Source organism: Mirounga angustirostris, unplaced genomic scaffold (assembly GCF_029215605.1).
Source record: "Mirounga angustirostris isolate CCGP_5_RB_7025 unplaced genomic scaffold, mMirAng1.0.hap1 SCAF_15, whole genome shotgun sequence".
Lineage (NCBI taxonomy): Eukaryota > Metazoa > Chordata > Mammalia > Carnivora > Phocidae > Mirounga > Mirounga angustirostris.
Genome location: NW_026991723.1, coordinates 55878099 through 55936430, shown reverse-complemented (window position 1 = coordinate 55936430; position 58332 = coordinate 55878099). Strand labels below are relative to the sequence as shown.

Below are 58332 nucleotides of genomic sequence, written 5' to 3'. Positions count from 1 at the left end.
CTCAGTGCCAGAAATGGGGACGAAAGTCAAATATGTATTTATTATATAAATCACAATCTCACAAGTGTCTCTTTTTATCTATGATTGCCTTTTTTGGATGCTGTTGTTTCAGAACTCTAATAGGATGTTTAAAACACCTACTGGAGATTCGAGAAAAGTTCTTTCAAGTATCTAAATGGTGTCCAATTTGGATGAAGGTGAATAGTCCTCTCTTCAGCCAACAGAAGGCAGACTGAAGGTGAAACAAAAATATCTTAGAATTTCCTTATTGGATTTTTTGCCCCAAGTCAAGCCACTGCCAGGCATAGAGCCTGGAACAGAGTTAGGCACTCGGTTACTATTTACTGAATGAAAAAACCTGGTAGGTAGCATTTTAAGAATGGCAAACTCTTGACTGATGCCTAAATGCTGGTCATTGGATTTCTCGGCCAAAAGCTGTATGTCGGAACCAAGTGGGGAGTCTTTTTCATGGGCACATGCCCCACCCCATTAGGACATCCTGGCAGGGTGTCCAGCCATGGGTACTTTGTGAGGTTTCTCAGGTGGTTTAGATACAACCAATCACACACCCGCAGGACCTTGTTTCTCTATGGTTCCTGCCAGTGCTGACATGGTGATGGGTTTTTGACTGGAAATGAGAAGCTGCCTTCGGTCAAATGCCTGATTGTGTAATAAGGGCTGTAAACTCTGATTCCTGTCCTTACAACTGATATTACTACTTGAATTTCTTTAAAAAAATTAAAAAAAAATTTTTTTTAATTTAAATTCAATTTGGTTAACCTGTAGTGTATTATTAGTTTCAGAGGGTAAAACTGATATTATTACTTTAAAAGACAAACCATCAGGTCAGCATTTTCTCAAGCAAGTCCTGTGGAACACACACGCTGTGAGATGCTCTAACGAAAACATTCTGTGGTCAAGACAGGCTCCTGAACCAAATGCTGCCAGCCCGCCCCTCAAATGAGTGAGTCATTCACACTTTAACTGTCATTGTGTGGCACTGTGTCAGTTCTGTGCTAACAAGACCCCTTGAACTCAGTGGTTCCCAAACACGCTGACCCTGGAACCCTGTTATTCACGGGACACCGCTCCCATCCTGTGGAAGCACCACAGCAGGTATGCAGCCCTGACGTGGACAGCCAGCCAGCCAGCCAGAGCCAAACCGGAACGATGTTAACTTCAGGACCATACCAGGTACTCTCGTATCATACCACGTAATAGAAGTACGCATTTCACGTAGCAAATCTGCACTTAATATGCAGGCCTCCGTTCTTGGGGTGCAAATTATTAAAACTATTAAAACTCTCAGCTATAATTATATAATCTTTGTGATAATTAGGCTGTCTGGGTGAACAAAAACTACTTGGGTGTTAAATTCTGTTTGTGGTCATGACATTTGACAGCTTCCTCAGAAAGTAGCCAGGGAACCTTACTGTTTTTCCGGAAGTAAGTCTACCTTGCTTCTACGTAACCCTGCTGGGTGCTCCGCTGTCCTCACATAGCCTTGAAAGGGAAACTGGGCCCAAAATATGGTTCTTCATTTTGGTGATTGGAAACTCCCAACTTTAGCTTAGAGAATACTGGGAGATAAATCTCTTAAGATCACAACTACTAACTCTTACCCCAGAGCTGCTGGTGGCCATATCCCCGGGCACATGGAGCAGCCCTAAAGAATGAGGTAAGACGAGAGGAGAAATGATAGGGAGGGAACCTGAGTTTGAGCCACTAGATCCAGTCAAGCCTACGGCTGTGGCCACCTCTGTTCTTCAAGTTCTATGAGCCAGTTATTATTAACATTTTTGCTTAACCAGTTTGAGTTGTGCTTCTAATAACACTATGAATCATGACTGCTACACCCTTACACTCTCACTCTCACCTACTAATGTCTGTCCCAGAGCCGAAGACACATGTGCTAAAATAAGTCTGTGGGTTAACAGTGTGCACACCAAAGAATGCTTGGTTTCTTAGGAGGCGTAATGGATTTAGAAAACTGTTAACAAAGGAGATGAGACTCCCACGGAGAGGAAGGGGACTGACAGGCACCTTGAGCAAGAAGCAAACATTTCGTTTGGAGTGAAAGGACTAGTGCCTTCTTGAGAAACTAGGCCTAAGGAGTTTATTTATTCAGTCTTGTTATGGGCCAGGGTGTGACACTGGGCAAGACATTTTATTAATGAACAGGATGGAGGGTGCATTTGGAGGTAGAGGAGTCCGGAAGCGTACTAGAAGTTATGGCCACAAGAATCTCTGTCTCCACATAACCACTGAGTGTGAAGAGCTAGACAGCTCCCCAGAAGTGTAGTAATGAAGAGCTAAGGTGGTAGAGGTCTGTTTTCTCAGCCCTTCTTTGTGTTTCTGTGTTAGGACTGATCCTTATTTGAAGGTCATAGGCTTTTTTATACAACAAGGTTCTGTTTGTAATCTTTTTTTATGAACACAAGCTGGGTCCCAGGAACCTCAGGGGCAGGGATGCTCACTAACCTGTCTTGTCCCTCATCTTGGAAGAGGTAGAAACAGGACTCAGTCCTGGGTGTTCTGATGTCCAGGCCATACTCTCTGAGCGTTAAATTTGAGATTTTTAAAATTCATTACAAGGAGATCAACCTGTGAGCTCTAAGGTACCCTGTTATGAACTGCATGTTTTTTGTGTTCCCCCAAAATTCGTGTTGAAGCCCTAACCCCCAGTGCGTCTCTTTGGAGATAGGGCTTCTAAGGAAGTGTTTCAGGTTAAATAAGGTCATAAGAGTGGGGCCCTGATCTGATAAAATCAGTGTCCTTACATGGCTCCAGAGAGCCAGCGCCTCATCTCCTCACACACGCATTAAGGAAAGACAGGTAAGGGCACAGCAAGGGGGTGCTGGCTGCAAGCCAGGAAAAAAGTTCTCACCAGGAAAGGAATTGCCTAGACACTGGATCTTGGACTTCTAGCCTCCAGAACTGGGAGAAAATATATTTTTGATGTTTGAGCTACCCAGTCTATGGTATTTTGTTACGGTAGCCGGAGCAGACTAAGACATGCGCCCCCAATATGATGTCAGTGATGAACATAAGCAGATTAACTATAGGGCACAAAAATAGAAAATGGTGACCTGCTCACCATACTTACATACTGCTACTGCTACCTTCTTGTCTGCTCCCAACCGGGGCAGAGGAATCCTGTTCCTCAGCTCTTCCACGTCCCCCCGTATGGTACAGCTGTGGTTGTAAAAGCGGAACCTGAAGGTCACCCGATGCTGCAGTCTGAGACTCGCTCTGCTCGAAATATCCCCAGACTAGAGCCTCACACACATTACACAATTCAATTCCAAAGTCAACAAGCTTTCCTTGAAAATAGATTTAATCTTCCTCAAATTACAAATGTTCTAAGTCTCGCTCCAAAACCACCTCCAAAGTTCTCCTCTTGACAAATGAATTTTCTGGGGGAAAGTTTTGAGGAGAGTAAAAGAAAACATCACATTTTTTTTTAGTGTTGATCCATCTAAAGGTACATAATCAAAAAATGTCAGTGTCTGACCTGTCCACAAGGTGTCTGGATCATTCCTTCCGAAGGAAAAAGGCAGAGGGGAGAATCACAATCACCGCTGTGATTTGAGAACATTTTTATCTACCATGTCAGTTAACACTGGTAATAATATGCAAAGACCAGTGGCCCTCAAGGGAGGGTTTCATGGAGCAGAGGATAACAGAGAGGAACAGAAACGAGGACAGGGGATGCCTTCTGAGAAGACTTATTTGTGTCCAGCTGTTCATAACAGGCCAAGAGTGAAAAATCGACATTCTGTGATCAGTGACTTTACAGACAAGCTCAAGTTCTCGCTTTCTGGCACTACTGACATTCCCACCATTCTAGCTTCCAAATTCTAGAAAAAGAGAAAAAGATCCACAAAAATAGAGGATGTCGGAACTGCGCATTCTGTGCCCAGAGGAATGGCACCAGTTACGTCAATGCAGGGAGGCCGGCACGCGCAGGGGATGCTCTGCGCCAAGGGCCCTGCGGGCTAGTGGCGCTTCGCTTCCCCCGGTGCAGCTCCAAGCACAGGGCTCCGAGCACAGCTGACCTACTTGGCCATCTTGCGGATCATGTAGTTGAGGATGCCCCCGTTGTGGAAATAAGTGAGCTCCACGTCCGTGTCGAACCTCATGATGGCCTGGAAGGTCTTCCCGGTATCCAGCTGTGATGACAAAGAAGCAGAGGAGAACCAGTGGGGGAGGAGGCCAGGCAGCTGTGTGAGGAGGGATTCCCCCCCCCTGCCCTCAGGGCTGCCCCTCAAAGCGTGGTCCGCACACCAGCGGAGCCAGCAGCACTGGAGGGGCGTGCCGTCCCTCGCTCCAGCCCAGCCCAGTGAATCCGGGGCTGCATTTGGACAAGATCCCCAGCCGACTCCTCTGCACAGTAAAGCACCATGGGTACAAATGATGGAGGTGACGGACACCTGAGGACCAGGTCTCTCGGGGCAGCAGCTACTAGTGAGGCTAGGGATGGTATTTTCTAGACCCTCTCTGGGAGCTGCGGGTTGGCAGAAGTCTCATTAAGGTTGTCCCCTAGGCAGCTGGTCCAGCTGCTGACCCTGGGGCCTCGGCACTGGGTACCTGCCTCGCCGCACCTCACCTCGGGAGCTGTCGCTTTTACCTTTTGGCTAATCAAAACCTGGAGCCTGGGGTGAGGCTCAGGAATGCGGTGTGTCTGTTCACATTTTGATAATAAAAAAGGTGTTTTTTTTAGATCATGTGAAAATGTCCTGTCTCCGAGCTTCTAACACTCTTTTCTGGGCTAAAGAGAGATTGGGAGTCAGAGGAGACAGTGGGGCTGGTTGGGGAGAAGAAAGGAACTGATGGTAACTCCATGAGTAAACAGAAATAAGTAATCCATCAACAGGTGCCCCCCCCCACTGTGTTGTGAAGGCAGAGCAGGCGCCAGCAGAACTCATAGGTCTAACGCACTCCTACTCACTGCCTGTTTTCCTTCCCAAGTCCACTCATTTCCTTCTCGCGGGTTTGATGATGAACACACGGTCCCGTTTACTTGGGCCTGGCATGGGGAAGCTCCGGCTTACCTTGACCTGCACTTTCATTCGTGGTGTGAGGTTTTCTGGAATGATGATAGAGTATCGTTCCCGCCCTGTGAGTCCCAGGGTGTCTGCGGTCTCCCCAGGGAGATATTCGAGGGGAATCACCCCCATTCCCACCAAGTTACTACGGTGAATGCGCTCGTAACTTTCAGCCAGGACAGCTTTGATTCCCTGAGGAGCCAAGACAGTACTTTGGACACAGTTCCAATTTTCTTTAGATATACAGAAACTTTACAAAAGGCTTCTTCAGTCAAAACTCCTCTCACACCTAACTTCTTTGTAAGTACCAATGACTTGTTTACATAAACAGTTACTCTAGTTACAAGTAACACAGCAGCTGGTCTGAACTGACTGCCTACAATGCACAGGCAGCATAATAAAGTGGCTTCTCCCATCCCACCCTCCACCAGCCCTCGGAGGGAGATGCTACCATTGTGCCCTCTTCACCCACACGGTCAGTGGTGTCTGGTAATTGAACTCATGCAGTTTGACCACACACTTAGCTGTTTGTGATACAACACCTCTCAGCGCACTTCCATTATATCTGGAATCCACACCGCAAAACAACATAAATTTTTCTTTTATTTCCCTTGAAGAGGTGCAGACACAAAAGACAACCGAAAAAGCAACTTTCAGAACATACTACAGAGAAAGGAAATGATGTGCTGCTTTTGCAATTCCTGTTCAAAAACAGGAGATACTCTGTATGGATCTGTGTGCACATGTGTTCACTCTGAGGGGGAGTGGCAGCTTTGTAAACACCTCCGATGCACGTCCCTACGCTGGGCAAGGGCCGCGCGGGGCTGAGAACCAGTCGTCCAGCCCCCTCTGCTGTGAGGAGAGCCCAGCACTGCTGAGCGGCCCAGCCCGGGGCAGCCGGAACTCGGGGCCATTCTGTACGGAAGCCTAGGGCCTAGGGGGCCCCTCGCGTGCCAGTTCTCTTGGCGTCCTTCAGCTCTTACGGTCCCCACCGGCTGCATTTCTCCGGCCAGCTCCCAGCCCCATCCCTAAAACCCTTTCCTCCTCTGTAATTTCTCTGGTTCTTCTCCGCAGCTTCTAGAAAAGGCAGACTTTTGATATATTACCAAGTAATCAAAGAACATCTTTTGTTCCCCCCACAAAGCAATATGCTTGATAAAAAACAAAACAAAGCAATAGGTGTGATGTTCAAAGAGATTTACAGCTGCCCGCCAGACCCCGCCTTCTTTACTGGACGTGTGGTAATCACCGTATGCGGTGTTTCCCAAGGTTTAATTTGCTCGAGCCATAAATCCCTGGGATTGGCACCAGCTAAGTCATCTTCCCCTACCCTGAGAATGCAGGCTGAGTAGCAGGACTCTTCCCTGCTTCTGGGGCCAGGAGATGCTCCAGAGGTAAGAACCATCTGCTCCCTGCACGGCGCCTCCATGGGGACGCCTCAAGCGGCTCAGGCCCTGAAATGGCCGCAGGTTCTCAAGAGCTGTCTGTCTACATCCAGAGAGCGCGTCCTTTACTCTTGAGAGTCTATAAGCCGACTCAGAGGCAGTGAAAGGCCACTTGAAGTGCACTCCCCAAGTCTGTCCAAAGCACCAGCTCCTTACTTTTACCCTTCCCTGAACCTCCTGAGGGACAACACGGGAGCAGCGTCCGGACTTATGGCTCGCCTGGGACTACGGCCTGAAATACATGTCCCATCCTCAACCTGAATATTAGGAAAACCATGCCATTTTTCCCCACAAAAAGAAGACCTACATACACACATTGAAAATAATTTCAGAGACTTCACAGACCCTCCTCCCAACTGCTCCACAGACACGTCCAAAGATCCATGGTTCCCAGAATAGGAGTATCTGATCTAAGGAACCGGTTCAACTCTGGATTCCCCTTCACTGAGTGGGGTAAAGGCAGATCCGCCAAGAAGCAGGAGCTGAACAAACATCACATGCTTTGCTGAGCTTGCCTGCTGGGGTCCCTCCACGTCACACTCACCAGGAGGAAAGGGCCCTTGGCCGCCCAGTCTCGGGAGCTGCCTGAGCCATACTCTTTCCCGGCCAGAACGATCAGGGGAAGGCCTGCCTGCTGGTACTGCTCCGCGGCATCGAACACGTCAAGCTGAGGAAGAGAAAAGCAAGGTTTACAGATGCAGCAGAGTGTGGACACAGGCCAGGGGGACCTGGTGAGAAGCACAGGGTCTTCAGTGGCCCAAGTCAATACAAAGCCAACAGAAAACTCAACCAATCAGTGGCCTGTGTTACAAATCTCCAATTCACCCCTACCAATGAATTTTATGTTCTTTTAACTAAAATGCCTAGTTTTTGTCCTGGTTTTAGAAAAACATTCAAATCCTAAGGCATCAAGGGAAAAAAAAGAAAGAAGATCAGATTTTTCCCCCTCTTCCATTGATTAAACTATTTTAAAGCTTAGGAAACAGAGAATCCCACCTAAACCTGGGTTTTGACTCAGTCTAGAGACTCAGTGATGGTCACTTGTGAAGGGTAGCAACCACAAAGAAGGTGACATGTTCTGAAATTATATAAAATGCAAACATACATACACTTGTTTATTTTAGATAGCGAGTGCGGGGAGAGGCAGAGGGAGAGAGAGAAGCCTCATGCAGACTCCCCGCTGAGTGCAGAGCCTGGGGAGGCCTCGATTCCAGGACCCTGAGATCATGACCTGAGCCAAAATTAAGAGTCAGCTGCTTAACACTCTGGGTCACCCAGGCGCCCCAAAATGCAAACTTGTATCAGTCACCCTTCTACAAGGAGGTCAAGGCAGAGACAGTAGAAACACGGGTGGAAGCACAGATCAATACTGAACAGGAGAGGATTAACTAGTATTTTGGTATATATGAGAAACATCTTCCACAAACAGCTTCATTTGTTTCTCACAAGAATTCTGAATATTCTCTGTGCCAAGACTTCACAAAGACATTTGATATCATTGCTGGTGATATGAAACAATTGTTCTTCCTGGCTACTTAAGTAAAAAAAGAAAAAATCCCTCAAGAAAGGGTTTCCTTCAAAAGAAGCTCTAAAAAGGTGTGTAATCAACCTCTCAAGTAAGCTTTCCCAAATTACTATTTCGGTGGGCTGATGGAGCCTGTGGTTAGCGCCACATGGTGTTACCCAAATCTGGGGAGCTTATAAAGCAACGGCTCCCTACACATTTCCTCTCTTCTAAAGATGACGATGGGGCACCTGGGTGGCTCAGTTGGTTAAGCAACTGCCTTCAGCTCAGGTCATGATCCCAGGGTCTTGGGATTGAGTCCCTTGCTCACCAGGGAGCCTGCTTCTCCCTTTCCCTCTGCCTCTCTCCCCTGCTTGTGCTCTCCTGCTCTTTCTCTGTCAAATAAATAAAAAAAATCTTAAAAAAAAAAAAAAAAAGAGGACATAAAATCTGGTTGTTTCTTCCGTTATTGTTCCTCTGTATCTCCAGTATTATATTTAAACTACCAGTTCTCTATTTCTCCATTTTTGTTATCTATCAATTTCCTGCTTTAGTAGGGATTTAGTTCTCCCTCTCTTTTTAAAAAGATTTTATTTATTTAATTGAGAGAGAGAGAGTGCATACGTGAGTGGAAGGAAGGACAGAAGGAGAGGGAGAGAATCCTGAAGCAGATTCCCCACTGAGCGCAAAGCCCAATGCAGGGCTCGATCCCAGGACCCCGAGATCATGATCTGAGCTGAAATCAAGAGTCAGATGCTTAACTGACTGGGCCACCCAGGCGCCCCGGGGATTTAGTTCTCTCCCCAGCCTCCCAATATAATTATGTCATACGTTTTGGGTAAGTCAGTATTTGGTGTTTGCACTACATTGACTATGTGAATGTTATTTATAGCTGAGACAGGTAATGTACTCTGAATTCCTTTTCTTGGTAATCAAAAAAATTTCCATTGGAATTAATTATTTTCTTTTTGTGTGTGTACCCACCTGTTTCTATGTCACTACCCATCAATTAATCCCCAAACACTCTGCCTAAAGTATACATCTTCTCTAAACACATTCAAATGTATCAGGCAGTCTGTCATTTAAAAATCTTTTCCATAGAGATCTCTCTCCAGGAGCTTCAGTCCTATTCTAATTTGGACTGATTCTTCTCTAGAGATGGTGCATTCCTGTAATGGAAGAATCTTCCTTCACCAACATCCTGGGAATTCCCTGCATTTCCTTTTCCTGGATCCTACAACTTCCCCTTTTTTGGCTTATTCTCTCATTTTGGTAAAATGCATTCACCAAGTAGCTTCCTGAGACAGGGACTGAGGAATATTTTTAAAGTTTTTGAATCTGAATGTGTTATTACTTTAACATGGGACATGGTATTTGGGGGTGCAAGCCAGTCTAAGTTTCCAGTGTTGGTTTGAGCACTTCTGATCTCCAGCACATTGCACAGAAGCTGTTTTTCCCCCTTTGGAAGTTTCTAGATCTTCTTATCTCTGCTGTTCGTAACTTCATACTGATGCGATTTGGAGCTGGTCTTCCGTAATCATGTGGGTATTCAGTGGATGTCATGTGGAGTCGGATCTTGAAGTCGGGGAATTTTCCTTGTGTTACTTCCCGGATAATTTCCTTTCTTCTCTTCTTAGCATCTCTGTTTAGTCAGATGCTGAGCCCCCTCATTTCAGTCTTTAATTTTCTTATATTTTCTCTCTAATTTTTCCTTTGTCTTTCTGGTCTATATTCTGAGAGATTTTCTCAACTAATCAACTTTTTCTGTGAAAATTTTTTAGGGGCTTTTTTTGTTGTTGTTAACAGCCTTTTCTTTCTTTTTTAATTACTATTTTTTATCAAGAGCCCTTTCTCGTCCTTTGATTACTTCATGCCAACAGAAAATCATTTCATCACTCTGAGAAGATAATCTTTTCTTCGTTTTCTTCTACTCTTTGCATTATCTCTGTTTTCTTTCCCTCCCCCACCGTTCTTTGTCTAGGTCTATCTTTCAAGTTCAAGGCTTGGCTCAAATGTCTGTGCATCTCTGATTCTGTCTCCTTATTTAAGATGAGGCTCTGACCATCTGACCAGAAGTTCTATGTCATGGCAGGGCTTGTAAATTCGTGAAGTTCACTGTGACAGCCAATACACAGGAGTCCCCCCAAGTGTCTATACTGCACATCTTTCCCCTTGTCTCTTGGGCATTCTACCAGCTAACTATCTTTAATAGTTTGTTTATCATCCCTGCTCTTCACTGAACACCTACCTACTGGGTGCTGACTTTGTGTTGGGTCCTGGTGATCAGTGATTACCTATAAAGAGTTTGCTTTACCAAAATATAATCTGTTACAAGTGAGGTGGTATGGGTGGTGATAAACCGCACTGATGTTGGAGCCAGACTCCCTGGGTTTTGTTTTGAAGATTGATTGATTGATTGGGGGGGGGGGAGGCAGAGGAAGAGAGAGAAACTTATGCAGACTCCAGGCCTAGTGCAGAGACTGTTGGCGGGGCTCGATCTCACAACTCCAAGATCTCGACCTAAGCTGAAACCAAGAGTCGGATGCTCCACCGACTGAGCCACCCAGGTGTCCCCAGACTCCCTGGGTTTTAATCTCCATTTTTATTATCTTAAAAGATGGACAATTATGGTACCTCCCTCAAAGGGTTGTTATGAGGATTAAATAAGTCAATATAGGCAAAGAGCTTAGAACAGTACATGGGATGTAATAAATTCCATATAAATACTAGCTGTTATTATTTTTAAGTAAGTCAGGAGGGTGATTTCTCAAGTAACAAACAGTTCTCAAGCAGTTTTGCAGCATCTGCTGGGAAAGGAAGCAACACCGAGGACCCATGACATGCGCCAGATACTCTGCTCTGTGTTGTATACACGTCTTTCCATTTAAGCTTAAGCCTCAGAACCTTACAGGGTGGATATCCTACTTCGCAGGTCAGAAAAATCAGGCTCAGAGAGGGCAATAACTTGCTGAAGGCTCCACAGCCAGTATGTCGGACTCAAAGCACAAGCCCTCCCTCCAAGGCATCTGGGAATGAAGAGTTCGCTGTAACAGGCCAACTGCAAAGAGCTCCCGTCAGGACCCAGGCAGGCCTCCGCGGGCCTCTATGTTCCTCCTTCTTGTGGGATGGGGACTTAAATGTTAATAAAGTCATACAATAGCACCTGTTGATAAATATCCTCTATCTTAACCTGGAAGTTCCCCCTTAAATACTCTGAACTGACCACATTTCACTCAGAGCCTTCGTAAATTCAACTCCCAGGAAACCACGAAGCAGAACCTCTAAGCAGGAAGAGAAAGTTGTAAAACTTAAAAGGGCATCTCTATCCGTGATGAACTCTCTCGAAACAAGAGGTAGCATGGGGCTATGAAGAAAAAATGAGACCCAAAGGAAGGTGACTGTGTAAATATCCAACTGCCCAGAGCCTGACAAAGACACAGTACTCACAATTTCTCCAGAAGGCAGATGGATAGTCTGTGGTGCCTGCTTGTTCAAAAGTTTGTTTAATAAGCGAATGTTGGCAAACGTCCCCCGTGCCATGATGGCATCATTACCTCGGCGGGAGCCATAGGAGTTGAATTCTCGTGGAGTCAAGCTAATAATGCAAGCAGGAGAGGAGCTAGGTTAGTGAATGGAGAAAAGATTAAACTTAGCTTCCATTAAGAAAAGAGAAAACCATAGACCTAGATATCCCTCTAAGTCTACTAAGCATCGCTCTCCAAGGCAGAAAAGCTGTTTCTGTATCTTCTGCTGAGGGTAGAGTCAGAGGTCAGAGGTGGGGCAGTGAAAGGGGGAAATCAGCATTCTCCCAGGATCAACTTCTAGTCTTATAAATCTGGGTAGAAAAACCAGGAGGAACTCTAATGAGTATTTATTTTACTGATTCAGTAGGGTAGCCTAGAAAACTTCACAAAAGATAAAATATTCAAAATGGGTAAGAAAAAGGAAACCAAAAGAGTAATCAGTGTGGGCCAGTCAGGTGGAGCCAAGAATGAGGGAAACACAAAATACATTCTGTAAACTACCTGGAAGGAGGTATAAATTTGTCCGCAAGTCATCAAGAACTCAATGTATTGGGCAGACACATGACTGGCAACATGATTTACATTTTTCATAAGATAAAAATCAGAGTAGTGCTGAAGAGACGGAACAGCTCTTCCTGGTCCTGAAATCAAGGAAAAATCTTGTCTGTGGGCTCCAGTTAAAGGATACTTTGTGATAGCAGGAACATCTTACAATTAACACAGCTGTCAGCTCACTGAGCTGTTTCTTAAAATGGTAGGATGTGTGTGTGAGTGGTAATCTGATCTCACGGTAAGATGTGATCTGAAGACTGAGAGAGTTTAGGCTTTAGGAGCAGGTGAGCGTGTCTACAAACTCCTGAAATTATATCCAGAATGTTGGGGATACGTGCACTTTTCTGGGAAGGTATATTTCTTTTCATTCCATTCCCTATACAGTCCATGTCTCAAAAGTGTCAACAATCAGCAATCAAAAAAATCACTGCTTGTTTTCTTAGTTTCTTTCTCCAGCCTCAACCGCTTTGTTTCGCTGTTTGTTGGTGAATCCTTTTCTCCCATTCATTCGTTCATTCATTCAACAACTCTTTATTGAGCCCCAGCTATGTGCCAAGAACTGTTCTCAGGGCTTGAGGTAGATCAAGGAACAACACAGATGAAGATCCCTGCCTTTGCAGGGCTTACATTCTAAAAGGTGGAGACAAAGAAATAATCATAATAAGAAAATAAGTATCTTACACAAGTGTTACTAGATTGTGGTTAATAACTGAGGGGAAAAAAAAGTAGATCAAGGCGAGGAGAACAGGAGTCCAGTGTGGGTGACCTCATGGAGGAAGACTTGAACTGGCAAGGGAGTTAGCCAGACAGCTATTTTGGGGAAGAGCATCCAAGAGGAAAAAATAGCCAGCTCAACCAAAGGCTCTCAGGCAGAAGGGTATTTGCCCTTGCCTGGAACATTCAACAAGCGAGGCAGCCACCGATATAGCCAGAGCGGCTTGGGGGAGGGGAAGAGCAGGGATTCGCCGACCCCTCTCAAATATCACCTGCCCTTCTCCGCTCGATGACTCCCACTCGAAGTACAATCATATCCCTTTAGACTCTTACCATATGTGTCTGTGTGTAAGAAGTCCCTGTACATTTAATACAGTAGTTGCCCCGTGTTAAAAAAATCTTGAGATAGACTCCTGTGCATCCCCTGTTCCAGAGGTGGGCTAGCTTCTGAAACTTACAGCACTCCTATCTCTGGGGAACGTGGAATACTTTTGCTCTGAACATGACTGTCCCATAGGATGCACCAGGAGGAGGCAGAGACTGAGTGGGGCTCAGTAGGACAGGGAGGCGTGAAGAAAACACCTTAGCCACCAGGAAAGCGAGATGGGGCCAAGGCCGTTTTCCTCTCCCACTGACAAAAAAAAAGGAAAGAAGGCAAGAAAGAACGAAAAAGGTGTTGGATTTTGTTCTTAGATTAGCTCTGGGCCCATCACTTTAGACGCTGATTCGGGAGGTGCGGACGGGAGACAGGAATGTTTATCTCCCCAGATGATTCTCATGGAAAGTCAGATCTGGGACGGCTCCGATCACTCTCGGCGTGTTAGAGGACAGTAGATAATACTGGTATAGTACCCGTTAAAGTCAGTTTGTGACTGAAGGATTGGTCGACGGACGCGTCAGCGGCAAATCCGTCGTCACTACGTGTCTCAGGCAGGACGCGGTATCGCAGGGCAAGGGACACCCCTGCCAAGTGCGCCACAGGCTGAGAGCAGAGCCTGGACTCTAATGGGGACACACGCAGAAGGAAGATCCCCTCTGCTGGGGTTTCCTTGCTGACAGAATCTCCCAAGGAAGCTGGAAAGCAGCAAACAGATAGGGTGACTGGTTTTCAAGCCTCAGGGTTCACTGAAAAATCAGTCTGATTGAAAAGAGAACATGTGAAAAGAAATACTAGCCTCATTCACTCCATTTTTGCCTTTTAGTCTTTCTTCCCCTCACTCACACTTACCCTCTGTTAGTTAAGTAGCGAGCAGCAGGGCTGTTTCTTGCGATATTTCCAGCCGGAGAGATGTGGTCTGTTGTTACGGAATCCCCCAAATTTAACAGCACGTAGGCATCCACTATAGATTTAGGGTGCTGGATATCCAAACTCTAGCAAAGAATATAGCAAGTTAGTGACGACTCAGGTTTTCTCCAGCAAGTCACCAGGGAGTCTGAACAGTTTCCACAGTGCACTGTGGACCCAAACCGGATGACAGCTGTACATCACTGCACAGAAAATTCTAGTTTTTTTGGTTTTATCAGGGGTGCTTAGAAAAGTAAGGTGAATTTACTCAAAACATTCACATCCCACCCCTGCAGGGAGGCAAAGTATTGGGATGATTCCCTCAAAAGCAATAGCGATAGAGCTGCAAATGACCTTCTGTCTCCACATCCAGGGAACTCAGATGCTGAGGACAGCTAGAATCCTAACTTCCACTCCCCTCCTCGTCCCACCCAGGAGAGCATGGACTCTTTGATCGTCAGTTATAGGTAAGATTTCCCTTGTTTTTTTGAGTATAAGGTTTAAATATAGCAGGCCCGGGGATGTTTTGCTTGGACAGTCGATCCCTCAGACTTTTCTATGTCCAGGTGGTACGGGATGGCCAGGGCGTCTCCGCACAGCCACACAGAACCCCTGGACAGACACTGTAGGCCCACTAGAACCAAATACCCCAGCTTCTTAGAACTCTCCCCAGTATTGTCTGCTTGGGTTTGTAAAGGTTTCAGTGGAATGCGTAGTCAAAGCAAGGGCAGAGGGTAATCAAGTAGATTCTATAAGGAAAGAAACATTTTGAAAAACTTATTTTGTTAAAAATAAAAAAGTCATACCAGGTTTTCAAAGAATGGTGGTGACTTAATGTATGTAGATTTGGGATTCCAGCAATACAGCTTGTCCGATGGGGCTGCTAAGGCATTCCACCTTTCATTCACGGTCTTACAAACAAAAAGATAAAAGAAAAGCAAATCTAATCACATTCCACTCTAAGGGAAGTTTGACATGCAAGAAGAAACTATATATTCTAAGAGTACAATAAAAACCATTCTTAACATAATACCCTCCAGGTACGCCAAGTGAATAGTCAGACAAAGACAGATACCATGACTTCCTTGATATGTGGAATCTCAAAAACAAAATGAACAAACAAAGCAGGAACAGATCCATAATCACAGAGAACTGATGGTTGCCAGAGGGGAGGGGAGGTGCGAGGATGGGCAAAAAGAGGGAGAGGGGAGGGGGAGGTACAGACTTCCAGTTACGGAATGAGTAAGTCACGGGGATGAAAGGTACAGCGTAGGGAATTCAGTCAATGCTATCGTAATAGTGTTGAATGGTGACAGATGGTAGCTAAACCTGGGTGATGCACAGAGTTGTCCGATCACTATGCTGTACACCTGATACCAATGTAATGTTGTGTGTCAACTATACTTCAATAAAACCAAAACCAAAACAGTTCTTATTCTAGTCACACACAAGAGCTCCTTTACACTAAGACAATGTCATGCCCAATGACTTAAAAATACATATACACTGTGATAAGCAGCCTCAAAGATGGACCCAAGGACCTGCCCCCCACCTCCCTGGCATGCACACCCTTAAGCAGTCGCCTTCTGCTGAGTGTGGGCTGAACCTAGTGACTCATTTCCAAGATCAGGTTATAAAGAGACTGCCTTCTGTCTCTCTCACCCTTTCCTGCTTGCTCTGATGGAAGGCAGGACCATGCTGTGAGATGTGAAGAGATCCCCAAGCAAGGCAATGAGGGAGGCCTCTGGCGAACTGTCAGCAGGGAACTGAGGCCCTCGGTCCGACAGCCTGTGAGGCGTGTTATCCTGCCAACAACCATGCAAATGGCCTTGGAAGTGGATCCTCCCCCAGCTGAGCCTTCAGATGAGCTGCAGCACCAAAGGACACCTTGGTTGGAGCCTGAAGGCAGAGGCACCCAGGTAAGCCACACATGGATTTCTGAACCACAGGAATCATGAGATAATAAATGGTGTTTCTAAGTTTTGGGATAATTTGTTGTACAGCAATAGATAACTAATCCATATACATAATATAACTTAGGAAACAGTAATTCAGATTGTACCAAAGGGGAAATCATTTACTCTCTGAAGATTGGTGGAAGTAGACGTCCAGGTCATGTGGACACTGGATAGCAAATGACCACTGCTATGCATTAAAGTCAGCTTGGACTGTCTCCACGGGGCCATGATCTCAGCCTTTGGAGAAATGCATTTAACCCAATGCCCAACAAGCTTGCTCATACCACTTCCTGATGAGCAACTTGTGGGAGGGCATGGTGCATGAATATGATCCCCATTTGACCCTCTTCCCCAGAGAGTCTGCTCTCTTATTTCAAACCCAAGCCCCAGTCAGCATTCCTTGGGTCAGCCTAACACAGAGGGCAGAGAAAGGAATAACATCTAAGGGTCTCAGAAAACGATACTGAGCCCCCACACATTTTCTCCCTATTTGTCAAATGCACAGAAAGGTTTATTTATTTTAATAGTTTGGTGCTTTTTCCTCAGTGGTTTTTTAAATTTTTTGTAAGCATCCAAATAGTTCTGAGAGGTGTATCCAACCAATGAACTCCGCCTCAGTGACACTCGGGGTGGGGGGCGGGGCTGGTGGTTACGGTGAGCTGGCTAGGAATCACACACAACCTAAGGCCTCTCTTTTTGAGGCTGCTGACAAATCTGGGACCTTGTCCAGATCTGGGAACATCTGGGGAGTGTAGAGTGTGTAAAAATGTAAGTCACAGGAGAAAATGACTGAGAACCACTTCCTTGGTTATCTGAAGAAAGAAATGTGACTTTCTCTAGTTTCCACCGCCATCAGCCTCGGGGTCTGCAGACATGCCACAAAGGAACGGCTGTCCCCTGGACGCATGAGGGCAGAGTGGGTGGGGACCTCACCTCTATCTTCTGGTAGACCTCCTTAAACATGCCAGGGATCACGTACTGACGCTCCACCGCCTGGATCTCGTCTCTGGTTGGCCAGATGTCTTTCAGAAATACCTGTTGTCCCTTTGCATTGACCCCTGGGGAAAACAAGTTTATTAAGGAGAAAAACTGCATTTAATCCCCCATTTTCATGATCCCATCCAGTCAAATCCCATTCTCCGTAGAAATGTTCTGTGAGGTCCATGCAAACACTGTGTAGTGAAGCGTGAATCGCTGGCGCTGGGGGATGTGGGTTAGGCTCCTGACAGCCTCTCGTCACAACGTTTTCGGCACCCCATCAATACGTAATCTTGCTTCACGTGTGCTTCGGCTTAAAGACACTTTCCCTAGGACATCCTGCTGATGCGTTAATGCCGAAGTCCCAGCCAACAGCACTACAACTCATGCCTGAACGAAGTCTGCCTCCCACAGGGCACCCCACAGCCTTCGTGGGCATCCGTGCGCTAGGTGGTACTTCAGCACTACGCTTGGGGGCTATTTTAAAAAGTGAAATCACCAAAACCACAAAAATGTGGAAAGACGTGGCACTACATGGAGCACGAACAGGATACGTATTTACAGCATGAGAGCTGAGGGGAGAAGCAGAGCCCTGCCTCGTCCGGCTGCAGCTGAGAACGTGCACGTTGAGTGCACGAAGCCTGCATCCCTCTGTGTGTGTCTGCAAATGACCACGGAGGCAAGGCAAGACGAGTCTTGATTTGGGGGTTAAGCTACCTTTTAGTGAAGAGGCAAATCTGCAAATATCGAATCCACACATGAGGGTCAACTACAACTCTAGTGGGGCTTTCCTAAAAGTGAACTGAAGGGGCGCTGTTGTCATAGTATTGAATCTACTGAGAACGACTGAGGAGGACACAGCAAGACCTCTAGAGGGAAGGACACAAAGCATCATTTCTCCAGATTAGGATACGTTAAAACAGTGTGTCGCATTAGATAAAAGCAGAAGCTAGAAAGAACTGGGGAAGAAGCCAGAATAGCACGCTCTCTCTGACTTTGCAGATTAATTTCCTTTTGTCGTCCCTTGTCCTTAGTTGATTCTCATCTGTTCCAGTTCTGTCTTTGCCGTGTATGGGGGAGAAAAGACAAGACTCTCCTCATCTTTGTTAGTTCTACGTATCGTTATTTATTAACAAAAGTGGTTACTTTTCCTCCAGTAATATTTTCAAATTCACTGGAAACAGTGAAGGGCAGCCACACAAACGACATCTTACCCAGTGGCTCTTTCTCAAAGTTGATCCTGATGGTCCCAGCAATCGCATAGGCTATCACCAAGGGTGGAGAGGCTAAATAGTTGGCCCGGGTATTGGGGTGGACTCGACCTTCAAAATTCCTGTTCCCAGACAGTACTCCGACAGCGACCAGATCTCCCTGAGCCCAGCAAGAGAAAGAAGCGGTCACACGGAGAAGGGGCCCAGGCTTTTTGTCATAGACCACCTGCTGAACTCTCCCATCACGGGGGCAGTTCTTTAACCTCCCTTTCACCTGGTCCTCTGCCTGCAGGGAGAAAAGCACACATGGGTGTCCCTGGGGAGACACTCTGGGTCAGAGGACACCGAGAGACATGGTTTCTGCTCCCGAGGAAATCCCAGGTGCGTCAGAAGGCAGCATCCTGGTGACTTCGCTGCCTGGGGCCTGAGAACAGTCCAACAGTTGAAAGCTAAAGGAAGCCACACTGACCTCCATCGGTTCTGTAATTCAGGCAAACCAAATCGTGCTTCTCAATGCTACAGAATTTACAGGCCAAAAATCAAGCCCATGCAATGTAGTTTCGATTGCACTGTTTGCGTGGAGACGTGTCTAACTTGGAGCCAGGTTTCAGGTGACCAGGCACACAGAGTCCTGGAGCCGTCTGTGGTGCAAGAGCCCGTGTGTGCCAGGCACTGCTCCAAGTCCTTCACGTCCATCTCCGTGCTCACCACTCTGTGAAACAGGTCCTATCATCATCCCCAATTTACAGCTGGGAAAACTGAGGCACAAGGTAGACTGCTAGTCAGGTTAGCTTGACTCCAAAGACTGTATGTCTAAACACATTGCCTGCTGCCCTGGGCCTTCCTGAGACGACCAGCATTCCGGGCACACATCATATGAAAAGAGCCAACTGCTCCGAAGCCCCACAGGCTCCTCGGCCATTACCTGCGTGATGGCTTCGACCACAGGTTCAGGTAAGGGCCCGCTGTTGCCAATACAGGTCATGCAACCGTAGCCCACCACGTCAAACCTAGGCGCAGGAAGAGAAGCAAGGCGGAGAGTGAGTCTCAGTGAGCCGCTCTGCCAAGGACAGTTCTAGAGACCGCTAACCTAAAGAGGCCAGCAGCACGTGGAATAAGCATAGTACTGTTCCAAATACGTTTTATTTGGACGAAAATTATAATTGGTAGGGCCCTTTCTTAAAGGATATGAACTGTGTACTGGTTGGTGAGGAGTGCAGTCAGTCTAGAGTAAAATTCTAGTCCCCAGGTATTCTTTTAAAGTAGAAAATCAAGAGCTCTAGGCCACTGGAATTTTGGCAGATACAGAGACTATTACAGAAACACTGGGTGCTCTCTTAACAACATAGAATTTGGAAAGAAATGAGGAGTGGGGGTAAAAAGGCACAAAAAGCTAGAGACAAGCTGGTGACTTGTCTTGAGGAAACCTGTTTGCTCCAGACAAGAAAAGCTTAGGGATCAACAGATGAATTCTTGGACAAAGAAGGTTTTCCTTATGTACTTGTGCACTTTATAAAGAAAGAACTCTTCGATGAGTTCCTATAAAGTTTTCATTCTCAGGAGCGTTGTAAAAAAAAAAAAAAATCCTTCTCATCCAAATTAGGAATAGTGGGGAAACTGGAGAAATTGTTATTTGGTAGCAAATGATTCATTTATGCCAAGGAATTTAAACATTTTTAGCCATTTTAGCTCAGCCTCTCAGTGGCTGAGCCAACGCTAGCCCATTGCGTAACCTCTGTTGATTGAGAAAAGGCACCCCGTCCATTCTGAAGGGTGCAGAGCAACACCATAGCACAGGCTTGATTTCAGCCCTGCTTTGCCCTTCAAGGGTGCCCTTGTCTGATGAACAACCAGCACAACTGTCCACAGGAGGGCCCGATTCTGTGGGAACGGAAGGGCTGAAGTCTCCTCACTGGCTGACAAGACTCATTAGATACCATCAGATGAGCTGATGTGTGTTACACGGTGACACGGCGAGACACATGTGGAACAACCCGAGCGATGGTGTAAAAGAAAATTCCTCCTCACCCAAGCTGGGACAGATACGGCATGACCCCGCTCTCTCGCAGGTAGTAGGTGACCACACCGCTTCCAGGAGACAGGCTGGTTTTGATGTAAGGCTTCACGTTCAGGCCAGCATTCACAGCTTTCTTGGCTAACAGGCCTGTGAAATGGTCAACACCGACACAGTGTGGGGTGGCTGCCCGCTCTAGGTGCCAGGGCGGGTTCAGGAAAGAGACCGACCCCTCGGTCTGCGTCGCCTGCCACCACCTGACAAAGCTCCGTTCGTGGTGTTTTCTGCTCTTTCTGCTGCCGAGCACAAATCAACGGCTCACTGGCCCACAGTCATTTACACGGACGCAGTAAACTCAAAATTAGTCAAGGAAATGAAGAGATAGGCTTCTTTTTTTTTTTTTTTCAAAAGATAAACTTAAAAAACATTTAGGAATATACTATAGAATAAATTTTAACTTTGGGAGGAAAAGCAGTCTTTCTAATTACGTTTTATTTGGATGAAAATTATAATTGGTAGGGCCCTTTCTTAAAGGATATGAACTGTGTACTGGTTGGTGAGGAGTGCAGTCAGTCTAGAGTAAAATTCTAGTCCCCAGGTATTCTTTTAAAGTAGAAAATCAAGAGCTCTAGGCCACTGGAATTTTGGCAGATACAGAGACTATTACAGAAACACTGGGTGCTCTCTTAACAACATAGAATTTGGAAAGAAATGAGGAGTGGGGGTAAAAAGGCACAAAAAGCTAGAGACAAGCTGGTGACTTGTCTTGAGGAAACCTGTTTGCTCCAGACAAGAAAAGCTTAGGGATCAACAGATGAATTCTTGGACAAAGAAGGTTTTCCTTATGTACTTGTGCACTTTATAAAGAAAGAACTCTTCGATGATATCTGGTCAGTGGACACAACAGGAACTCTTGGCAATGATAAAAAAAAATCTGGACACTAAAGAGACTTCTATTAATAAAACTTGGTATGTAAATATTAACTACTTGACCTGAATTGCGTAACAGCCAAGTAAGTTTTATGAGCCAGTGCCCTGTGCCCTAATTCAGATGCACTTACAATACTTCTAAGAGACTGAAGTCCAGTGTACAAAAAGGCCTATCAGGGGTTTTAAAGAGACTAATCTGTGATATGAAAACAGTTTTTTTTTCTCCTACAGTCTGACATAAGATTCTAAGCTTTACCAGAAATTCATCTTTTTTTTTTTGCTTTCTTCTACTTATTTTCCACGTTAATTCTAAAGACTAGTATGTATTACATATTCTACTTTACATACTTTGCTTTGAACACTCATTACTGTGTAAACACTTCTGGACCAACAAATCTCTGCATCTGGAAAAAACAAGGTTCAGGGAACTACATGTAGATTCAGGTAAGCCCCAGGGTCGTGTCTTGAAAGATTTCCACCCACATGTCCACATGACCACGGGGAGGAATTCAGATGCACTCACCTGCTCCTAACATCACAGATGGATTACTGGTGTTTGTGCAGCTGGTAATGGCAGCGATGACCACCGAACCATGAGTGAGGGTGAATTCGCTATTATTATAGATAAACGTCTTATGGTCATTATGATGGTCCAGAGCAACCTGGAATCCTTTAAACCCTTGCTATGGGAAGAAAAAAAAAAATGCAAGAAAAGAAACACAGTGAAATAGTGTCACTTTAGAAGGAAAAAAAATACCTTGGTAACTATAATTTTAAAAGCCAATTTTTAGCAAAATATAAACATCTCATCTGAAATGGTACAGAAAACTGAAAGTCCTCTTTATTGTTTTTAAACCTTTATAAAAGGCAGTCATAAGTTCTGACTCTCCCTCTGCTTTGAAGTCCTATTAATGCTGACTTGCTTCTCATCTCAAAAATGGAAATGCTATAACTACAAATTTAGTTCCAAGTTAGTCTAATTAAACCCAATGACATTATTGTAGAGTTTCATGGATATGAACCAAGGCCACTGATTCTAAAATGATGGAAATTTAGAAAAAGGTGTCCTTTTGGCCAGATTCAACTAATCATGGTCAATAAGGCAAATCAAGTACAGCTGAACATTTGGTGTCATGCTGGTGGCCCCAGGATAAAACTTATCAAATATCTTAATCATCATTTGGGGAGATGTTCATCGAAAATCTGCATACAAGATGCTAGGTACTTTGTGGAGTATAAAGGTGATTCTGACACACATCCTCTACTCAAACATACAGTCCAATAAGGGAAATCAGACCTGCAAATAATATAAAGGACCAGCAATGTAAGTTCAAGAACATGGATGCCATCCAAGGGTTTCAGACCAAGTGTCATGAAGGTTCAAACGAGGGACGGATGACGTTCTGCTATGAGATGTGAGGCCATGCTGTGGAGGCTGAGAGACACTGACATGCAGGGAGGGGGAGGAGCCATCCAGGTGGGGGGAGGCGGGGCATGAACGAAAGTACAATGGCCAGAAAAGCTGGGGCAAGTCGAGTGCATAGTGTGATGAGAGTTACAGGAAAAGCAGATGTGTGGCTGAGTTGTGTTCACAGATGGTAAAGGGCTCTAAGGAAGCTGTGTGGCCCTCGGCTAATGGGAGAGGCACTGAGGACTTCCGGATGGAGAAGAAACGCCCTCAGCGTCAGGCTTCGGGAAGCTTCATCATGGGGGGTGGTGGTGGAAAGCAGCGTGGGCTCTAAGACACAGGGCACAGGGCTGGGTTGGGAGGGGGGACTTCCACCTGCCTCTCCCCGGCCCCTACCTTGGCTCCGAGGCAGTTCTCAAAGTCCTTTTTCATGTCGGTCACGGCGACTTTGTCTTGAGGCCTTTTTGGTCCACTGCAGCAAGGCACGACCGTTCTCAAATTTAATTCCACAACCTGTCCACCCAAAAGAGAAGGAACTCAAGAAGTGACATCGTACCTTCGGAGAAAAAAAACGCAAGCTGGGCCACAGAACCGAAAACACCACAACCACAAAAACAAACTAAACCATCACATTCATAAACAAGGACTCTATGTTCTTTCTAATGCTTAAGGAATGAATTTCCAAAGATCAGGATGGGCACATAAGTGGCGTGGGACAAGCAGGAAGCCTTGTCACCTCCCAGAAAGACCAGGGTGTGTGCCCAGCTGCTGGCCAGCGTCTTCTATGCATCCGTCTTTGCAAAGCAGCTGATGCATCCTTTTTAATGGTGAGCTTCGTTTGAGATGGGCTTTCTACTAAAATGATACATAAACCATTGTACTTTTTTCTAAAATGATTTGGTAGGATGCCGCCATTCAGGCATCAATGCCAGGCAATGGGCCTGAATGCGTATCACCATCCCTCAAGTATACTGTGAAACGAAACCAGGCTCCCACATCTAGGTGACCCTCTGGGCTTGCCTGTCCAGAAAAATGTGGAATCAGTTTGCCCCCTAGAAAATGAATGAAGGTAAATCACTGGATAAACCAGAACTAACTGCTATGCTCTACCCCCATTTCTTTTTCATCTGCAGTGATGAGATGAGCCTTTAAACAGCCCTACTCCCTCTGGCGAAGCCATCTTCAAAGGTCTTCCACATTAGGGGAGTCAGTCAGTAGGTCAGAAATGGGGCACCCACTCAACTTATTGGCCAGGAGAAAAGGAAGAAGTTATTTTATGTTTATAATTCCTTATCCTCTTAATTGTTTCAGTCTTTTAAAACCTTGTTCTTCTGTGATGACTTGGCAGTGACTAATTTCCTACAAGTACGCCCCCTCAGAAAAAAACATACACAACTAAAATCACAGCCTCGAGGAAAAGGAAACACACTCTCTCATACCTGGGCAAAGTCTGGGTCTTGAGAGGGGTCACTGAAATCCCGAAACATTCCTACAGCTTGAAGATACTTTTTCATCTGCTTTACTTTTTCTTCATCACGACCTAAATGGGTGTTTTAAGAAATAACAAGTAACAGAGGTTAAGATGTCCTGGTCAGACGAATACCTCCACCAGCAGTCACACAAGGAAGGCACATTTCGCTTGCACACACACCTAAATTTCGGCTGCTATTTCACCTTTCTGTCGAATATTCTGATTCTCTGGCTGATGCTGCTATTTACTGGGGGTCATTCACTGATCTGGTCTATTTTCTGAAGCAGATTCTGGTCCTACCTGTAAAAACTCCCCCTCTCTTTGGTCCTTGTCCTCCATTCAGAGGACCTCAGGCTTAGTACCTCGTCAGAGCACACCTTCATTGCCAAGATCACTTGCTTCCCGTCAAATAACCAGTAGTAGAAAACCAGTGCAAACATCTAGGTTTCCAGAATACCTGAGCTCTTTCTACTGGCTGCACTGTGTCTGTGTCTTATTTCTGAAATCCCGACAACCATTTTGATTCCGCAGAGACAAGGAAAAAGAAAAAAACCAACCCAATAAATGTGACCGTGTGCACTCCAAGGGGCGGAGGCAGAAAGCAGTGCTCCGATCCTCAGAGTTCCAGGAAGGCTGACCCAGGGCCTTCGGCTCTCATGGGTCTGCACTTACCCGTCTGCACCAGGTACTTGATGCTCACGTCATCAACCGGGAAGAAGGCAGCAGTCGCTCCGTACTCTGGACACATGTTCGCAATTGTAGCTCGGTCAGCAATGGACAACTGGGGTACTCCTGGCCCGAAGAACTCCACAAATTTGCCCACGACCCCCACCTGGCGCAGATGCTGAGCAGCAGAACAGGAGAAAAGCTTGAGACTCGACAGCCCATCTTTAAAATGCAGGGCTAGCACTTTGTAATTCTTATAAACTAGCCTGGTGAGTAAACATAAAAAATAAACTGGCCCAACATATTTTTGATTACTTTAAAAAATAAAATTTAAAAAGTAATGTTAACTAAATATGGGGAATCTTGGATTGGATTCTGGAACAGAAAACAGTCATTACTGAAAAAACTGGAGAAGTTTCTAGTTTAGTTAATAGTGTTGTACCAATGTTCTTCATTTTGATTAATATACATACCATGGTTATGTGGGATGTAAACGTTTGGGGAAGTTGGGAGAAAGGTAACAGGAACTCTCTGTTTTACCTGTATTTACATCAACTCTCCTGTAAATCTAAAATTATGTCAAAACAATTATTACAAAAAAAAAAAAAGGAAAGAAAAAGTAATGCCCAAAACACAGATAACATTAATAGAAGTTTTCCAAAGTGAGGACTTTTTCTCTCTAATGAGATCACTGGAAGCGCCTAGAAGTGCTAAAAATTAAATAAATTCTTTCACCCTAAACAGTCTTGCACTAGTAGAATTAATAAGGAAGAGGCTTGTTTTCAAGGGTGTAATGAACAAATTTCCTGAACACAAGTACGAGTTCATTGTAACAGAAAGGTCTAGCCAGTCTGACTCCCATCTCCTTTCCAGACATGCCATCAGCCAGGGCTGGGGCCTCCATGGCTCACTTGGCCCTGCCTGAGGCCAGTCTCACCAGCGGCGTGGACAGCCACACCGACAAGCTCTTCAGGTTACGTGGGCTTCTGCTAAATTCTGTGGGCAAGTCCTACATTATTCTACATTGGAAGAACAATGCACAGACCTCTATGATAAGCTATAGTATTCAAATAAATACCATTCCAAATTCCATAGGGATTAAATCAAAGAGAAACATTTTTTGGACTTTAACAGAATAGTAGCTATCCCTAACACTCCAAGCCTCCTAACAACCAGAAAAAACTATGGTTGTGATAATAAAAAAATACACTTTTCTAATAATCTTGCAAAATGAAACTGCTCTCCTTTTGCAAAGCAAGCAAATCACACACACACAAAGAAAAGATTATTTCTTGCAAAAGCTAAAGAAAAAGGAAAAAAAAAAGTACTATTTCCAGCTTGGAGAAACATCTGTTACAATAATGTAACTTCGAATACAGAGAAGGGAATTTAAAAAGTCAGACATTAAATTCATAGAAACAGTTTGTTATTTACATAAAGAAGAACCATGTGGAAAAATGTAGTCAAAGTATAAACACGCTTGGGAATGAGTCTTACAACCTTGGGATAGCGGTTATTTCTAGGACTGCGGAGGATGGCTTTAGCCATAAATATTTCATTTTATTTCTTAAAAACTATACCCACAGGGAGAGCTCTGAAGCAAATGTGGCAAAATGTTACCATCTGTTAAGTCTAGGTGGTGGCGCATATGAATGCCATTTTAACTTCTGTGTATTTGAACTCTTTCACACTTTCAAAATATTTTTTTGAAGAAAAGGAGCCATGCAGCCGAGGAAGAGTAAAATGAACATTAACTGTCTAAAACTTAACCACAGAACTCTCCCCTTACCTCATCTCTTTTTAAAAATCATCAACATCCTGTTTCCTAGAGTACATGGAAACCAAGAGGGACTCCGTCATGCATTTGCTCCCTGTCCTCTGTCCCCGAGACCGTCCAAGACCACGGAAGAGGCAGCATATCATTACCTTGGTAATGGTGAGCACGATGTCAGTGGATGTCACCAGAGGGTGGGGACTTCCCACCAGCTTGTAGCCAATCACCTGTGGAAGCACCATGCTGATGGGCTGGCCCAGCATGACCGCTTCTGCTTCGATTCCGCCCACTCCTGCAAGGAAGGCATGACGGAAGAACGCTTTCAGCGTGCTTCACTATGTCCCTCAAGCATAATCCAACCCGCTACAGTGCTGTGCTAGTGTAGATCTGGGGTCTATAAAGAACAGCTATCTTTTCTGGATTTCCCTCTACAGAATTTTTAACAAGTATTTCTCAGAATGTGGTCCCCAGAACACCTGTATCAAAATCCCCTTGATTCTACACCAAGTGGAGAATGGGGTTCGGGAGTCTCCACTTTTTAACAAACAGCTCAGGTGATTTGCATTTATTCTAAATGTCCCTAACCTTTATTCCGGTTCATTCTTCCAAACATTATTATTGAGTGCCTACTAGGTAGGCATCAGGTACTTTTCTAGGCACTGGAAATCCAGCAGTAAACAAAGTCATGCTCCTGGGATGTCATGGGATCAGTGGAAATCAAGCTACGCACTACAGAACAGCATATATGGAATAGGAACCCGGAACGATACTCACCCCAGCCAAGGACACCCAAGCCATCAATCATGGTAGTGTGTGAGTCCGTGCCCACGAGGCTGTCTGGGTAATAAGAGCCCTCGTGCTCGAATACCACTCTTGCCAAATACTCCAGATTTACCTGGTGGATGATTCCGGAGCCGGGGGGGATAATCCGCATGTTGCGAAAAGCCTGAGAACCCCACTAGAATCGAGAACAGAAAGCACACCATGAATACCCGCTGCGTTTCTCCGCAGCCCATCTCCTTGGCACCTCTCCTTGTACCCACGTATATAAAGAAACAACCAATGGAGCCAAACTCCGCCCGTACCTTTAAAAATTCAAATCGTTCTCTATTTCTTTCAAATTCCAGGTCTTGATTCTTCTGTAAACTGTCTGTCCTGTTCAGAGAGAAAAGCTAAATGTATAAATTTTAAGGCTTAAAATGTTACCAGTCGAACTGATAGGTGATAAACACACTGGCAATTTCGTCCACAGGCTTGCTGGGTGGTACTGATGCATTCATTCACACGGGACATGAGAGGGAATCGGCAAAAGTAAAAAGAATAATCATTATTTGCTTCAAGTGATCCCTACCACACCTTTAAACATGGTGAGTAGCAAACATTAAGTGAATTTAAGTTGAAACTAATCTAATCACAAAGCCTGACTTTTAGGAACAGATTCTAGACATTTGACTTGTGGAGTCGGCCAGATAAAGACAGGTAGGTGCTCCTTGGGCAAAAAAGGACTGGAAGCACTTAGCATTTACTCGACAAAGACCACATTCATTTACCACACTGATTGTTTTCTCTAGGTGTGAACAGTCTCCGAGGTAAGTGTCAGTTGCTTTAATGGAATCAATTCCTGAGGGTGCCTTAGAGCAGGTGGCCACAGATTCTACCTCCACAGGCCAATTCCAGCCCAGTATCTATACATGTTTGGCCCTGAAGCAAGCCAATAGTTTCACATTTTTAAAGGTTGTAAAAAAAAAAAAAAAAAAAAGGATACGTGGGCAGAGACAGTATGTAGGCAGCAAAACCTAAAATATTTACTATTGGTCCTTAAAAAAATGTGCCGATCCCTGATGTAGAGTATGGATGTCTGTGAGTGTGTGTATGTGTTAGCGAAAAGCAAAAGGTAAAGAGAAAGGAGAGATGCCAACATAGGGGAACAAGGTAGGATAAGAATGCTGCCCCCAGAACAGCAGAGCCTCTGGACCCTCTGGACCAGGTGTGGCTACTCCTCAAGGTATTCATCTCCTTCTCACTAGTACACTGAGGGCTCCATCCACATCCCCATTTCCAGTGTCTTTGAGGCACCTGCATCGGGAATACCTCAGACACCACACAGTCAACTGGTCAAACCCTAATGCGTGAGCTTCCTTCCCGAATCTCATCCCCATCCCCATCTGTCCATATCATCTAATGACCTCCCCTCCCACCACTTAGTTTTTTACAACTATCAAAGCATTTATTCCAGAAATAGCCTAACTGGCTCCTGTCAGTCTATTCAGCCTATCTTTGTACCATCACCAGAATCCATTCTCTAAAACACAGATCATGACCCATCTGGAACCTGCCAATGGCTTCCCATTTTCTATATGAAGTATGAATCCCTTGCTTTAAAAAACAAAGTCCTTCCATGTGACCTCAAGCTTCCTTTATAAGTCCTCTGCTATCTCCTGGTCCAAACTTTCTTTAGTTTCAGCCACACTGAAGCCCTCAAACTCTCCCAAATCTCACTTCCCTCACACTCCATTCTCTCCGTGTAGAGTGCCTTTTCCAGCGCTTCCCTCTTTGTAAACCCCCTTCAGGATGTGGAGCAAGTGATGCTCTTCGCAGAACCCTCTGGACTCCCCGGGTCAGGATGATTTGCTCCCTTTTCCATGGTTACTACATTTACCAACCATACTGAAGTCTTATGTTCTTTAATTTCTCTCTTTTAAACTAACCTGTTTCTTCAACAAATACTCGCACACAGTAGGTCTGTTACATGGATTTAATTTTTAAAAAGGAAGGAAGGCATCTTGGGACACTGCTCTTAATCATATGCAGCCTCCCCTAGCTCTTCTACTTGGAACACTTGTGGACGACCAGTCAGGGTCCCTTTCCCTCTTGCCTCCAGCACTAGAAGGACATCAGAGCTTCTCCCAGCAGAAAAGCAGGGTTGGAAGGGCGACATTCACCCCGGAGAATGCTGGCAAAGTCAGTCTGACGTAAACAACGTATCCACAGGACAAGCAGAAGCCAGAAATGCTTAGGCTGTTTTAAGACAGGTTAATTCCGAGTAAAAACCCATTTACTCATTAAAACAAAACATCTTTTTTGGCTCAAATTAACAGTTCTAGTTCCTGGAATGAATAAATGGACCTAGAATTTGGATTTTTCTACCACTCAGAACTTCCCTAAATTCACCACTCGAGGGAGCTTTTAATAAGTTCTCTGAATATGAATGGCCTCACGGACTAAAGAGGAAATTTCTCCTTAGTTACATAATTTGAATTCAGATTTGGACGTATGCCAAATTCTGAGTATTACATTTAATGGTACTCCAGAAATTCACAAACGGTGTTTACAGAGGAGACAGTTTCCATACCCATGAACTCTAGTCAGAAATTGTTATGATATTCTTGTTGGGATTTTTTTTTAAGATTTTTATTTATTTAAATAAAATAAAGAGAGAGACAGCGAGAGAGGGAACACAAGCAGGGGTAGTGGGAGAGGGAGAAGCAGGCTTCCCGCTGAGCGGGGAGCCCAACGCGGGGCTCGATCCCAGGACCCTGGGATCATGACCCGAGCCGAAGGCAGACGCTTAACCGACTGAGCCACCCAGGCGCCCCTTGTTGGGATTACTTTTAAAAAAAGGTTATTTTTAAGAAAACTTTGAAAAACTTTAATGAGTTAGGTAGACCTTCCATTCCTCAAAATGGTGAAGCCAATTATTATTATTCAAATCAGGCAAAGAGCTCAGAAATACTTAAATGAGAATATTTATCATCCAAGCACCCCTTCACAGTTTTTCTAGTTCATTTCTGGAAATAGCTGGAAATCAGCCCAAAGCACACAGTTCCACAGAAGTTGAGACATATCACATTTAATTCCTTACAAAAACGAAGAAAGAGACTGGGAGGTCAAATTGCAAAACCAAACTCGAGCAATAAAAACAAAACACCACCAGTGAAAACACTTCTAACAGAAATGTTGTCTTTAATTAAAAAAAAAGTGTTTGCTAGATTTAGATATCAGTTTGGATCAAAGTCCTCCTCCCCTCCCCCCACCCCCAGACTTTGCTGTTTTCATAATAATGTTTTCAGTAGTGCAGTAAATGAAAAGGGTCCATAAAAAATTGAAACCGGAGTTGATGGATTTCAAGGTTTAAAGAGGAAAAACAAATTACAGTGAACTTCGTGATGACCCAGATTCCTGCTGCTTAATAAACTGTCAGGAGCTCTTTGAATTTTGAGTCAAAAGACTTCAGACTTTAAAACAATTCAATTCTGTCCCCACCAGTCCTTTCACCTTCCAGGCAGTGCAATAAAGGTAAATCATCAACACCAGTGAGAATCTCCAAAAAACATAAAGTTGCCCCTGATTTTGTGAGGCTACTTTTATAACTTCTGAAGTGGGGTGTTAGGAAATATCCTTATTCTCAAATAGAATAACATTTTGTGTATGAATTTTTAATTCTTCCCTTTTGACACCAAACCATTAAATTGAGCTCATGTGATTTAAGGGAAAAAAAAAACAAAAAAAAAAACGACAAGTTGCCTAAGGATGAGGTTAGAGTCCAAAGGAAAGGGAACAGCTGCTGAGGATCTGTTTGTTCCAAGAACCATCAATTCCGGGGACAAAGCAGCTTTCTCTTTATCCTGAGTTTATCTGGTTTGGATATTGGCAACATCCATCTGAGAACAGCCAGTTACCACTGTTCTCTTGAGGCTGTATGGAGCCCACTTAAATCCACAAGGAAAGCAAGTATTTTTTTTTTCTTTGAATGGTTTGTTTCATACTCTTAAATGACTATTTATTATAAAAAACATAGCTTCTTATCGTCAAAATAAAGAACAGTTACAATCCCACAGATAAATCGTTTAGCAGTTTGTCACCTCTTTTCCAATCTTTTAATCTCTGTATAACTTTTCATCTAGCTGAGATCATGCTATACACACAATTTATATCTGGCTCATTGAGCTATGACACGAGCATGCGCCAAGTGTTATTAAACACTTTATAATGGTAAACCTAATAATTCACTTTAAGGACAGACCATAATTTAATAAATCATTCTCCTTTGTTGGACATTAAGAACGCTTCTAGGTTTCCATTATTATAAATAATACTTTAATGAATACTATTTAGTCATTAAGCTACTCCTGAATTTCCAGATTATCTATGAAGGGGTAATGCTCAGAAGTGGAAATTCTAGGACAAAGGATATGACAATTTCTAATAATCTTCACACATACTGCTTTCATCATTCCTAATTTATAATATTATTAGCAGTGTATAAAAGTGTCTCCCTCATGACACCTTTATAATTAATAATGTTTATTTTCTAATCTTAACTATATTGATAAGAGAAAATGGTATCTCAAGAATTTAATCTACTTTTTTATTACTTCTGAAGTTGAAAAGGATTTATATAGTGTTTACTGTTGCTTTTCTTTTTATTGTGGAATCTCCACTTTCCTCTGCCCATTTCTCTGCTGGGTTTTACCATTTTTTAATGGATTATACACACTTTATATATTAAGGATATTAACCCTTTGTCATATTTGTGGCAAATTTTTTTTAAGATATTTACTGTTAACTTTGAAGTCATTAAAACTATAGTTCTTTGTTCTTTTTTTGCTTCATCATTGCTTTTAAATTTAGAAAGGTCTTTCTCTTCAAGACATTTGATACATACATACTTAAATTCTAAATTTTTTGATGATTTAATTTAAAAAATAGTAATGCTTTAATTCTCTAGCAAATAATTAATTTCCCCAGCACTGAATGTGGTATAGTTCTTTCTTTCCCCACTCATAGTTGATAATAACTATTTAGTTATTCTTCTAGCAGTACCTGGTTGCCCTCCCTGTGTAATCCTACAGTTGCTTCTGCAACAGATGGAGTGTATTCCCCACCCCTAACTTGGGGCTGGACTGTGAGACTTGCTTTGATTAATGTCACTATGAGGAGAAGTGATTCTATGCCTGCCCTGATCTAAGCCTCATGAGATATTGTGGGTTCCCACTGTGATCACCAGATAGCTGCTTTCTCCTTCAACCTGGGCCCCAGAAGAAGTAAAAAGAAAAAACCCCATACATTTAAAAAAACAAACAAACAAACAACCTACCCGTCCCCCCCGCCAAATCTTCACTGGAAAATCTATAGTAAGTTTGAGTTTTTCTGAATACATCTTTTAAAGATTTTCTTCTTTTGTTTACCTACATACACACAAAGAAGACTTGAACTGCAAGATTTTGCACAAAACAGAAAACCCAAGTATTTATCCTAATCTCTCACCTTCTGTTGAAATCCACCTGGATGGAATGATCAATTACAAGATCGGCAGGACAGATGGGGTTTATTTTCTCTGGATCTCCTCCTAACTTCTTCACAGCATCGCGCATGGCCGCAAAATCAACCACGGCTGGCACGCCCCTAAGAAAAGAAAGCATTAAGCAGAAGACAAAATCGTTGAACGAGCATCCTTGGATTTGTCAGCTTTGGCCTCCACTAACAACACTGGCCATGAGACAGTTTCATCAGTGGGGTGAACAATGGATGACTCAGAATAGTGGAAGCTTCTAAACACCTTTACTTGAGCAGACATTGGTTGTAAGTGCCAAGACTGAGTGGTACCTCTACATGCAGTTTTGTCATTGCATTAAAGTTAACAACAAATAGGGTCTAAACAGAGACCATGGCAAAGCAGGCACTTAAAAACTCGGGAACTGTTACTGCCATGGCTGATTCCCGTTCACGTGGTGGGGTGACAAAGGCCTAGAGAAGATGCATGGATCAGACCTCCATCTTCAGACCAAATTTAAAGAAATGGATGTAATTCAGAGAAGTATGCTATGAATCAAATTTAGACTAGGTGAATCTTTCCTTTTTATTATTTTCGAGTATAAAATTTGTCCTCTAGAAAAATGAAATTTGGTCTCTAGAAGGAATAAAATAACATCATTTAAAAATGGAAAGGTAGTGTCTAAAAAAACCAGACCATGATGGGGAGTAAAGACTCCTGGGAATAGCAGCATGTGAACTGGGGTTTGTGACCTACAAGTCTCCCCTAAGGGGACAGCACATCACTGTTCTAAGGACAGCTGTTTTGAAACTGGCTATGTGGGTGATAGGATGAGAGGGACAGAAGATTCCAAGAACGCTCTACTCCATGCTATTTCTTTCGCCTTCTGCTAGAATACTCAACACTGGGATCTCCAAGACCAAAGATGATGACCTTTGCCATTGGAAAAGGCGGAGTGACTACACATCCCAATGTGTCCAAGACAATGTCTTGCTGTCCAGGATAACAGACCCCTTACATTTTCAAAAGTGTCTGGATATTGGGTGATAAATTATACAGGCACTGTGTGTGTGCACGTGTGTGTGTGTGTGAGAAGCTTTCTTTAAAGGCTGACAAAGGAGGCAGTGAAGAGCAGAATGAAGTGACATCAGGCTCACGTGAAGTCCTGCAGGATGACGCGGGCAGGCTTAAATGGCACTTCTATGTTCTTATGCTGCATGACATTCCAATTTAGGATATTTTCAATGTCATTTTTCTTCACCAAAAATTGATCACAGTTCCGAATGGCTGCCTCCAGGAGAACTCTGATAGAAAATGGTAAGCGTTCTAGGGAAAAAAGGAGAAAGCATAACAAAACCAACAAAAGCCATGAGATACCTTCTCATAAGAGCTATTTAAAGCCAATCTCTATATAAACTTGATACAAGGCCTCAGACTACTCTTCCAATAGGGAAAGAGGGGAAGTTTAAACTGATTTCCACAGCTTAAAATGTAAGCAGATCGAATGGGTTTAAGAGACATTTGGTACTAGAAAATATCCACAGACTAGGCAAAAATAAATATTACAGTTAATTCTTTCATAATAAATTGTTGCCTTACCTTGGATTCCAAAAACAGAGTTTCCCTTAAGTTATCATCAAAGAAGTCAATCTAGATATTTACTGTATTATGTGTTGGCAAGTAACACAAAGTAATATTTCTTACGAAAACTAGTGTTTAAGAAATGAGAAAGTAACTCCTTTACAACTATTGGAATTAAGACCAAAGACAGCCCCATGCACCTTTCAAAGGAAACACAAGCCTAAACACCATGTAGGATGGCCCCTGGTGATGGGTCTGAGGATAAGACAATGATAATTCATAAGAAAAACTATTTATTTATAAAAGAAATGTTTTATCCTGATCTATGAAAATTATTCACCAATACTTTTTGGAAAAGATCAGAGTGCCAAGGTAGAAAAGCAGAGGGTTTGGAATAAAAAAGACCTGTTTTTGTCCAATTCTACTACACACATAGTTGTTTTTTGATCATGTCACTGACCCTCTCTGGGCCTCAGCTTCCTCAGGACTTCTTACATTCTATAAACATGACCTTATAGGTCATGTTATACAGATTAAATAATATAATATATATGTACAAACACTCTATACTATAAATGTTACATAAATGTCACATGTACATAATCATTATTACTTAAAAATGGGCAATGTAAGAAAGATGTGTGTGTGTGTGTGTGTGTGATTTTGTGTGCTTAACTTAAGACCATTCGGCCATTTCTGCTACTCCCTCTCTCAACTCTCCTAAAGGCTAATTAATTACATAGCAAAGAAGATTCTTAACTGCTGTGAGAACATTTACATCAGAGAGCCATGTACCTACCATATCTTGAATCCTTCAATTTATTCAAATTGAAGAATTTCTTTCCTGGTTGTGCAGGATCCAAAGGCTCAACAAGGTGTGCAAATGGGTTGCTCATGATTCTTGATGGCCACGTGTCCCTGAAAAAAAAAAAAAAAGAGAGAATGTTTAATGTCTACTCTCAAAGCTGGATTTCACTTATTCTGAGGCGTGTTTGCCTTCTTTAACAATTATGGTACATGTTCACTTTAAGACATCACTTATCTTTTCAAAGTAGAAGGGCAGGACATACATGACGACAAGAATGATATCTCAGCAAATAAAATGGGCTTCTGTGAAGCTATTGCGAAAGCTAGCATTTGCCTCTCAAGAGAGCATAAAATCCCGAAGGTCTTTTGTCTTATGCCTACAACTTTCCAGCCTTATCCACTGATAAGATATGCTGTGTCTCAGGATAAATCCTGAATACATGAGCAGACTTCTGAGCTGGACTCCTGTCTTTCTTGACAGGAGGTAAAAGGTCCATAGCAGACGACATGCAATTGTCTAAAACTTGAACTTTGGAAGTGAGGGCTCGGAAGCAGCTATCTTCTGTTGTAACAGTCTCTGCAGCATTTGAAATAAATGTGTTAATACAAAGTCTTCCTGGTTCACTTTTGCACATGGTGGCAACAGAGTGTTGACATCAGGGAATCAGTTACTGCAGTGGGCATAAAGGCCCAAACTTCCCAGATATGTTTGGAGGAGACCCTCTACCCCAGCTTCAGGCAGGACTTAGGTATCTTTGTATAAATTATAAGCAGCAAACAAGGGAGGACACTGTTCCTGGCCTCCACCACAGATAAACAGCAATTTCAAATAACTGTACAACTCAAAGCAAAACACACTGGAGTAGGAGGTGGAAGACTTGCTTTCCAGTTCTATCCATTGGGCAAAAATCCTCCAACCAATACATTCCCCAATAGTCTTAATTTTGAGTTAAGAATATAATGTTTCTGGGTGCCTGGCTGGCTCGGTTGGTGGAGTGTGCAGCTCTTGATCTTGGAGTTGTGGGTTCAAGCCCCACACTGGATGTAGAGATTACTTAAAAAAAAAATCTTAAAAAAAAAATAGTAACATTTCCCCAATTAACCCAGGGGTTTTATGAATACTTAAATATTCAACATATTTTGGGGATGACTGATATGGAATGATCAACATATTACCGTAAAATGAAAAAACACATGCGGGCATAAGTCGAGTGATATCACAGGTTCTGTTCTGGACCACCACAATACAGCAAATACCACAATAAAGTGAGTCCTCTGAAATTTTTGGCTTCCCAGTGCATATAAAAGTTTATACTGTATTCTATCAAGTGTTCAACAGTATTATGTCTAAAAAATAATGTATGGACTTTAATTAAAAAAAACCTTTATTGCTAAAAAAGCTAACCATCATCTGAGCTTTCAGCGAGTCATCATCTCTGACCATAGATCAGCATACCAAATGCAATAATGAATAAGTTGGACGTATTATGAACATTATCACAATGTGACACAGAGACACGACGTGAACAAATGCTGTTGGGAAAATGGTGCCAAGAGACTTGCTCAATGCAGGGTTGCCGCAAACTCTCAATCTGTCAAAACCGCAGTGTTTGCAAAGCACAGTAAGATGAGGTCTGCCTGTACAGGAAATGACTGTTTTGGGGGGGATGAAAAGTGACAAGTGGTTCTTGTCTCCACAGACAGGCCCCTTTCTTCATTAAAACACAGAAGGGACTGGCTGCTGGGACAGGGGCCGGGAAGTCAAGACTGGGAGTAAGACTCAGTTTCCACTGTACATCCTTTCATATTGTGTGCCTTTTTACCCATGTGCACATATAACTTTCTGAAAACTAGTTACAGGTTTTAGAGAATTAGCTATTTATGCATGTACTAAGTCCAGTGCTAGGTGATTCTGGGGAGAGGCGCTGATCGAGAAGCAGCCCCTGCCTGCCTGGAGCCCGTGGTGCTGGAGGCCAGAGGACAAGCCAGACGTCTGTCATGGGCACCAGAGAACTCAGGGGGGAGTGTCTTTCTGCAAGTGTCTGTGCTAGGAATTACTTCTTGCTCCTAGTTCCATGTGGCTTTTGTCATTTTGTCAAGGAGAGGGAAGCTACATGCCTTAATCTGGGGCAGTCGATTTCCTTCTCTAGGAATTCCTTCTCTAGGAACTGAAACTATAGAAAGACCAGTAAGGGAAACTGGATATGCCCTAGGCCATCTGAGTTAGAATTACCCACGGATAGCTCTTGTTAAAAATACGGAGATTCCTGAACCTCACCCCGACAGCTACTGAATCCGAACTGATGGGGGGTGGAGCGTGGGAAAGCAGGAGTCACAGTGTTTAATCTCCAGGTGTTGGTGACACACATTCAATTTGAAAATCATGGCTGGAGCCTGGAGGGCCAGGGGATGAACCGCCACTTAATGCAGGAGGCAGTGAAGTACCACGGAAGGTGTATGTTTGCCAGGGGAAGGGGATCACAGCCAAAATGCTTCCACGGAGAGGGAGGGGACCGTACAGCAGCGAAGCTGCCTGGGGACCAGGAGGCCTGGGGACGGCGGCCACTCGGTTCCAGCCCCGAGCGCATGCAGGAATGCCTAGACCCGTGTCGACAGATCATCCAATCTTTCAAGCAAGTCTGGCAGTCTGGATTTCTACATGAATTCTCTTGATTTAGAAATGCTGGTAATTTCTAGGGGCGCCTGGGTGGCTCAGTCGTTAAGCGTCTGCCTTCGGCTCAGGTCACAGTCCCAGGGTCCTGGGATCCAGCCCCACATCGGGCTCCCTGCTCGCGGGAAGCCTGCTTCTCCCTCTCCCACTCCCCCTGCTTGTGTTCCCTCTCTTGCTGTGTCTCTCTCTGTCAAATAAATGAATAAAATCTTTAAAAAAAAAAAAAAAAGAAATGCTGGTAATTTCTAAACGACTATGTGGGCTTGCCGCGTGACGGCCAAACCGAACAGGCCTGTGGGCGCTGTGTGACCCGTGGACCGACCTCGGCGGGCAGAGGTTTTGGACTGGAGGACAGCAGGGTCACCAGAGACAGAAAACTCGGGTAGAGAACTACGGGAAGGGAGGAGGCGAGAGGTTACCTGTGTGGGCCACCGGGAGGTGGCTGCTGAGTCACCGAATTGCCCCCTTTGAGGGGAGAGCGCACTCAATGCCACATAGATTCGGGAGATTTCTTACTCGTAGCCACTAAATGAGGAGCCAGTCAGGAGGAAGAAAACCTGCAAATTCGCAGTTTAGTAAGAAATGCGTTGGCCTGTCTGCAGAAGTTTACCAATCTGTGGGCTCAGAAAACAAGACTAAGAATTCCACTGCCTGGAATTTTGAAGGTGTAAACTGAAAAAGGCAATCATCCTATTCTCCCTTTGATTTCTTACCGATGCCACTGCCCCCAGACTTAACTTTTCCACCCCAAACAGTAGCAACTGCCGGAGTAAAACTGCTCTTTTGCCTGCCCGGGAAATGGATCAAGAGAAGAGTGTCTCCACTGAGGCTGGGGGCCAGGTGAGAATCTCCACAGCCACAGGAAGTGGCGGGAGACCCTCGCAGACCCGGGCAAGGTGGGTCACTCACATCTTTCAAAAGCCTCGAGGCTCTGAATCATCCCTCTCTGTCAAACCCTTCCCTCTGCTTTGTTCCTGCCTTTTTTCTATTTTACCTAATCCCCATTCAGTACTCCTAAAAGGGAGGCCTGAACAAACAGAGACAGTCATTGTGGATTTTTTGGGAGAGGGTGGAGTGTTATCCTAGTTTTTTTTTTTTCTTTTTTGGGGGAAGGGTTAGTGTGCATGGAAATCTGCTTGGGTGCTATCTGTTTTGTTCCACAGAGTAAGATAGGATTGGGGCGCCTGGGTGGCTCAGTTGGTTAAGCGACTGCCTTCGGCTCAGGTCATGACCCTGGGGTCCTGGGATCAAGCCCCGTATCGGGCTCCCTGCTCCGAGGGGAGCCTGCTTCTCCCTCTCCTTCCCACTTGTGCTCTCTTGCTGTCTCTCTCTCAAATAAATAAATAAAATCTTTTAAAAAGAGAGAGAGAGGGCGCCTGGGTGGCTCAGTTGGTTAAGCGTCTGCCTTCGGCTCAGGTCATGATCCCAGGGTCCTGGGATCGAGCCCCGTATCGGGCTCCCTGCTCAGCCGGAAGCCTGCTTCTCCCTCTCCCACTTCCCCTACTTGTGTTCCCTCTCTCGCTGTCTCTCTCTCTCTCTGTCAATTAAATAAATAAATAAAATCTTTAAAAAAAAAAAGAAGATAGGATTGCATGGAGGCAAAGGAAAAAAAAAGAGGAAAAGACAAAAGAAATTAAAAAAAAAGTTAAGAAGGGGAAATGCTATCTTTTAAGCAGTGATGTTGGAGAACATTTGGAGCTTGTGATTCACGAACACTTGTGTTCAGAACCATCGGACGGCTGAGCATTATTCGCCCTGGCCTGTGAATCAAGTAGGACACGCAATCAGTGCTTATATAAAAGGAATTTAAAAAAAGACACTGCACTGTATTTGAAACCCTTCACTACACCTAGCTCACACTCTTTAAAATCAGGAGAATTATTTGGTTGAGAAACAGTGTCTTTTGAAGCTAACCCATCCTGAAATACAAGCTGGGTGACTTGTCCAGGGTCATGATACCCTCAGGTACATCTTGTGCACGGATGCAAGGAAGAGTGGGCATGAGGAGAGAGTACTGAACGCCAGAGTTTTAAAGTAAATTACTAAAAATACTAAACATTAGGCACAGGCGGACAGATCTGAGACATTTAACAAATGAACCATGCTGTCGGTAAAAAAGGTACAGGGAGTTCAGAGCCATGGCTCCTCCCCAACCACAGTCTTGCTGCCAACCAGCCTTTGGTCTCAATTCTGGACACCTGCAAGTGACTCGGAGAGGCATCATCATTTGTGCTTATGTTGCATAGCATTAACACCCACCCCCAATGCCCTCGGGACACCTTGTCCTAGGTGCTATGTAGGTGATGAGACAGAATCAGGGAATGTTGAGCCTTCTGGAAAGAACCCTAGAGATGCCATGGCATTTTCCTGACCAGGAAACAGAGGCCCCCAGAAAGAAAGGGGACACTGGATTGATGAGTGGTAGACCTAGGAAGAAAATACAGCTGATTTTTCTCTCCAGTGAAATGCAAATTTCTGGCAGGGGGGAAAAAAGAATGTTACAATCCTTCAAAAGTAAAGCTGAAAAAAGTACCACTTAGGCACTTTCACATATCACAATCTTCTGGCGCTTCTGTGAGCTGGTTCTCTAAGCACTGACTGAGCCTTCCATGTGGCTCAAAATTCCAGAGAACTGACTGACAGCTACACTTTGGGGAAGCAACGTAGGGCTAAGTTTTTAACAATCTGCCCTGGGTGACTTAGTTTATTCTGAGAGGCAGAAGAGTAAGGGCAAATAAATTTTACTGATATAAATATCAAACATATAATTCCTTACTCAGATTCAACATAAGAAATGTGAACAAAGACTCACATTAATATAGGTGGAATAGAAAAAGTTGCAGAATAACATATATTACTAGAATCTAATTTAAGTTAAAAACGTCAAGACTATTAGTATATATTCATTCATGTACACACATACCATCATACATGTAAATGAATACGGAAAGAAAGATCTAAAATAAAGTTAACGTTGATTATCCCTAGATAGAAGAAAGAATACATTGTGTAAAGGGCGGAGTGGGGTGGGGTGGGGAGGACTTTTAACCTCTGAATAGAATCCAAGTTTTGTTTTCCATAAGCATGCTTTCGTTTGTCACTTACTTTAAAAAAGCTGGAGCAGTCGTTTTCAATTTTCACATAAATACCTATAGAGGATATTTCATACAGGAAGAAACAGTGTCTCTATAAAATGAAAACTTGACATCCTGGGCAGTATCTTTCTGAAAGGAAGATAGAACAGTTCCTAAAGTTCCTGGAACCACAGTACACAGTTCTTTCTTTAATAATGTCTGATGAGGATTTATTTAAAAGTAGATATGTGACTACTACTCTTTAGAGAAACCTGTTCTGTTCCCCAAACTATGTCCTTCATCACCACTGACGCAGTGCAATGGTTCTGAGAGAATCCAGGAATGGTTCATATTTAACTTCAGATGGACCAGTTGCATACTACATACAGGTCAGACGTGATCAATCCAAGCGGGATCCCTTCCTACTCGCCACCCTCTCCAGCCCCCTCCCCCAACAATCCCAGCAGGAGACCGAACCTGCTGCAGTTATCAAAAATATTATAGTAAGAAATAGATGATCATTGCAGAAACATTAGAAACATAAACAAAAAGAAGAAAATAAAAGTCACCATTGGAGTTTGGAGTTTGACTTAACATGACTTTTAAAAGGATTTGGATTTCTTTAAAAAATGGATTAGCCATCACACTGTTTTGTGATGTTTTGCTTTTTTTTTTCACTCAATACATCTTTATCAGGCCATCATGTGATATTTTATATCACTTTTAACTGCACTATAAAAATCTTTCAGATATACAACAATTTACTTAAATCTCTTATTATTAAAATACTTAGTTTGTTTCCAAGTATTAACATTCAAACAATGCTGCAACCTTTGGACCCTCTTCTTTGAGTAGGTCCTCAATCCATTTCCTCAATATAAATTCCTAGCTTTTGGTTCCTGGAAGTAGGACAGCTGGGAGAAAGGATTTGCATGTCTCCATTCTGTTAAACATCACCACGTGGCCCGGGAAAGGCTGTGCCTATTCAGGACCCTTCTCTGAGGGCAGCGAATGCAAGTGCCTCAACCAGGCAATGTAATTCTGTGTTACTTTTTGCCAAATTGAGAGATTAAAAAGCTAATCTTGGGCATTTCTTTAATTGCTAGTGAGGGTGGATACTTTTTCATCTGTCTCTTCGCCATGTGAATTTCTTCTTTTGTGAACTGTCTGCCCAAGTTGGCCTCTGGTGACCAAATGTTCTTATCTCTGAGAAGGACTTGACTGAGCTATTAATGTGGCTAAGACATGTAACCCTGGAGAGGCAAGACAGCCATGCAGGGAGCCCGAAACTCTGATGGGGCCCTAAATTTTACTCCACGCTGAGATACATCATGAAGCAGGTTGGTTATAGCAAGGTAAGCGGCCCCTTTAGCTTAAATCATGGGCAAAATCCCCATTTGGTTCAGCGAGCTCTGCTATCTTGTTACTCAGACTGAACTTCCAAGCCCAGACAGCAATTGTACAGATGGGTTTTGATGTGGGAAATAAAGGCAGAAGAAAAATTATTAGATTTCCTTACTGTCTGCAGCCCATTGACAAGTCTTTGAAACAGGCAGAGTGACATTCTTCCAGGGACTCAGCTCCCTTGATGTTGACACTTTGCTAAGGGCAAGAGGCAATCTTAGCCGAACCCGCAGGATCCTGTAAGTCTACTTTAACATATAAAAATTCCTTTGGGAACTTCCTTTATCTCTACCCCCTCCCCCCAGATACATGTTGGAAATCATCCTCCAAGCATATGACCCACCGATATACATCTGAAAGGTCTCATGACTGAGTTTTTACTAAACAATATTAAATGACCTTTCTCAGCAATAGATAAGCCCCCTCAGGATCCCGGGAAGTTGTTTCCAAAATACCTGGGAGGCTTACACTATCCCTACCCCCCTCCCAACTTGCAAGTTTATAATGGGCGGCTCCTCATGGCCCCAGTGTAGCTCTTTCTGCCCACGGGCCCTGCTCCCCGTGCTTTAATAAAACCACCTTTTTGCAAGGTGCAAAGCCATCTCAAGAATTCTTTCTTGGATGTCAGCTTCGAACCCTAACGTCTTTCCTACATCAGGTTGTGTGTGGGAGACTGAGTTCCGAGTCTGGGCAGCGCACCGCTAACCCATCACTCTTGCTAGAACATCTCGGACCGCACACCTGGCTGGCAGTGAATGCTACACCATGATGCTCTTCCGGCACAGCCAGATTTGTAGAAATGCATGGAAAAATCAACTAACTTCAGCTAAATGCCAGTGATCAGATACAGTAAGATTCATCTCTTTGAGTCACTTTCCAGCCTTTGGAGTATATCAATCCAAGGTTTAGCTGCTTCTGTTGTCAGAGTTGAATCCTCTTAGGTTATCTTATGATAGAGAAAGAGGCACAGATATGAATGGGCTCCGCAACCAACCTCAGGATGTCCAGGCACGAGCAGGAAGGAGCGGAGGAGAAGGGTAATCCTGAGCAGCAAGACTCCTGCCAGTGGTGGGGTGTGGAGGACAGAGGATTTGTGTATTTGGGGGAGGGGTGGAGAGTGTGTGTATCAGTTTCCAGGAGAGCTTGTACAGTTTGAAAGAGTTTGTAGGTGATTAGTCGAGAATGGTCTAAAGTACAATCAATACATCCTCCGAATAGTTTATTTATTTGGGATATCCAAAGACACACGAGAGTGGATTTTTAAAATCTATACCAACAACAGAAAGAGGTTTTCTTTTCTATTTCGTGTGGCTACCCATCTCTCTTCCTCTCACATTTTCCTAAGTATACCCATCCTGAATTTTCATGGCTTCCAACTCTAAAGTTAAGGTCACTGCATCTCTAGAGTTCACTTCAGTTCACTATAAGGAGTAGCTGTGCTTCATTTCTTTTCTATTTAAAGAGAAATTAATTGGTCCCACTTCCCAAACTGACTGTTGTGTATCTAAACATCATGCTACTTATAAACAATTTTTTGTCAAAAGTGAGATTCCAAGGATGTCTGTGTAAGCGTAAGGAAGACTGAGGTCAGAACCATGCAGGCCGGCAAACCACCATGGCTTGTCAACTGGATTTTTTACACAAAGTGGAGAACTAGAAAGATTAGTTCTTTGCTTTATTTGATGTAGCTGCATCTGGAAACCTGGAATAACTAAATATCTCTGGATTTTCCCAGAGACCAGGTCACCTCTTTGATCCTGCTAGCTATTTGTAGATTAAACACACACACACATACACAGAGAGAGAGAGAGAGAGAAATCTCTTAAATGGGACACTTGTAACCAAAAGAATTTTGAATGAGAAACCCTAAGAACAATTGTCTATTTGGGGAGAGAATAAAAAAAGAAAAAAAGTAGTACATAAGGAGGGTCTTGCAGAAAGGAATAGCTTTATAACTAACCAAATCTATTAACACGTCTCTCTTGAGCACTAATTATATACAAGGTGCACTCTACGCTGTAGAACATGAATAAGACTCTGCCTTCTATATCAGAAAGTTTTGCCATTATACAATGACTTGTCTTATTTTTGCTAAATTTTTAAATTATCAGTTTATTTTCACTTATTCTTCTTCTCATCCTGGACAACTGCCCAGAAGGCTCCACATATATTCCTAGATTTTTAAAAAGAGCTGTTAACAGTTTTGAAATGATTGAGCTCCATTCTGAATGAACCATATAACCTTTCTGTGCCTCAGTTTCCCAATCTGTAATATAAGTTTAGCCAATGATCCTAAAAAAAGTCCCTTCTTTATTTTATTTTATTATGTTATGTTAATCATCATATATTACATCATTAGTTTTCGATGTAGTGTTCCATGATTCATTGTTTGCATATAACACCTAGTGCTCCATGCAGAACATGCCCTCCTTAATACCCATCACCGGACTAACCCATCCCCCCACCCCCCTCCCCTCTAGAACCCTCAGTTTGTTTCTCAGAGTCCATAGTCTCTCATGGTTCGTCTCCCCCTCTGATGTCCACCCCTTCATTTTTCCCTTCCTACGATCTTTTTTTTTTTAACATACAATGTATTATTTGTTTCAGAGGTACAGGTCTGTGATTCATCAGTCTTACACAATTCACAGCGCTCACCATAGCACATACCCTCCCCAATGTCTATCACCCAGCCACCCCATCCCTCCCAACTCCCACCACTCTACCAACCCTGTTTGTTTCCTGAGATTATGAATTCCTCATATCAGTGAGGTCATGTGATACAGGTCTTCCTCTGATTGACTTACTTCACTTAGCATAATACCCTCTAGTTCCCACCCACATTACAAATGGCAAGATTTCGTTGGTTTTTTTTTTGATGGCTGCATAATATTCCATTATATATATATATATATATATATATATATATATATATATACCACATTTTCTTTATCCATTCATCTGTTGATGGACAACTTGGCTCTTTCCATAGTTGGGCTATTGTGGACATTGCTGCTATAAACATTGGGGTGCACGTACCCCTTCGGATCCCTACATTTGTATCTTTGGGGTAAATACCCGGTAGTGCAATTGTTGGGTTGTATGGTAGCTCTATTTTCAACTAAAAAAGTCCCTTCTAAGTGAAAAAAATTCTATGATTCATTCACTCATATTCAACACATATTGATATTAACCATCCAATATGTGCCAGGAACGGTTTTAGGCACTGGGGATATACCCAGGAACCAAAGTGACAAAGTCCCTGCTCTTGTGATGCTTCCATGAGGAGGGAGGGGAGTAGGGGAGGGAGAAAGACTATACAACTAAAAAGATACACAAACAGAATGTCAGAGCGTGACCAGCTCTGTGGATAAGCAGGATGAGGCCAGTTATGGAGTGTTGGGCCGCAAAGGATACTGGGAGATCAAAGGAGGTCTCACTGATACGGAGCCACTTGAGCAGAGCCTTGAAGGAAATGAGGGGACAAGCTATCGACGATCTGGAGGAGGGGTGAGATCATGTGCAAAGGCCCTGAGGTGGGTCTGAGGGAAGGCACGAAACCAGAGTAGGGTGAGTGAGGGCAGAAAAGGAGAGAAGGTGTAGAGGCAGCAGAATTGGCCACTGTAGGAACTGTGACTAAAGACAAACTGAAGACAGCAGCAGGACTGTTCTAGCTTTACACTTGGTTTAAACTGTAGATTTCCAAAATCAGAATTTGTTAAAGTTTGATACAAAATTAAGTCATAACATGAAAATACGAGATGGCATTGAAAAATTCCTGAAATCTAACCCTTCTGTTTCCTTGAACTTCATTATTAAGTAACACTGGAAATTTTTAACGATGTCCCATAAAAGTGATCATGACTCACTCAGCAGATGTATACAGCAACCACTGCCAAGGCAGCAGTGAGGATGTGGGGACACGGGCCGTGGCCACTGCACTGCCTGATCCAACAGCCCCTGTCTCATTGAGACTCCCGGTTCTAGGCTTGCTGGCTAAGCCAGCACATCATGTCTGATTCCCAAAGGAGAAAGGCTTCCCCGACACATCCTTTAAGCTTATTTTAAACTAACTGCAGTAGCACAAACTCGAAAGAACAGAAATAATTTTAATTTCTGATACCACCGTGGGCCAAAACAAGCCGTTTCACAAAAAGTCTTGTGAACTTCAGAATTTATAATTCCAGAGATGCACTGAGAAGAGAAAGTCATCATGAGGTCATAAAACATTTGGCCAGAAAGGAAAGGAAGAAGCAGGGCAGCCTCCCCGCCGCCCCCCGCCCCAGGCGTCCTGACCCAGGCCTCTGCCTCTGACCTCATCCTGTCCTCATTAAGGTCAGTCCTCAGCCCCTTCTTGGAATGAGGGTCCCCTACCCTGTATCAACCCACAGTGATCAGTGGGGCTTCAAAAATGACACCTGCAGACACCCCAAAAATGACATTTGCAGAACCACGTCCTATTGCATCTGACTTCTGAGAGCTGGACAAGTGGGGTAGGGCAGACAACTGTGTTTTTAAAAGCATTATGAAGCAGGTCTGGTTGATAGCCATTCTTTAAGAAAGCTGCCTGATTTCCTCGAGCTCCTGAGCTAATTTTGTAGATGCTTGGTAATGAACTTTTCTAACCCAAATTTTAGGAAACAGAAACAGTGTCAGCGCAAAAGGCAGGGTGTCAGGCTGCCAGGGTCTCACAGGGCGGCCTTGATCTCCATGAATTCACCGGGCTCCTGAGGTCATCTACCCCCACCCACCTCAGAATTGCTTGGACTCAAGAAGGAGGACTCACGCTAGTGGAGTTCCCAGAAGCTTGAGTTATAAACCCATTATTTGCTGATTTTTCAGAAGAAAGGCAATTGCCAGGGGGACCCGATGCTCCTGTTTTTGGACCATCACGTTCTTCCCCCATTGGCAGATGTGGTCAGGAGCTGGAACTCTGAAGCTCGACTGCAGGCTTGTTGAGGGGCGGAACTGGAACTCAAAATCAAGTGCACCAGACTCTAGAGCCCACCTGTTAGGCAGCTCTGCCCTAGTTCCATCAGTGGCCCACGCAGCGACATGGCATCTGTATGCAATTGCCACTTCACTGCGTCAAATATGCGACAAGTAATAAGACAGCATCAGACGTGGCTGGTACCTGAGCCTCTCTGGGTTGAAGGGATGTAAGTTCACTCATACACGCGACTTTTACAGACCACTGGGATAAAGGGATAAAAGTCCCCACTGCTCTCGAGTCACACAGAGACTGGTGAGGAGTTAAATGGCAGCTACAGCAGGGATGAATGGTGATACAGAAGCCTCTAGGGAGAGCAGCCAATCCAGCCTGGGAACAGGGGCACAGGAAGGCCTGCAGGGACAAGCAACACCATCCACACGCCTCCCAGAACTACACGGAGGGAGGGAGTCACTGAAAGAATATTCTGGGCAAAGAAAACAGGACTTGTGAAGGCATGGAAGTGTGACCCTGTGGGAGTCAGGAAGTCGCAGGTGGAGGAGGTACAGGGTGCGTGCGGGCGGAGCTAAGACAGGTGGGAAAGAGAAGGGCAGGGTCTACATCTTGAGGAGCCTCACCAAAAGGCTCAGATTCATCCTGAAGACAGGAGGCACCATTAAAGGATTCTAGGCTGGACTCTTGAAGACCTGATTTGATTGTCCAAGATCACTCGGTAGTCACAGGACTGCCTCAGGGGAAGGATGCTGACTGGTGTTGGGGAGGCAGGTTACAGCGCTGTGACAGTCACCAAGTCAGAAAATGAAGTCAGAGGCAACAGATCCCAGCGAGAGTTAAGCAAGCAGAATGGACTGAGGATGAGAGATGAAGAAGAGGTCTAGGACAGCTCCCATGTGCCTCATTTGGGCAAACTGGCAGAGCCAGTGACCAAGACCAGAGCCAACATATCAGTTTTAGCTATGGCGACTTGGGGATGAAGACATCCAGCAGGAAGCTGCCTAGGTGGGTCTGGAGCTCAGGAGCTCTGGGCTGGGACAAAAGTGCAGAAGAACGGCAGCAGGTGCAGGCGTTATGTCACCAGTGCTCCATCGATCCATACGCACTGCAGCTGGGGACACGTGCTGGGCGTCTGTGGGGTGCCAGGCACCTCGGCCACGTTGTCTAATGTGGTCCTTTAGCGACCCTGTGAGAAAGGCATCACCATCCTGTGGTACCAGCGGGAAGACTGAGGATTAGAGGGGTTAAGTAAGCTGCCAAGGCCTTGTGGCTGGTAAGTGGCCAAGCCTGGAGTCAAGCCAGGCCCCGGGATGCCGGGCTGACTCTCGCACCATGTTGCCTCAAGTCAGCAGCACAAGTGATAGAACTTCTGGTCACTCCTCATACAAAACCCCAAATTAACCAAATGGATTTAAAAAATGAAATCTCATATTAAAACAATCTTCACACTCCAAGGTACATTTGTCAAGACTAGAAAGTCAACCTCTCTTTCCCCTAAAATATACTTGATTTTGACAAAATCGGCATGACAGGTAGCTTTGAAAGGATGAGTTGATGTCAGTAATACAGACAACACCAGCATTTAAAATGCAACTGATGGGGCGCCTGGGTGGCTTAGTCGGTTAAGCGTCCGACTCTAGATCTTAGCTCAGATCTTGATCTCAGGGTCGTGGGTTCAAGCCCCACATTGGGTTCCACGCTGGGTGTGGAGCTTACTTAAAAAAAAATGCAACTGATTCCTTCACTGAGCAAATAAAGCTTTTATGCAACATACCACCCTTAAAACCAATCCTGAGACTCATCCTTCTGCCACCACTATTACCTTCTGTATGCCTCTCCTAGTCTAGCTCTTGCATATAACAGACCGTCAGCAATGATTTATTCACCTCTCCTCTTCTCAACCAAAAATTCAAACCTGGTGATCATGTAGGAGGATACTCTTAGACACACACCTTCTTCATGAACTACACTACAGTGTATACTTTGCTTTGTAATTTTATAATAACGGTCATAAAAGGATGATGAGGATAAGGAATAATTAAGTCCTCCATACAAATCTGTTTGAGCAAGAGCCCAGGCAAGTCACACTATCCAAAGATGGGCTTGCCCAGAGTGCTCCTTAAGTCAAGAAAGGACAATGAGAGAACCACACCAGCATGCGTGCACAACAGCCTTGCTAATTCATCAGAAGGTGGATTGATTCTTACGACAAAAGACTAAGGCATAACATGAGGGATCTGAGAAACGACTGGTTCAGAAAGTAGGAGATCACTTCCGTGGTTCTACAGCATTAAGGGATACATAACTTACCTCAACAACGTGGTCTGTCTCCCAAAGACGTATAATATTGAAAAAGACAGTTTCCTATCTTTGCACATTTGCAACATCTAATCCCAAAGCCCTTTTGGTTTCCAATCCACGCTTAAACCAAAATCTTGCCTTAGGCAAGAATCACTCCATCTCCCTAAACCTAAGTTTGCGTATTTGCAGATTTAAGGTAACAATGCCTGCCCTGCACTCCTCTGCCCAGCTCCCGAGGGCTGCGGTGATAGCTAAACATGGGGACAGGTGAAAGCACAGAGTACACGGGGAACTCAATACCTGTGAGCTACCGTTATTCATGAGGCTGGTATCAACTGACTTCATGGGGCATGTGGGTCCTACATGTAGCCTGTTCCTTTTACTGAAGATTTAAATCTACATTTTAAAACACAATGGATATTCTAAAATATAGTCAGGGTCACTCTGACCTAACTGGGGTAAAAAAGCATTCTAAAAGCACAGAAGAGCTACGGGCTCCAGATATATATGTGAAAAAGGGACTACAGACCATAACGAAAAATTATTTTCCTCAAAAGAAGTTGCCTTTCTATATTGGCCCAAATTGAAAATTCTTTTCATCACAGTTCTTTAAAGCCTTTTAAAATCCTTGCAGGTGAGGGGCGCCTGGGTGGCTCAGTTGGTTAGGCCTCCGACTCTTGATTTCGGTTCAGGTCAGGGTCTCAGGGTCCTGGGGTAGAGTCCCTCCTTGGGCTTCACGCTCAGTGCAGAGTCTGCTTATCCCTTTCCCTCTGCTCACCCCCCATAATTAAATAAATCTTTTAAAAAATGAAATGAAATAAAATAAAATCCTTGCAGGTGAGACAAAATGTTCTTGGTCCTAAGCTGTATCTGAACATTTTCCTTTTAATGTGATGCGTTTCTTTTATAATCGAAAATTTTCCTCAACAAACTTAATCAAGTCAAATTAATTTAGCATATATTTCTGAGCATCTTCTCTGCATTAAGCACTGTTAAGTACCACCGGAGAGAGGGAGGTCAGGCAAATACTCCTTGTTTCATAAGAACAGTACAATCTAACAAGGAGATAAGCACACAAATAACTATAATATGCTAGGGGTCATAAGTAAGTCCAGGAAAGAGACAGCTATGGTCAGGGGAATTGAGAAAGGCCTTACCGAGCACTGGGAGAAGGAATGAGGGCAGATTGATCTAGACTCGTAGGCAGAGAGAAGAATAAATGCCAACACAGGGGAGCAGGAAACAAGTGCTCAAGGGCTGGGCAGTTGTTCAGTTGGGCTGACATTACAGTAGAATATAAAGAATTTTGCTACAGCATCAGTGCATGCTTTTTGCTAAAAAGACACAATACAGAATAAGTTTTTGTTAATTTATACAGCTGAAAATAAAATGCTAACTCCTGGAAGAGGGGAAAAAAGAAGTCAACTGGGGGAAAGGTATAGATGAACCAAGACTGGCTAAACGTTCCTAATTGTTGAGGCTGGGTTTATACTCTCTCTACTTCTTCGTATATCTGAAATTTTCCATTAAAAATAGCTAAAAAAGAGGGGTGCCTGGGTGGCTAAGTCAGTTAAGTGTCCAACTTTTGATGTCAAGGTCCTGAGTTCAAGCCCCACATTGGACTCCACGCTGGGCATGGAGCCTACTTAAAAAAAAAAAAAAAGAGAGAAAGAAACAAGGAAAGAAGGCCATTTATTCTAGGAAGATGGTCAGCTGATAGCTCCTCAGGTAACGGCATGAATCCTATGAACTTTCTGACCTCTGGGTCACCTGGAGGGAGAGGGAGGGGCTGAGGCTGGAGCCGACTCCACAGGGAAGTGGACAAGCACAATGTAATTGAGGTCGGTCAGTGGGCCCGTTTTTGGTTCCCCAAGCCTCTTGCTCCACACTTGTTTCTCTACTTCCCACTGGGAGCAAGGGAGTAAGCAGGCTCTGCTCGGGGGCAAGTCAGGAGTAACCGAGTCTAAGAAAAATGAAGGCAACTGTGTTGTCCCCATTGGACAAGTAAGTGGGTGGTTATTTTTGGTCCTATCAAATTAAATAGTTGTTCAAATTTAATGCTTCTATCAAACGTAATACTTGTTTAATACATGCTAGAAAATACTGATTAGCAAAGTGGAGAAAATTAAAAAATCAACTGTATCCCACCAGCAAGAGAAAACCACTCAGCGTTTGGCATATCCTTCGCCTTTGTGCACGTGTGTGCACGCCCATATACCCATGCACATGCGTTCTCTCCTTGTAAGAACACGAAGGGCCACAGGAAAATATTCCTGGGTAGCATGGTTTTAAGGGTAAAAACACTTCATGACAGCTCATGAAACAACATTTTACAACATTAGTTTAAGGGCTGCCTAGTAGTCCATTAAAGAACACTCATCTGGTACTTGTGATCTTGGAAAGGGGGTTAAGTCGTCTAACAAAATGTTTTGATCTGGGAGGCCTCTCTTCCAATATTATTTTGAATTAATACATATAGTAGTATATATACTAGTGAACTGTAATGTGACAGTTAAAATAATTTGTTTTCTTGGGGGAGAAGGGGTGGTGGTAATATTCTTACCACAGAAATAATCCTATATTCCTTTAAAAAGTATAGGTTGGGCGCCTGGGTGGCTCAGTCGTTAAGCATCTGCTTTCGGCTCAGGTCATGATCCCAGGGTCCTGGGATCGAGCCCCACATCGGGCTCCCTGCTCAGCAGGAAGCCTGCTTCTCCCTCTCCCACTCCCCCTGCTTGTGTTCCTACTCTCGCTATCTCTCTGTCAAATAAATAAATAAAATCTTAAAAAAAAAAAAAAGTATAGGTTGTTGGGATTTTAGTTTTTTGTTTTATTTTGAGGTTATAAAAGCAATACATGAATGTTGCAGGGTAGGCAAACACACAGTATTACAAAGAGTAGTAAGTAAAAATTCCCATTTTTCTTCTACCCCATTTCACTGCCCAGAACTGGCTGCTGGTAAGAGCTTGGCATGTCTGTCTTCCAAACATTCATAAGACTATTTTAAATACATGGAACAATAATCGCACAGCCACATATCCTAGGTACATATATAAATATACAAATATGCATGTATACATATGTACACACACAACGTACATATACAGTGTATGTAACATAAACACATATAATGACAATTTTCCTTCCTTTTCTTTAACACTTCTTTTGTCCCTCTTCCTGGAATCAGAATAGCTATTAGAAGCACTACTGGTTTTTGCATAAGAACACCCCAAATTCACATGCTGGCTTAGATTGCAGGTCTATCAATCCCAGCATCTGTCGTGGCTCCTGAGAGAGAGGCAGTTGGGAATAAAGACACTCCCCTTCCTCACCATCCATCGCTGTGTCCTCAAAATGTGAACATACTTGGCCTTTATTTAGACAACCTACTATGGATGCTTTTTCAATCAATTCCAAATCCTTTGCGGTTGCCACTTCCAGCTATACCTGTCTTCGAGCACCAAATCTGTGGTATTCACGGATAAAGCCCTAAACAATGTACTTTTCCATGAAATTATCTCCTCGAAGGCGTGGCTCCTGTTCTGACATTCTAAGATGGGACTGCAAACTATGGCCCAGCCCCGGTTTTTGTAAATAAAGTTTTATTGGAACCCAGCTGTGCCCATTCATTTGCATATTGCCTATGGCTGTTTTCACACAAGAGCAGAGCTGAACAGCTGAGGCGACTATGAGAGACTGTAGAGCCCAAGGAGCCTAAAGAAAAGTCTGCTGATTCATGTTCTAGGATATGGTAAAAACAGACTGTTTTTTCCCTATCAAAAGTTCTGAAGGAATTGAATCACATACCTCATATTCGGTGTCTTTGTCTAGGCTAAAGAGTTTATTTTATTATTATTATAATCATTTTTAAAGATTCTGTTTATTTATTTAAGAGAAAGAGAGAAAGCACAAGCGGGAGGCCGGGGGAGGCACAGGGAGAAGGAAAAGCAGGCTCCCCGCTGACACAGGGCTCCATCCTCGGACCCTGAGACCAAGACCTGAGTCAAAGTCAGATGCTTAACTGACTGGGCCACCTGGGCGTCCTTAAAGAGTTTATTTTTTAAAAAATACTGGTGACCCTTGAACAACAAGGGTTTGAAGTGCATGGGTCCACTGATCCACAAATTGTTGTCAATAAATAAAGTATAGTAAAGTAAATGTATTTTCCTTATGATTTTCTTCACATTTTATTTTCTGTAGCTTTATTATAAGAATGCAGCATATCATACATATGACATACAAACTGTTCATTAATTGTTTATGTCATTGGTAAGACTTCCGATCAGCAGTAGGCTATTAGTAGTGAAGTTTTTCGGGAATCAAAAGTCTTACCTGGATCTTCTACTGCGCAGGGGGTCAGTACCCTTGACCTCCATGTTGTTCAAGGGTCAACCCTACAAACACACAAAAGCCCGCTGGCTCTGACAGCAGCAATGGTGTGCTGGTAAACCTTTAACCACTTGCTCTCTGCGGTGGGGGAGCTCTGGATTACACCATTTGCTGATTTCCATGGTGTGGACAGTCCCATAACGGCTAACTTCAAGCTAAAAAAATGTGACGCCCTTGAACATGGAGTTGGGAGGAGATGCAAACCGCTGGTTCCTCGGACATCAGTGGTCCCACCACCCACTTTAAAGATGTAGACACTGAGGCCCAGAGAGAGTGTCTTGCTCAAGGCTGCCCCAGTGACTGGAACCCCACTAGAGCTCATTTCCCAGTACAGGGTCTGGCTGCCCTCAGGGAGTCACTTCCTCTGTAAAAGGAAGACCAGAGGAAAGAAGGCAAAGGAAGTTCTTCACCAGGCACATGTAATAAATGTTGGATTTATCACTATCTTCGTGGCTTGGGACTCTGGCTTTCTCAGCATGTGCTCTGAAGCACACAGCTGGTAGGGGTAGTGTTCGTCACGCAGGACCAGGTTTCATGCGAACACTCGACAGTGGCCTGTCTCCATTAACCATTTACCTAAGCTACCAGACTGTGAACTCCAGAAAGACGGGGGCTGCGTCTGTTTGTGCTCACTGCTTCCCCCCCAGTGTCCAGGACAGAGCTGGGCACATGGTAAAGTGGATAGTCAATAAATTAAGTACTGAAGGGATAAAGGTATGAGACCCCCGCCATCAAAGTGGTGCTTTACTCCAAGAACACAGCAGGTGCACAGAGATCCCATTCCCTTCTCCCATCTGTGGCCAGGGCAACAACATGCAATACGCTCATGTGCTTTAACATCTCTCAACTATCAGCTGCAGTATCCAAGCTGCTTCATCAGAGCAGGAGAGGCTCTGTGGATGGAGGAGCAACAGGGAGGACAGGGTTAGAGAATCATTTTCCTTTGGTGAATATACATATGTAATTTCTATCTGGAACTTGTTTTGACAGAGCATGAAGCCAAGGAAATAAACCCATGAGGGATCCCACCTACCACACAGCAGGGTGCAGAACATGGCTTTCTGGTAGGGGCTGAGGCAGGGCCGCTCCAGGTGGTACACCTCTAAAAGTGGAAAGTGAAAGAGCAGCAAGACGGGGGAATCCTAATATTATTTCAACAAGCTCAAGGCTACACAAATACAAATAGCAATGAACGTGGAGGAAAGGAAGGCAATGTTCTTTTGGAAATGACTTTTTGACTACTTGGTAACTCACACCAACCCCTACACACTTGGCATGAGCTCCCCGTGGCCACTTCTCTGAACCCACAGGTCCTGTTTGCCACATCACTGCTCGACCTGGGCACACAGACAGATCAGCTCTGTGGGCACAGAAACAACCAGAGCCATCTGTGAGCCTTGCTGAGTTTTCAGGCGGCCACTCACTGGGGCTCATCATCTCTTATGTGGGGACCTAGTACTTAGTTTCCAAAGCAAGATCAAGCTTGGTCCCAAATTCCAGAGGTTAACATTGTCCATGCATGGGGTGGTGTGTATTTCCATTTAGAGCAAGCATCCCAAACAAGAAGCAGGACCAATGACTGAAGCCTCCAAAGCATTTCCTACACCAGTGGTTCTCAAAGTGTGGTGCAGGAACTCTAGGTATCCACAAGATCAAAACAACGTCCATTATAATACCAAGAAGCAATTTGTCTTTTTCACTGTCACATGTTCAGGAGTATACGGTGGAGTTTTCCAGAGGCTACATGATGTGATATTGCAAGACGGAATGAAGAAGCAGATATTAAGAATCCAGCTGCCTTCTATTAAACCTGACATAAAGATATTTGCAAAAATATAAAACAACGCCACTCTTCTCAGTAACATTCTGTTTTGGAAAATATGGATATTTTCATAAAATGCTATGTTAATATATAATACGTGCACTATTTTAAAAAATGGTTATTAAATATGGTAAATTTTGTTTTATATATATGGTAAATATAAAAAAATATAACCCACATAAACAAAAGGTATAGGAACTTTTATGTGTAAAGGGGTTTTGAGCCCCCCAAAAGTTTGAGAACTGTTGTCCTAGGGGCTGTCTCCCTGCCCCCAAGCCTGTGAGGCGGGTTATGTGTGTTGCAGGAAAGACGTGCCATTCTGATGTGTGGCTGGATTAGGAAAGGCAGCTCATTTTCCTTCCTGGGTCTCTGAATCTATGAGGGTAGGCTCTGTGCCCAACTCTTCCACCTCACCCCATTTGCCCCTTACCACTTGGTGTGCATTCCCCGATCTGCCGGAGGATTTCCCTATTCCGCAAGCCCGGGCGCGCCGGGAACTCCCTCGTGAGGCCCTCACACCCTCCCGGGGTCAGGACACCCCAGCGAGGCCCGCACACCCTCCTCTGGGTTAGGATTCGCCAGTTCGGCCGGCCTGTGGAGCCTGGATGAGGACTCCCAGTGAGGCCCGCACAACCTCGGCGAGGACTCCCCGGCGGCATGCACAGCCAAGGCAAAAGAGGGACGAGGAAAGCCATTTCCAGTCCCCGAACCCTGTCCCCAGCGCGGCACAGGCTGGAGACAAGGCGGAGAGGTCAATCCCCAGGAGCTAGTCCCCTCCCCGATTCTCCCCTGGGCCTTCCCCGGCTCCTCTCCAGCCCCGGGCCGCTCTGCGTACCTCAGTCCCGCTCGGGGAAGGGGCCTCGGGCGCCGCGGCAGAGGCTCGCGCCGACCGCCCCGGGGACAGGGCGGCCGGCGCTCCCGCCCCGGGACATCCGTCGGGCCGGGCCAGTACTCACCGCGGAAAGCACAGCCGGGGTCTGACGGGCGGGCGGGCGCCAAGCGCGGGGCTAGCTCCAGCGCGCTGCGCGGGTCCAGGGGCCGCCGCCTCCGCGCCCCTCCCCCTGCGTCCCCCAGGGCCCCCGGCCGGTGGGCGGAGCAGGGGCGGGGCGGGGGGCGCCGGGCTCGGGCGCCGCGGGGCCGCGGCCGGAGGGGCGGGGCGGAGTCTGTCCCGGCAGCCCCGCCCGGCCCGGGCCGAGCGACTTGGCCGTGGGCGGGAGGGGGCGGTGGCTAAGGGCTCCGCAGCAGGAAGCGCGCCGACGCGTGCTCGGCCGCCTTCGGCTCTGCGGGCCCTCGGCCTGGGGCGCGGGGGACTTTCGCTCGCTCCGAGGTATAGGGTGTGACTGCCCGGCTCCCGCTAGGAAGTGAGCCGAAGGGGTGGGGAAGAAATGTCGTTTTTCTTTTTTGCTTTTAAAAAGTGACTTTGCCATAAAGGTAGAGGCTTCATTCTTTGGCTGCTCCCGTATGTGTGGTCACGTTACCCCTCTCCTCACCGCCTCGCCCCCTTTCACCCCCTTGTGTCCACCCCCTACCCCTACTCCCGCCTTAATGCCTTGCAAAACGTACCAAATGGGCATCGGAATCACGCTGACATAATAGGACTTCGACGTTCCCATGGTTATGAATGCAAAGTTTCTAGTGTAAAAAAATTTTTTTAACGTGTGACGACACTTTATAATGCAGGCTGTTCACCAGTCGGATATCAGAGGAATGGCTGAGAGTTGACACTGAGTGGGCCTTCTCCACAAGATCCACTTTTGATTGATAGGTTGGTTGGAGTTGCACCCTTTCAAACAAATGTGAGTAGAAAGAAGTGATTAGATCTTTCCAGATCAAAAGTGGTGAGGTTTTCCTGCCAACTTATATGGAAAATTACTGTAGTTTTCTATCTTGAACATCTGAATAAACAGCTTATAGGACGAATAGCTAATAACTAAAACTAATTCCCACTGCTACCAGTTAGTTACCATTCTGCTCCTCTGTGCAGGGTCCTATGGTTGGATCTTCACATATCTTATTTAATTCAACTCCTCCATCTGCCCTGTGAAGTGAGGAATATTACCCCATTTTGCAGATATGAAATGCCCCATAGCTGGGATTCAGTCCTCATGCCTGTCTGTCTTCTAAGCCCATACTTTCCTCATCATGTTATACTAGGGTACAGCTATCCCCTAATTATATCTAATTTTTAAATATAAAGGGTTATATTTAACTTTGAAAGATGAGATATTTACTGTATTTCCAATATGGAAGAAGACTTTCTTCCCACACGCTTCCTAAATTCACATTCACCCATTCTTCTTATGCACATTCATTGAACGAACTTTCCTTGAGTGTCTACCACATGCCAGAGGTTCACCACAAACTCTGAAAAATAATAATAGAGTTCCCTTGGAAGTTAGGGTGATCATGTTCAATGATAACAGACACCTAGTATGTCTAGTATATCATTTCTTGACAGGAAATGATAAAATCAAAACTCTAAAGGGAACTGGAATTTATTAGTAAACACTGGCCCAAACCATGAAGGAAATCCAGATATCCCTTACTTTTTAAGAGTCAGTGTTCCACACTTCAGTTTTATGAAA

At 44.4% G+C, this 58332-nt stretch overlaps 1 protein-coding gene across 3 annotated transcripts; it reads right to left on the bottom strand.

The window, feature by feature from the left end:
* Positions 1–3582: 3582 nt before the first annotated feature.
* Positions 3583–56868, bottom strand: ACO1 (aconitase 1). Of its 3 annotated transcripts, none has more exons than XM_064579369.1 (21): positions 56583–56868; positions 35137–35255; positions 33914–34082; positions 32750–32887; positions 27568–27637; positions 27257–27440; positions 26635–26774; positions 24715–24886; positions 24011–24111; positions 22968–23084; positions 21687–21846; positions 20248–20383; positions 19145–19229; positions 18223–18379; positions 16964–17088; positions 14879–14983; positions 14016–14158; positions 11445–11592; positions 7038–7160; positions 5055–5240; positions 3583–4172 (listed from the first exon to the last, which is right to left on the bottom strand). In XM_064579369.1, exons 2-21 carry the CDS (start codon positions 35231–35233, stop codon positions 4059–4061), a joined length of 2670 nt encoding a protein of 889 aa, XP_064435439.1. In that variant the 5' UTR covers positions 35234–35255; positions 56583–56868; the 3' UTR covers positions 3583–4058. The 3 variants fall into 3 exon arrangements, with proteins under 3 accessions (XP_064435439.1, XP_064435437.1, XP_064435438.1); XM_064579367.1 differs by having other exon boundaries at positions 56704–56867; XM_064579368.1 differs by lacking the exon at positions 56583–56868 and adding an exon at positions 40921–40939.
* Between the last annotated feature and the right edge of the window lie 1464 nt (positions 56869–58332).

Coding starts and splice junctions, on each gene's coding strand:
- ACO1 (XM_064579369.1), bottom strand. CDS start 35,233: ATGAGCAACCCATTTGCACACCTTGTTGAGCCTTTGGATCCTGCACAA. Junction 24,112..24,714: donor CAAGTACCTGGTGCAGACGG/GTAAGTGCAGAC, acceptor ACACCCATTTAG/GTCGTGATGAAGAAAAAGTA. Junction 23,085..24,010: donor AAGACCCAGACTTTGCCCAG/GTATGAGAGAGT, acceptor TTGGGTGGACAG/GTTGTGGAATTAAATTTGAG.